At 39.1% G+C, this 70712-nt stretch overlaps 2 protein-coding genes and 1 pseudogene across 2 annotated transcripts; 1 reads left to right on the forward strand and 2 right to left on the reverse strand.

The window, feature by feature from the left end:
* The first annotated feature begins 15472 nt into the window (after window positions 1-15472).
* LOC141644104 (uncharacterized) lies at window positions 15473-38993 on the forward strand. Its single transcript, XM_074453551.1, has 7 exons — window positions 15473-15688; window positions 16848-17037; window positions 37165-37196; window positions 37499-37606; window positions 38333-38414; window positions 38550-38648; window positions 38743-38993. Exons 2-7 carry the CDS (start codon window positions 16957-16959, stop codon window positions 38830-38832), a joined length of 492 nt encoding a protein of 163 aa, XP_074309652.1. The 5' UTR covers window positions 15473-15688; window positions 16848-16956; the 3' UTR covers window positions 38833-38993.
* A 2578-nt stretch (window positions 38994-41571) lies between these two features.
* Window positions 41572-46011, reverse strand: LOC141641857 (polyphenol oxidase, chloroplastic-like; annotated as a pseudogene).
* A 1416-nt stretch (window positions 46012-47427) lies between these two features.
* LOC141644105 (polyphenol oxidase, chloroplastic-like) lies at window positions 47428-50933 on the reverse strand. Its single transcript, XM_074453552.1, has 2 exons — window positions 50116-50933; window positions 47428-48704 (listed from the first exon to the last, which is right to left on the reverse strand). The coding sequence occupies exons 1-2, from the start codon at window positions 50874-50876 to the stop codon at window positions 47657-47659; spliced, it is 1809 nt and encodes a 602-aa protein (XP_074309653.1). The 5' UTR covers window positions 50877-50933; the 3' UTR covers window positions 47428-47656.
* Window positions 50934-70712: the final 19779 nt, after the last annotated feature.

Here is a 70712-nt window from a genome sequence, read left to right on the forward strand (position 1 = left end):
GATTTTACTAATGGTTGGAGACTAAGTGATTTTTACCTTCAAAGAAAAATAATATGTATACAATAGTGATTTTTTAAGAAGAGACATGTATTTCTTGGTATGTTATATCTTTCACATTGAAAAATAATGTAGGCATTATGAGCATACTACGTCTAAATAATTAAATTATGTATCTCACATTGAAATAATAGTATACGGTAGGGTGATTCTATAAATATAAATAGGAGACATCCTTGAAAATTAGGTATAATCCAAAAAATTTTTGATATAAAAGATATAGACTTTTTAGTATGTTATATGTCTCACATTGAAAAATAATGTAGGTGTTGTGAATATATTATGTATAAATAATAGAAATGTCCCATATATATACATTTCTATATTATATTAAAGTGATGTTTATTATTTTGATATAAAAACTTTATATTTCATTTGAAAAAAAATATCGTATGAAAACTATATAATTAGATTGTGACAAAAAAATGCTATCATTAGAGTGTATATTGTATTGTATTGTATTTTCTTATTATTAAATCGGGTTGATCTCAAAGTAGGTACAAAAAAAATGGTGTACTTAGTAGTTAGTATGTTATTTGTCCTACATTAAAAAGTAACGTAAGTGTGGTGAATATACTATGTATAAATATTAAAATTGTCCCAAATCGGAAGATTACCGTAAGGCATGGTGATCTTATGATTATAAATAGAAGTCATAACCCAAAATATTTTGATTCCCTTAAGTATTGTCAGAGATAACTCTTAAAAGAGTTTATATTACTGTTTCTACAATAATGATTTCTAACCTAAGTTAATGTTTGGAAAATCTTTTAGTTATTATAATATATACTATGTATTTCTTATTTTATATTCAAGTGATGTTTCTAATTTTCATATAAAAACTTTTAAATTTCATTTGACAAAATAATATCGGTAAAAAAATTATGAAAATAATATTATTAGATTCATGGTAAGAAATGCTATCATTAGAGTATATATAGATTTCATATAATTTGCACATATTAAAGATGGTGTATTTCAAAGTATGTTATATCTCCCACATTGAAAAATAATATAGGTGTGATAAATATACTACATATAAAAAATAGAATTTTCCCACATTAAAATATAGCATAAGGTGGGTGATTCTATGAGCATCCTTGGAACTTACGCATCAACCCAAAATCTTTTGAGTCGCTTAAGTATTGTCTTGGAGAGCTCTTAAAAGTTTATATCATTATATTTTCTACCTATAGAATTTATATGTCCCATATTGAAAAATAATGTAGATGTGGTAAATCCATAAATATACAATGTCCCACATCGAAAGATTAATATAAGGTAAGGTGATTATATAATTATAAATAAGAGTTAACCCACGTATATATTAATCTTTTTTTTTTTTTTTGAAAGAGATATTTTAATAATATGTAAACAAATCATTAGACATATAATGTAAACATTAAACGCTTATAACGTTTTTTTTGCATTATAAATAAGTTAATTACCCCGTTGCAACGCACGAGCATTCAAACTAGTTTTAGAATAAAATAGAATATTATTGGTTTTATGTTAATTTATGTCGATCTATTATTTTCCGGGATTTTGTACTGCTTCCATCTTTTTGTTATGTAGGTACCGAGTCAAGGGAAAACAAAGCTGATAAAGTGGATGAAGACGGGTCTCGAAAGTTATATCTCGTGGATTATCATGTTGGGCTTGTGTGAACACATGCTTTCAATATTTAACTTGGGCCTATTACTAGATGACCCGTGAAAAAAAGGCCAAAAGGAAGAGGACTTGACAATTGATTTTTGGCTGGAAACAAGAGTAGTAGGTAGGTAGTGGAGAAAAGTCCACATGCTTTTAGAAGAGAGCAGCTTGATTTTTGTGTCTTTTGTTCTGGGCAGAGAGGCAGAGAACAGAAAGACGGGAGTAGAGAGTAGAGTAGTTTAGGGTAATTTAATTTGTTCTTCCAAAAATTCCAATCTTACCTTCCTTATTCTTAGCTTAGATTAATTTTATCTCTTCAAGTTTACAAATTGTATGAAGATCTACAATCTTAATCTCTTTTAATACAAGTTTGGTATCATTTCTTCTCTCTCTTTCTTTTATTGTTATTTAATTATTGTTATGTATTTAATTAGTTTAATTACTTTAATTAGTCCAAGATTTAGTCTTTATTAGTCTTAACTTGTTTAATGAGTTAGTTTACTCATGTTTATTAGTCATTAAATTAGATTAAAGTCTCAATCTTTATTGTTCTATTGTTCTTAGCACCATGTTTAGTATAGTTAAAATTGTAATTAATGTTAGATTAGTAATGAGTAGTGAGTAGTATTTTCACTAGGATTCGATTTAACCCCGACATGTCTAAGTTACTTGATTAATTCCATTTTAATTAGTTGTTGGGGTGTAGTAAAGGTTGACTAGGGGAATTGATTTGTCTTATGGGCTTATTTGTGGTAAGTATTGACTCTTGACCCTTGTCCATTGGCGATAGCCGATTAGGTTGGGAATCGGGTTACCATATTTAAGTTTAATTGCCGACCTAGGTTGAGACCGAGAGGGAGAACCATGGGAGGGCACCCTTAATCTTGTGTTTGAAATCAACCTTCGAGAGAAGGGGAGGGATGACCCGGAAACCGACGTGAGCTTAATGACCTTAGTCAATACTAGGCTACCTTGAGAATTACATGTGTTTTCGGGTAGTTGGGGTATTAAACTTGGGATACCGACTTTCGAACCCGAGAGGGGGGTTAGTTGGGATAGCTAGTGTCCTATTATGAGCCCGAGAGGAAGTTAGTAGGCGAATTAGAGGCGTTTTCCACTTTACACATCACCCCAATGACCAATTAACGGGATTATGGTAGTAAATGAACATGTCGGAGGTGAGATCGGACCCTAGGCTTTCCTTTATTGTTTAAATCACTTTTCATTACTTGTTTACTTAGTTAAGTAGTCCTAGTTAGTTTAATTTATATTTAGTTTAATATCAACCAATTTTATGATCCGCGTAGCTAACTTATAATCTAAGACAAAACTAGTATTCAAACTTGATCTCCCTGTGGTTCGACCCCGACTACCCTTACTAGTTGAGAATTTGTTTGATCGGGTACGACGACCTCTACCCACTATCAAAATGGCGCCGTTGCCGGGGAGATCAACGGATTGATATTAGTTTAGTTTTAGATTTGTTAGACTACGTATTTGTTACTTTTACTTGTTACTTGAAACTTGTTGCATGTTACTTAAGTGTTGCATTACTTGTTTTCTTGTGACTTGTCTCTTATTTGTCACTTCTTTGAGCATACATGACAATGTCTTGCATACGCGATCATTGTAGACCAAACCTTACTCATATTAACCGACCTATTAATATTGGGGTGGTGGATGTTGATTATGAGTTTGATATAGGTCTTATTGAGTTGATTCGGCAAGATGTCTTTTGTGGTTTAGATAGTGATGAAGCAATTGACCATTTAGAGACTTTTGAGGCAAATTGTGACCTTGTTAAGAAGGAGGGATTATCAGACCAAACCATTAAACTCTTACTTTTTCCCTTTAGTCTTAAGGGTGAAGCTAAAAGATGGTTACATTCTCACCCTTCTAGCACCTTTTGCACTTGGGATGACTTAGCTCAAGCCTTTTTAAACAAGTTTTACCCTCCCTCTAAAACCGCCTTTAGGAAACGTGAAATTTATAATTTCCAACAAGGCGAGTTTGAGACTTTGAGTGAGACTTGGGATAGGTTTAAGGGTTTGTTGAGAGCTTGTCCCCACCATGGTATTTCACCTTGCGAAAGCATGCTTATTTTCTTTGATAGTTTGCTTCCTTCTCTTCAAAACTTTGTGACTATATCATCCGGAGTAGGGGCATTTGATAAGTTGAGCATTGATAAGGCTAAAGATTTAATTGAGAACATGGCTCGTGTCGATGAGGATCGAAATTCAATTTGGGCTACATTTAAGAGAGGACCACAAAGTAGACTTAAACGTTATGATTATTCTATGTTTGATGCAATAAGTGGAAATGTGGACTTTTCTTCTTATGTGGATGTACCTTATGTTCAATCTCATGTTCTTAATCTTCATGTTCCCCTTTCCCATGCCATTGTGAATGATATGCAAGAGTTTTCATCTTCTTATGAATCTTATGGTGATGGAAAACGTGATCTTGATATGTGTTCTTCTTATACATCCCCACCCTTTGAGAAGATGAATGTGATGGAGGATGAGGATGATACGTGGTTGAATGAGCCAAATAGTCTTCCTAGTGAGAACTTTGAGGATGTTGGTTTGTGTGAACTTGAAGAGAAAGTGGAGGACAATGATATTTTTAATGGTTCTTGGGAAAGAGAGAGTGCACACATATTTGATGATAGCATTGAGGTGAAGTGTGATAATGATGTTGTGGATGTTATTTCTTTAGGAGAATCCATTTTTGAGAGCTTCCTTGAGGAAGCAACCGTGACTACCCCTATACTTGAGGATGACTCTCTTATTCCCATTGTTTTGCATCCACTTGACTTTCGTACCTCTTCACTTGAGCCCATGCTTATTGAGGATGATTGTGAGAATCCTACCAAAGAGGTTGTTTTGGCTCCTTGTTTGACTTTTAATGATTATTTGAGTGAGAATTTGGAGGATAAGATTGATGAGGAAGTGAAGGGCAAGGAGATTAGTGAAGTCTCCAATGTTGTTGATCGTCCAAGAGTTATAGGGTTTGATCATCCTCCTCCCACAAGAGAGGATATATTTTACACCATTGAATTTGAAAGTGAGGTGGAGAATGATCAAACTCTAGATGAAAGGGGGAAGCTTAAAGATATGAGCTTAAATGATGATGGGAAGGCGATGAGTGGCCTTGGCCATAGATTGTGGGATCCCGGCTAGTTAATGGATCCACTTGTAGGTTTGGCGGTTTCCTTAAAACCGCGCTTCTTGGGAGGCAACCCAAGCTTTGTTTTTATGCTCTTTTTTCTTTTTGAAAATTTTTCCGAAAATACAAAAACATGTTTTACCTTTCTTATTTCCTTCCTACACTTGGTCCATTGAGAACAATGTACATTTTAAGTCTGGGGAGGAGATTTATTCCTTAAAAAAAAAAAAAAAATTTAAAATTTTCAAAAATTACAAAAACATGCTTTAATTTATTTGTATTCCCTTATGTAAAAGAATAAGTGTGGGGAGGAAACTTTCCATACATGTCTTGTATATATTGTTGTGTGTGTAATAAAATGCATAGGTACATTTGGAATATCGGAGGCATATGCTAAGGAGTTAGAAGACGCTTGGTATAATCGCTCTTATCTCTTCTCCTTCCTCCCTCTCTTTTATCTTATTTATAATTGAGGAGGTTGGGCTTTGTATGTTGAGGAGGATGTTCCAATTTTGGAACTTGGTGATGTGTGCCTATGTGTTGCTAGGGTTAGATTGCATTAGTTTACTTGGCATATAGTTTGATAGTCGCACTTGCACTATAACATGTATATACTAGTTGCATCCATGGCATATAGTTGCATTAGGGGAAATGTTTTGGAAAAGTGCCTAATTGGGAACTTTGACAAGAGCAATTAGGCCATTGCAAATACTTTTTCAACTTAAGACTTTGCCTACGAGAATGGAATTAAAATACCCTAGGTTGTGTCATCCTAGTATCTTTCGACCCATGACCCAAAGCCTAGTCAAGGGTTTGCATGTGAGTCACCTATCCAACCCCGTGATGCGATGTGGACTTGGTTAACTTGTCTTGGTGACCTTGATTGACTTGGCGGTATGACAACCAAAAAAATATTTTTCATGAATAAGTTTAAAGTGCTCATTTCAAAGATTTTGTGATGTGGAAACTTTTTAAATGCCAATGAAACCTCAAAGTGTTTTGAAATGTTCAAATTTTGTGAAGTTAGTTATTTTGATGGAGGTGTACCACTTCGATGTGCTTTGGAGAGGGATTCATTGAATTGGGCCCCCACACGGTTGTGAATTCAACCGCCCAAAGACAGAGTGACTATCACCCCGAAAAGCTATTGTCTAGAGGTTAACCGGTTGCCTAATAAGCGATTGGCGAAAGCAAAGGACATTAGCAAGGAAGGGACAAACCCCATCTTAAAGTTTTGAAATGTGAAATGCGGAAGTTGAAACGAGGTCAAATTTTGAATGATAGTCAAATCCACCCTTTTGTACAATGACTTGAGCACTTCATTCCCAAAAACCTTTTTGTTATGCCACCTTGTCGAGTTTGGGACGATCCATGACCTTTACTTTTGTAGAGAATTCGAGGCTTGTCATGTCATATGCCACTAGTTTCATGGGGATCATCATTCCACGCCATCTGATCGCCCTTGACGAAAGCATTTGGAAATTGAGGACGAAAGTAGTCTAATTTAACACCATTTGGAGGTGATTTGGTTCCATTCTCTTAGACTTAGTGGTTTGTTGAACTAGTATTTGTGACGGAGTATATGCCCTTATATTTGTTCCCTCTTAGTTGACTCCGCCATTTAGATGAGGAAAGTGGCTATTCATTTTGTTGATGCACCCTTCTTTGTTTCTTTGTGCCTAATTATTGGATGTGTCTAAGTTTTGAACAAGACCTTACTTGCCTTGCGAATTTTGCTTTTTCCTCATAAGTGAAATTACGTGAGTTGAAAAGGCGTTGAGTGCGCTAATACTCATTCGGATATTATCAGTTGAATAAATTATTAAGTGATGCTTATATCGTGCATTTGCTTTTAGTAGTAGAGATAATTACCTTATCTTGCTTTATCATGCTTGATCTTACTCGAGGACGAGTAAGAGATAAGTGTGGGGAGATTTGATAACACTTAATTTTACTCGTTTTTTACCTCACATTTTATCTCTTATTTTGTCAAATTAGTCACCCGACTAGCGACTAATTCACCCATTTTAGAATAAAATAGAATATTATTGGTTTTATGTTAATTTATGTCGATCTATTATTTTCCGGGATTTGGTACTGCTTCCATCTTTTTGTTATGTAGGTACCGAGTCAAGGGAAAACAAAGCTGATAAAGTGGATGAAGACGGGTCTCGAAAGTTATATCTCGTGGATTATCACGTTGGGCTTGTGTGAACACATGCTTTCAATATTTAACTTGGGCCTATTACTAGATGACCCGTGAAAAAAAGGCCAAAAGGAAGAGGACTTGACAATTGATTTTTGGCTGGAAACAAGAGTAGTAGGTAGGTAGTGGAGAAAAGTCCACATGCTTTTAGAAGAGAGCAGCTTGATTTTTGTGTCTTTTGTTCTGGGCAGAGAGGCAGAGAACAGAAAGACGGGAGTAGAGAGTAGAGTAGTTTAGGGTAATTTAATTTGTTCTTCCAAAAATTCCAATCTTACCTTCCTTATTCTTAGCTTAGATTAATTTTATCTCTTCAAGTTTACAAATTGTATGAAGATCTACAATCTTAATCTCTTTTAATACAAGTTTGGTATCATTTCTTCTCTCTCTTTCTTTTATTGTTATTTAATTATTGTTATGTATTTAATTAGTTTAATTACTTTAATTAGTCCAAGATTTAGTCTTTATTAGTCTTAACTTGTTTAATGAGTTAGTTTACTCATGTTTATTAGTCATTAAATTAGATTAAAGTCTCAATCTTTATTGTTCTATTGTTCTTAGCACCATGTTTAGTATAGTTAAAATTGTAATTAATGTTAGATTAGTAATGAGTAGTGAGTAGTATTTTCACTAGGATTCGATTTAACCCCGACATAACTAAGTTACTTGATTAATTCCATTTTAATTAGTTGTTGGGGTGTAGTAAAGGTTGACTAGGGGAATTGATTTGTCTTATGGGCTTATTTGTGGTAAGTATTGACTCTTGACCCTTGTCCATTGGCGATAGCCGATTAGGTTGGGAATCAGGTTACCATATTTAAGTTTAATTGCCGACCTAGGTTGAGACCGAGAGGGAGAACCAAGGGAGGGCACCCTTAATCTTGTGTTTGAAATCAACCTTCGAGAGAAGGGGAGGGATGACCCGGAAACCGACGTGAGCTTAATGACCTTAGTCAATACTAGGCTACCTTGAGAATTACATGTGTTTTCGGGTAGTTGGGGTATTAAACTTGGGATAGCGACTTTCGAACCCGAGAGGGGGGTTAGTTGGGATAGCTAGTGTCCTATTATGAGCCCGAGAGGGAGTTAGTAGGCGAATTAGAGGCGTTTTCCACTTTACACATCACCCCATTGACCAATTAACGGGATTATGGTAGTAAATGAACATGTCGGAGGTGAGATCGGACCCTAGGCTTTCCTTTATTGTTTAAATCACTTTTCATTACTTGTTTACTTAGTTAAGTAGTCCTAGTTAGTTTAATTTATATTTAGTTTAATATCAACCAATTTCATGATCCGCGTAGCTAACTTATAATCTAAGACAAAACTAGTATTCAAACTTGATCTTCCTGTGGTTCGACCTCGACTACCCTTACTAGTTGAGAATTTGTTTGATCGGGTACGACGACCTCTACCCACTATCAGGTGTCCAGTCCAACCCGCAGCCCACCCCGCCATCTCCTCAGACACTCAGCACTGGCACCACAAGCTCGGCCACCCGAATGATGCCGCTCTCAAGCTTTTAAACTCACAATTTCAATTCCGTATTTCCCATTTTTCTTCATGTCATGCGTGCTTAATTAATAAGAGCCACAAGCTCCCCTTTCATGTTTCAACATTAAAATCTACTGCTCCCCTAGAATTAATTTATTCTGATGTTTGGTGTGCTCCTATTCCATCTCATGATTCCTACAATTATTATGTTATTTTTATTGACCACTTTACTCACTACATTTGGTTATACCCAATTAAACGAAAATTCGACACTATTACCGTCTTTACACAATTTCAAGCTATTGTCGAAAAATACTTCAATTTACCTATTAAAACGTTTTACTCCGACAATGGAGGTGAGTTCAAGAAACTCACTCCCTCCCTCCTCGATAACGGTGTAATGCACCTCACCTCACCTCCGCATACGCCCGAACATAATGGCTTTGCGGAGCGTCGCCATCGCCACATAGTTGAAACCGGTCTTTCACTTCTCAGCCACGCACATATGCCCATCGCATATTGGTCTCACGCATTTACCACGGCTGCCTATTTAATCAATCGACTCCCCACCGTTACTCTCCAAAACGATACTCCTTATCATCGCCTCTTCTCACAATATCCTAACTACAATAAACTCCGTTGCTTCGGCTGTCTTTGCTTCCCTTGGCTCCGTCCTTACACCCAACACAAGCTCGATCCCCGTTCCCTTCCTTGCGTTTTTCTAGGCTACTCCACCACCCAGTCCGCCTATCTTTGCCTCGATCCTACCACAAGCCGCATCTATGTCTCTCGCCATGTCCGCTTTGTGGAATCCGAGTTCCCCTTCTTCAAGCTGTCACCCACAACCCCGATGACCCCTGAAACATGGTGTACGCTGACCCTCCCTCTCATTGGTCCATCCCCTACTCCAACCTCTCCCTCGAACCCACCCGCTGATCCTCCTCCCTCACCCCCTCCCCAGCCTCCTCCCACGACTCAACTCCCCCCTCCCCCCGATAACACCAGCTGCTATCTCCCCTACCTCTCCCTCTCCCTCACCCTCTCCTCCACCACCCCCACCACCACCACCACCACCACCTCACCCTCATGCCACTCGTTTATCCCACAACATCCGCAAGCCAAACCCCAAGTACGTTAAAACTGCCAAAACAGCTATAGCCCAAGCCTCCCCTAGCCCTCACATTACGCCCAATATCGTAAAACAAGCGCTCGTCGATCCTCAATGGCGGGCTGCCATGATTGCTGAACACGATGCACTACTTAAGAATGGTACGTGGTCCTTAGTTCCCAAAGTCAATAATCAAAACGTTGTTGGTTGTAAGTGGGTATTCAGAGTAAAATATAATCCGAATGGTACCCTCAAGCAACACAAGGCCCGCCTTGTGGCTAAAGGGTTTCATCAAAGACCGGGGATTGACTACTCCGAGACGTTTAGTCCCGTGGTCAAGCCCACAACAATTCGGCTAATTCTCTCTATCGCGGTCAATCAAGGTTGGGCCCTCCGACAAATTGATATAAATAACGCATTTCTGCAGGGCTCTCTTTCCGATACGGTCTTCATGGCCCAACCTCCTGGGTTTGTGGACCCAGCCAAACCCGGTCACGTTTGTAAGTTAGTTAAATCTATCTATGGTTTAAAACAAGCCCCCCGTGCTTGGTACGTTGAGTTAAAAACTTACCTGTTAACCTATGGTTTTCGAAATTCTATCTCGGACTCGTCGTTGTTTATCTACACTAATGGGTCAGTTCATATTTATGTTTTAGTTTATGTCGATGACATCATTATTACCGGATCGAGTCCAACTGAGATAGAACGATTTGTCACTACTATATCCTCTCGGTTCTCGCTCAAGGACCTCGGCCCACTCTCTTATTTTTTAGGTATCGAAGTGACACCCACTTTATCCGGTCTTCACCTAAATCAGTCCAAATATTTATCCGACCTTTTGACACGATACAATATGGCCGATTCCCGCCCCGTGTCTACCCCCGATGTCTACTGAATATTTGCTTTGCAAACAACCCGACAAACCCATAGAGGATGAGTCCAACTATAGAGCTATTGTTGGTAGTTTACAGTACTTATCTTTAACACGGCCTGACATTGCGTATCCTACCAACCGTTTAGCTCAGTTCATCACTCATCCCACATCCGACCACTGGACGGCTCTTAAACGTTTACTCCGATATCTAAACGGTACACTGCATCACGGTATCCAACTCCATCGCGCCACTCCGTTGTGTCTTCATGCTTATTGTGATGCGGATCTTGGCGGTGATAATGTCGACTATGTTTCAACATCCGGGTTCATCGTTTATCTGGGTCGTAATCCGGTTTCATGGTCGTCCAAGAAACAGCGAGCCCTCTCCCGGTCCTCCACCGAAGCTGAGTTTAGGGCCGTGGCCGACACGACAGCCGAGGTGCTGTGGCTTCGCAACCTACTCTTAGAACTCGACATTAAAGTCTCTACTGCCCCTGCTATTTATTCGGATAATCTTGGTGCCACGTCCTACTCCGCTAACCCTATCTTTCATTCCCGTATGAAGCACCTTGCCCTGTCTTTTCATTTTGTCCGTGAACAGGTCCAGCTCGGTACCATTCGTGTTCGCCACATATCCGGCAATGATCAGCTCGCTGACGTACTTACGAAGCCCCTTCCTAAGGCTCGGTTTCGTCTACTTGCTTCCAAGATTGGCCTATCTCTTCGACCGTCCATCTTGAGGGAGCCTGTTAAGAATATTACTTGATAGATTTTATTCATTGTAATTATCTAGTAAATATTCTTCATATTATTATTTTCCTAACTTAGTTAGTTTGTTCCTATTTTGTAGTTAGATTTTATTGATTGTATCTTTCTTGTTATTCTAGGGTTAGCTTCTTTTAGTCTTGTAATCACCTATAAATACTTGTATCTCCTTCATTAATAATATTAAGCATTCACAAATCTTCATTAGATACGGAGTAATAGATTCATAGTTTCATACCATATATCATACATATGAATGGTATTGAAATCAAACATCAAAATTATTAGAGTACTTGTCAAAAAAAAAAAAATTATTAGACCGGAAATGTAGGTGCCACCATTTTGTACCACTCGAATAGCATATGGCTTAGTCTTACGGCGAATGCAAACCATGGCAATTGCGATATAAAAGAGCTATTAATTGCAACCATGAACATTGAACAAGTAGTAGAGTTGATAAATTACACAAATGTAAATTAAATAAGTGTAATTATTATTAATAAATTACATAATCTTTGTTTACAACAATAATGTTCTATTTATATACTACACAATACAAGGGGTAGTTATATTTTCACCGAGGGACACATTGATTCATGAAGGGGCACTAATATCTTCCTTCACATTCCACGTATACCTTGTCTCTGTCGGTACATTCCAATACCGACATACTGTCAAGAGGTCAATATACTCCAATAAGAGTCTTCTATTTAACGGAAAGTGTATATATAAGAATTGACAAAAGTGAGAAAACAACAATCTTAAAGCAGAAAAGAGAGCAATTAATTGCTTCTAGCTCAAACTCGATTATTCCTGTTTGCTCCACCTTTTCCCATGTCTCGTGCCTGGGTCTTGATAATAACCGAGTCGAAGGCCTTTGGAAACGTCACTAATTAACTCGGTTACAGCTGTTGTTAACAATGTTCCTGTCATTGGAGGAGGCGGACGAATAGGAGGCCTATAATATAACCATGGTAACTCGACTTTTTCGTAGGTGTACCCTAATTTCTCTATGTTGAAACTGTCTCTTATGTAAACCCTAACTCGGGTTTGCATTTTGGTCGTAGAAGACAAACCATGCCATTCAAGTAATCTGGGTCATCAATATCTAACCTGGACCGACCAGGAAGCTCGGTCCGCCACATATGCCACATCCTATCGACATTAGAATAATGGTGGCAATAAAAAATCGGGTCACGACCAGAAGAACAAAATGCACCCATATCTTGACCACCACGCACGGTCACACTACCCGTCCATCCATGAACGACATTATGAGGTGATGTCTCTAGGTATCCGGCCCCATTTGTACGGTCAATATCGTCCCCTAGCTTGTATTTTTCTCCAAAAAAACAGTGATGGTTTAGTCGGATAAACTATTTGTTTCCTCATTACATCCAGATTTTGTCGAATAATTATAAGTTCGTGATCAGTGATTGGTGGATCGTCTTTCGATCTGCTAAACAAGTTGAGATCGATCACTGATGACAAACGGTCGACGTTCCTGTTAAGAGGGACGAAGTTAGAACTAAATCTTACCCAGAACTGTATTTTTAACTCCGTATAATACAATACGAACCTATTTAAAATGGGATTTATACTTTTGTTTTCTTAAAAATCATCTAAAATGGAGCCTTTGTTTGGGCTCATGCCCCTTCTTTTGTAATTGATTATTGTAATTCAGATTTTATTTCGGCTTGTACGACACTAAGCCCCGACCCTCCCCCGTGATGTATTTGAACTCCTTTTGTCTTTAATATAATATGTTCATTCCGTCCAAAAAAAAAAAAAAAAAAAAGAATATAAAAAGTGTTAAGGGATATGTAATAAAATTAATGATATTTGAAATTAGATAAATAAATATTTTCACCAATCTAATACTCTGTAGCTCGAACTACCGTTATTCCTACTCGTAATTGAGTGTTTTGAAAAATGTAAAACGACGTATAAAAAAGAATTTTTTGAGTTTCATACTCCCTATACGGTGAAAAATGTAAAACGACGTCCAAACATGACTGTACCCAAAAAGCACAAATGCAAAATTCCAACGTGTAAGGATCGTATAGCGAAGAATCAACATCCTTAAACATTTCCGGAATTCGCATACCATCAGGACGATCCCTCTTCCAAAACGGCAATGCGAATTCCGGCTTGTTTATCAACTTCCCCATAATCCTCTCAAAAAAGAAACCTATGAAACGATGCGAATAACCAACTACGGAGTATTATGCACTGTTAGTTGCTTATCGGGATTATTAAGCTGAGGGTACACAGCGTCACAATACGCACAATGTATTTTACCTTGTTGATACATGTTACGTGGGTCTAATGGAGCAAGACCTGTACGCATTATCCTTATGGCACGATTATAGATTTATAGTCGTGCACAGATTCGAGGTCCTTCGATACTACGTGGGCCGGGCACCGTATTTTTAATACGGAGCTCGGGTAGTCCTCGAATATGATATCTTTGATTTTATCTAAGTTTAACTTTGGTAGACAACCGTGGTCGCCTACCGAGTTCTCCCATTAAGCATCGGTTAGTGTAAATGCGGACACGTCCGGTCAGGGGCGGATTTATAGGTGGTGATGAGGGTGAACCCTCACCCCATTAATCTTGAAAAACAAAAGATATATGTATAATTGTGTGCTTATATTTTAATTAACTTCAGTGGTTTAGTGGTAGAAACAATCACCCACCTTTGAGGCTTCGAGCCTTAGCAACTGCTTTTTTTACTTTATTTTTAAATTTGCATATTAAAAATCAATTGAAAGTGTTGTTAGGAAGAATCGAACCCAGGGGTGGCCCTTAAGTGGTTCAATTCGGTTCACCGAACCGGGGCTCAATAGGGTTGGGTGCCTCATTTGGAAGGAGTTATTGTTAAAGTGCGTATTAACATTCTATAAAGTTAACAGTTGTTCCTATGGCATAGTGGTAATGGGCCTAATAACAAACAACAACAAAAAAGCCTAATGAAGTCCCAGGCTCGAGTCCTGAAGCTGTCATTTTACATCAATTATTTTTGGATTTTTTTGTTGTATTTCTATTATTTTCTTTTTTTTTTTTCATTAGTTAACTTTAGTTAGCTTTAATTAATTATTTTAGTTTCATTCTCTTTTTTTATCTCTTATTTCGTCGTCAATTATTTTTGGATTTTTTCGTGGTCGTAAATTTTAAAAGTTCATTCGTATGAAATTTCCCATTCAATATTTAAAAGCAAATCCATCATATTAGTGCAAGTGACTTGATAATTTTGTCGTTTTAAAAAAAACGTTGATCTTGCTTACGACTGTATTATCTTGAAACCTCTAACACCCTTGTTTTACTTCTAATTCTAATTTAATCGGGTGTGAAAATCCTCTATAAGTTAAGACGGTCTTAAATAATTAAGAATGGTGTTAAAAAAGTGATCTTATTTAACGAATCGAATATGTTATAGTCAATAATGCACTTTCTGACTATTTTTTTTATTGTAGCCTTATTTTTCTAATTACTTTACTTCTAGAAATAAAAGTATAAAAACGCTAATTGGAAGAAATAGAGTGAACATTTGTTTACAAAAAACAAAATAATATAATTAAAGTAATATGATTTAAATCAAAAAATTGACGCGATTAATTTTATATTTATAGTATTTGAAATTTTAAATTTTACGCCTCCTCATACATTACAGGTCTCATATTTTTTTTATGACGCAATCATCGTAAGGTCCTCCACCTAGTATTTGGAACAGGGCCTCCAAATCCAACGGGCCGCCCCTGATCGAACCTGCATCAACTTATTTGCTATTTAGCTTCATTCAACCACCATGACAATGACAATATAGTAATATTTTAAAGAAGCGTAATCATATTTAAAAACAAGTACTTCCACTAGTACAGAAATGACATTAGGCGGATACAAATGGCTACGGTCATGAAAAATAGTCGTAGCCTATTATAAAAAGCAACGGTTGTTATCAAATAACCGTAGCATTAGTAATAAAAAAAAGCAATGGCTTCGGTTATATTAAAAACCGTAGCTGAAAATGTATTAAGGCAACGGCTATTTTATAGACCGTAGCCCTTTATCGAAATGAATTTAGGCGCAAAAGTAATAATTTTTGGCGTTGCTTGACTTTTTCTATTGCAAGCTCCTGTCCCAAACTATATATCATATTTTTTATTTTATTTTTTTTTAAAAAAAGGGTGTACTCAAAATCACAACGCAGCACTGTTTAATTTCTTCCCTATCAACTCTATCACAATTTACTTCCAAGTCGCCAACACCGATCGCCAACTGATTGTCGCCAACACCAGCAGGTCACGACCTCAACCTCCTTTCGCTCACGCCGAAGCCACCACCACCGCCATACTGAAAATTCGGGTAATCAATTCTGATATTTTTTCCTGAACAAATCAATTTTTTAGGGTTTGGATTATATATTATTTTCCTCAACAAATCAATATATTTATTTAATTTTTGATTAATTTGATTTAGGGTTAGTATTATACTAAGTTTAGGATTTTCTTTTGGATTTAGGGTTGGATTATAAACAATCAATTTGTATGGTTTTTCTTTTGGATTTAGGAAAAGCTTATTTTGGTGTATTGTGAGTATATTCTGGTCCATTGTTATACGGAAATCAGTTTTTTTAATCATTATAAAGCTTAGGAATAGTTTTTTTTAAATCACCTTTGGTTCTAGTGCTGTAATTTGGGGATTCTGGTCCAATAGGTTAGGGTTAAGTTTTTTTAATATCTTAATCGAATATTTTAGTTTAGGATTAGAAGTATACGAGTGGGTATAAATGAATATCGTCTTTGTTGACTAAATGATTTAGTATAAAAGTGTAGCTTACTAGGTAAGTCTTGGTGTGTAGCTTTTTTGCCGAGTTACTGGTTGGTGAAAATGGCATTGGTGAGGATGTGTCTGTTCCGGTGCCAATTCCGACGATAATGCTTGTGAGGTAGGTATGGAAAGTAGCCTTGCAGAATAAATATGCACTAACACAGAGTGTCAAATGGTCATCTTGAACACAAACACCTCTTAAGTAAATGGTATTTCTTATTACAATTGTTTAAAAAAGCCATTGTCCATGTTTCAAATTTTTAAATCCGGCTAAACTTATTTCACAAACTCTCATTTGTGACGTTGATATCCGTCACAATGGTACCGTTTCCTCTCACAAAATGCCCATTGAGAGGTGAGTCGGAAGCACATGAGGGTGCCCCACCTTATCCCCTCTCCCTTTTTGTGAGAGGTCACAAGCTTGTGACGGGATTAGCCTGTAACAAGCAAGACTAGCTGAACTTATTTTTGTTTGACGTTTATTGCTCCCAAAATTTAGTGACAACCGTATTTAAAAGTTAAATTATTGAATAGTATCCATCTATGAGAGGAGAACTCCATACAATTGGCATGCATTTTTCTATTTTTATACTCCTGTTTTGGGTTTTCTATAATGAAAACATTATGTTGCCTTCTTTTCCTTCTCAACTGCATGCATTTTTCTATTCTTATACTCCTGTTTGTTTACATCTAGCTTAAGAGGGACTCCAAACAAGTGACCATAAAAAATTAACCATAAAAAACTTTGTGAGGAGGAGAATCACGAAGGGCTGTCCGGTGTTGGATTTTTGTGCCCGACAATCATGTCTCAAATGGGAACTGATAAAATAGTCAACGATGAAGTAATTGATTACGTGGAGTGCAGCTTGCTTAAGATGCGTGGTGTTCGTATCAGGGGCGGAACTAGGAATTCAATGTATCTAGGGCTAAATTTTAAAATATACAAAATGCTATTTTTTTTTCTCGAGATTTGTAATAGAAGCCTACAATATAAGCTTGGTAAGTCGATACTTATAAAATGGTTTTATGGATATTACATTTTGCGTATCATTTTTGTACTCTTTGAGCCAAATATAAACGATTATTACTAATAAATACTGATGGGGCATATTCTGCACCCGCTGACCGAGTCAACACATTGAGGAAAGTCAAAGATAAAAGACAGCAAGTCAACGTATTAGACAACCTAACCGACGCAGCCTGTCGGCCTGTCACTTGGGTCTCGGCTAGGCAACCAGCCAGCCGGGAGACATATACGCGTACTCATATCCAAGACCCCTCGGCATGGAGTCAGCCAGGCCAACCGGCCTGCCATGGGTCCCTCGGCCGAGGGTAGAACAGTCTTTTCCACCTGCTCTGCCACTTGGCCACTACGTGACAAAAGGTGAAAGTCTATAAATACTCCACTTCTCTCATTGAGAAAAGGATCCAAAAATATAACCAAAACATCTCACAATCTGGTATAAACTCCCTTATCTCTCTACAATATACTTTGCCAAGTAACACACAACTTAATCCCTTTAAGTTTACTGACTTGAGCGTCGGAGTGAGTACGCTCGGTACCAAGCCGAGCCCTCAGTTTGTTCATTGTTTCAGGAGAGGCCGAAAGGAAGAGTCAAGCAAAGTCATCATTCAGCAAAGCTTACGTGGTCATAACACTGCTCCGAAATTACACCCGGAACAATTGGCGCCGTCTGTGGGAAGTATTTACTAAAAGCTAGTCATTTCCCTTACAAAAACCCAAAACCCATTCAAAGAGCTAGAAAGATGTCAAAACAGCCAGAACTTGTGAGTGTAGAAACTGAATACTATCCGGACGAGACGTTCCCCAATTCTGAGATCGGGCAGTCCCCCACCGGCCGAGTCACTGAGCCGGTGAAGTACGAGATGCCGAAAGAGATAGAAACGCCGCTGCCCGCCGACCAAGTCACTGTCATGGGACATGTGGTCGATGCAGCCAAACTGAAGCTATTCCTGGACCTAATGGGTAGTACGCCGCTAACCCCCGTCGCAACGACGGTTACAGCAGCGCACCCAAAGGTGACCAGGGCCCCTAAGGTGACTCCGAACAACCTGTCCGGAGCGATGCAAGAGGTTGGGCGTTGTGGGTTAATATCCGTATACTACCCCTTTAATTGTAGGACTATAACGTAAAATATACATGTGAATATAGTCATAAAACATAAAAACGATAAGGAACAAGAAATCAACCTCGGGTCCTTGATGAACGGCGTAAAGAACAGAAATCAAACCAGATTCCCTCCTAATTGTTGCACCCAAGACCTTGTCCGAGATATGCCCTTGTGCTAGAACAGTGTTCTCCGATTGCCTTGCAATATTGGGAGAACTGATGTGTGTTTTTCACTGGATGAGAGATCCGAATTTCGAGAGGCACTGTTCTCGAAACCCTAATTTCTTTTGTGAAAGAATGATTAGGTTACAAAGAGGAGAGACTCCCTCTTTGTATGGCTCGGCCGTGAGCTCCCACTGAACTTCATGTCCTTCTCGGTCTGTACGAGGAGGGAGTGCAATTCATGGGGAGTTTTCTTCAAATCATTCATATAGTAATTCGCTCTGAATTGCGAATAACCATCGTGGAGTGAATGAAGAATACGGTCGATAACAATATTCTCGCTGATGTTACGATTAAAGGTCTTGATTTCTCGACATTCTCAATCATGCCGAGAATGTGTGGGCTAACCGGTTGGCCCTTCTGGAGTCTCGCATCAAAGAAGCGAGTGGTATGCTCATAGGTCACGATTCTCGGTGCTTTCGAGAATTCCTTGGTGAGCGTGGTGAAAATCTTGTTTGCACCATGGGCTATGAAGCGTTTCTGCAAATTGGGTTCCATTGCAAAAATGAGTACGTTTTTAATCGCACCCGCTTCCATACAGAAATCATTAAACTTGGTGACTTCTGCAGCTCTAGCCGTGGGACCTGGGTTTGCCGGGATGGGCTCCAAGAGATATTTGAGCTTCCGTCGCCAGCGGCAGCATTCCGTAATGCCGCCTCCCGGTCCGCGAAGTTTGATCCATCATTCTTGATCGAGTAGACCGATTCATCCGATTCATGAAGATCCTAAGCCAGGACTCACGGTCCAATGTGGCACTTGGCATTGGGTTATCACTCGAACCAGCCATTTGATGTTTAGCGATTTAAAATCGTGATCTACACCGAAAAAGAAAGAAAAACAAAACGAAATAAGCAACTCATCGAGGTGATTTAAGTCTATTTTAAAATTCATTTTAAACATGTAGACTCTCGCACTTGCATAATTGATCTCCCTCAAGAAAGATACAAGTGATCCCAAGACTCAATTTCTGTAAATTGATAAGCCAACTGTTTAGCTAATTCTTCCGGAAGAACTCTTGGTCGATAGATTTCCGTAAATCCTATCTATAGTCCACCATGATCACAGGATCGTACGAGTGACCATAGTGTTGAGATAAAATAGGTCAATCGGTTCCAACTTACCCGACGTAGAAGGGGTCATAGTATGCCTACCGACGAAGAAGGGACTCATTGGAGTTTGACCTATAAAGACCGTTCTCAATTTTAGTTTATACGAGGAAGATCCCATCAACAAAATTATAATTCATTTTAAGTGAACGAATAACTAGCGTCGGTCGTGAATGAATTTATTTGGATGATGGCTTAAAACGTGTGACATGAGAATGTCAATGAAAACTAACTCGTGACCTCTATATGTGTCAGTTTTCATGCAATAAATTATAGGTGGTTTGGTTTTTAGGCGGAATATGATGCAAATAATCGTTGCGAAAAATAAATAAAGGAATGCAATACGTAAATAAAAATTCCTAGTGTGGCCTATCCTAGTATAAGAACAAAATACAACTTTGGAATCCACCGTTGGACCCGAAAAGCTTGTCTTGATGTTCCATCTTGATCCAAGTAGTGGGAGTGAGCATCCGGTCTCCATCTTTGGTCTTCTCAAAAATTACAATTTAAAATTACAAATATAAACCTATTTACATTCTAATTAAAACAGTAATTACAAGTGAAAAATCCAAAACGGAGATACGAGATCTCAAAATAAAACCAAGACCGTGTTCCATCATTACGGTAACACGTTCTACTAAGCCCACACTAAGTTACAATTAATTGTAAAAATTAAATACGTAATAAAAGGCATTCACGGCATTCATAATTTACGATAAATAAAATGCATCAACTAAAAACAAATTCATTCGTGACATAATTCCGTAATTATGTTAAAATTATCCAAACCACCTTTTAATGATTAAAATTCATGTGATAAAACCGCTTCTATCATTTAATTTTAATCCATTACAATCCGTCATTTTAAAGACGCTTTAAAACAACTATATGGTACGTGAGTGAACCGATTCACTATTAAGCGAGTGTACTATATCCGTATAAAGTACATATAGAAGCCAAAAGAAAATTTAAATCAAAAGAAACAAATTTTCAAAGCTGTTAAAGACGAAATCCTTCGATCCAGGGACATAAGTGCTCGATCGAGGGACAACAGGGCTCGATCGACTGAACTGCAAGTCGATCGAGAGGTATGCTAACCAGGAGGTGCTCGATCGACAACACTGGTGGTCGATCGAGTACCTATATCAGCAAATCTGCTCGATCGAGTACGAGGACAACTCGATCGAAAGCGAGAGGGTTTTGAAAGCAGGTCGATCGAATACACAAGGACTCGATCGAGCAAAAGGTTTTAGAAAGTGGTCGATCGAGTACAACAGGGACTCGATCGAGCAAAAACAAGAAAAAAAGACTCGATCGAGTAGAAATACGCTCGATCGAATGCTTATATGGCTGAAACTTCAAAACCCTCGTGAAAACAGTTTGTCGAGACAAAATCAATTGCAATTTTGATCGAAAACGCATCAAAACAAATTTAACAATTGACAAAAACTTGACATGTTGCTATAATCTCCGTATAAAATAACAACATGTAAAAACAACATGAAAATTGAAACAAAAAGTAGTGTAAAACATGAAACGGCATGGATTTCGAGACAAAACAACAACTAGAGCAACCGTGTAAACAGGACACGGTTCCCAATGCAACCAAAAACGCAGCAACAAAAAAAAATTCTGCCGAGTAAAAAAAATAAGGCTGCCGAGTAAAAAAAAAAATGAGCCGTGACATTTTTTAAACCATAATTCATCGTTTCAACAATCGTTTGATGAAAAACACATATAAAATTTTACGTGGCCTCGCTCTGATACCACTTGTGGGTTAATATCCGTATACTACCCCTTTAATTGTAGGACTATAACGTAAAATATACATGTGAATATAGTCATAAAACATAAAAACGATAAGGAACAAGAAATCAACCTCGGGTCCTTGATGAACGGCGTAAAGAAAGTAAATCAAACCAGATTCCCTCCTAATTGTTGCACCCAAGACCTTGTCCGAGATATGCCCTTGTGCTAGAACAGTGTTCTCCGATTGCCTTGCAATATTGGGAGAACTGATGTGTGTTTTTCACTGGATGAGAGATCCGAATTTCGAGAGGCACTGTTCTCGAAACCCTAATTTCTTTTGTGAAAGAATGATTAGGTTACAAAGAGGAGAGACTCCCTCTTTGTATGGCTCGGCCGTGAGCTCTCAATAGGGAGAGTGGGCTTTCCACTTTCTCTCATTTCTAACTCATGGTACGACCCGAAATCCTAAATGCATATGACACTTGTCGATCATAAATGTTATCGGTTATCGAAAATTAAGGCATCGCTAATAATACGGGTTAGCTGAATTATTAATACGTGTCCGACAAAAAAGTATTGTATAATTATATTCAATATACATTTAATTAAATATAAATCGCTTATATTTAATTTTACGAATTAACTGGTTAATTCGCCTTAGCCCATGATATTTAATCCGTATTAAATATAATATCTCAACATCACATATTTGACTAATTACTAGTCAAATAACTCGGACTAACTGGTTAGTCAATTTTGGCATCTACATGACAAGTATTTCCATCCGTCACGTCTCTCGAACGTATCCTATAGGTGTGACTTTTAGGGACCAGTTGATCACCGCCATCCGTATGACAATAACGTCAAACTTATCTAGCAAGCCAACCGTTATTGATAAACGTGGATCAACCGATAATAATACCAAAAGTATGCCCTTTGATCCTTTTAGAGGTTTATAAGTCCTTGCACTAATTGTTAAGGACACCAACCCCAACAAGCTCCCACTTGTCCGTACAAGTGCATGTGCAATGACGTTATCCGCACTAATTGGAGGACACAAGCTCCAACAAACTCCCACTTGTCCGAACAAGTGTATGTGCGATAACCGATTCTCATATTCATTTAAAATCTCTCCCACTCAATGTAAAACAATTTGCAGATCCGGATCCGCAAAGGTCGTATTTTACAATCGATCCAGTATCATGAGTGGTTTCCCGACTAGAGAGTAACTTAACCGATAAAACGAATCCGTATCCGAGCATGGCCATGCATTTCGATTCTGACTCCTCGAGTGGCCCCGAGAAATATCGAGTACTGATAAAGGCTGAATATTTCCTTCAACTCGACTCCTTCCGATCTAAGCACAACATGAAATGACCAAGAAAAAATCTACTTGGCCCCCTTTACGGATGACCGTGAGAAAGAAACCAAAGTCACCCAAAATCTGCCGTAGTCTCGGGAGACGGTCGATAGTCAAGAGATTCGACTCTAAGGATCACCATGGAAGTCCTATCCACGACCGGGCAGCGAATGTTATGAAACATTTAGGACTCCACGTCGATGTCACAATAGTGTCCTACGAAATATCCGTATAAATCGCCTCTGTGATTGGTCAGTCAACCGGTTGACTTATGGCTCGTTGAACCCACCATCAACCAACGTCACAAAATAATTGCCAGAGTTATCAGCTCATGTGGGCAATTAAGGACTGAAAAAGATATGATGTTTGTTCAGTTCACTTTGTGGTGTTCAAAATTGTCGTACAATTCCACATGAAAAACAAAATATATATAAAAATTATCAAAACGATGATGTCATATAGAGTACAAGGGGAGAATGAATCGATCCATAAAAGAGTACTACAACTTAGGAACACGTTTAATTCCCATGGAATTAACATGCCCTTCATGCTTATCTTGTCGTAATGGTTTAGTGAGAGGATCTGCTATGTTATCATCAGTAGCAATCTTTTCTATCACTACTTCCTTTTGCTCCACGTAATCCCGGATTAGATGAGCTTTCCGTTGTACATGTCTAGATTTGTTGCTAGACTTTGGCTCCTTAGCCTGGAAGATGGCACCACTATTGTCGCAATAGATGGTGATCGGGTCATTCGAACTAGGCACTACAGAGAGCCCATGTAAGAATTGACGCATCCATATCGCTTCCTTTGTTGCTTCAGACGCGGCATAGTACTCGGACTCAGTCGTAGAATCTGCTTTAACAGTTTGTTTCGAACTCTTCCGGTGATGCAGCGCCATTAAGAGTAAAAACGAATCCGATCGAGATTTCGAGTCATCTCGATCCGTTTGGAAGCTAGCATCTCACAGAATCGGTTGCGCATAGCGTTTGTTCGCCTCCATAAGTCAATGCCCAATCTTTGGTCCTCCGGAGGTACTTAAGAATGTTCTTGACAGCCAACCAATGTGGTTCACCTGGTTCTTTGTTGGAATCGACTTGTCATACTCAATGCATATGCCACGTCCGGACGTGTGCATATCATGGCATACATGATTGATCCTATGGCCGAAGCATAAGGTATCCGTGTCATGCGCTCTTTCTCTTCCGGTGTCTCGGTGCCGAGATCTGGCTCAAATGCACCCTGGAGCCATAGGAAGGAACCCCTTCTTGGAGTTAGTCATGCTGAATCTCTCTAGGACTTTGTCTATGTAAGACTCTGGTGAGAGATAACATCCGTCGTGCTCTATCTCGATAGATACGGATGCCTAGAATTCTTTGTGCCTCTCCCCGGATCTTTCATCCGGAAATGGTTTTTCAACCATACTTTCACCGAAGTTAAGAGAGGTATGTCATTCCCAATCGGAGTATGTCGTCAACATACAATATTAGGAAGACAATCTTGCTCCCACTCGACTTGATATATAGACATGGTTCCTCGACCGATCGAGTGAATCCATTGTCTTTTATCACTTGGTCGAAGCGATGATTCCAACTCCTTGATGCATGCTTAAGTCCATAAATGGAACGCTTAAGCTTGCACACTTTCTTAGGATGTACTGGATCGATGAAACCTTCGGGTTGTACCATGTACAACTCTTCCTCCAAAATGCCATTTAAGAAGGCGGTTTTCACGTCCATTTGCCAAATTTCATAGTCATGAAAAGCGGCGATCGCTAAGATAATCCGAATGGAACGCAGCATGACTACGGGTGCAAAAATCTCATCGTAGTGCAAACCTGGCACTTGGGTGAAACCTTTAGCAACTAGTCGTGCTTTGTAGATATCTTGCTGACCTTCCACAGAATGCTTTATCTTGTAAAGTCATTTGCATTGAAGGGGACGAACCTTAGCAGGTAAGTCAACAAGATCCCACACGTTGTTCTCATACATGGAGTCCATCTCGGATTGCATGGCCTCAAGCCATAGCTTTGAGTCGAACTTGTCATGGCACCTTTATAGGTTGCGGGTTCACTACTCGTTAAGAGTAGAACGTCATCTATGTCATGTTCCTCGACCATACCAATGTATCTGTCCGGAGGAATAGAGACTCTTCCCGACCTCCTAGGTTCCTCAGGAATATTCACCGCAGCCGGGATTGAAGGAACAGGTTCCTCCAATGGTTGCTCGGTGTTTGGTTCTGGAATCTCCGACAGGTCGAAGGTTCTATCACTCTTTGCATTCTCGAGAAATTCCTTCTCTAAGAATGTCGCACTAGCCGCAACAAAAACACGTTGTTCGGTTGGCGAATAGAAGTAATGACCACGTGATCCTTTAGGATAACCTATAAAGTATGTCTTGACCGATCGCGGGCCGAGCTTATCTTCGTGTCTCCACTTGACATAAGCCTCGCAGCCCCAAACCCGTATAAAGGACAAGTTAGGGACCGTTCCCTTCCATAGTTCATATGGAGTCTTGTCAACACTTTAGACGGACTTTGTTAAGTATTAGAGCGGTGACAAAAGAGCATAACCCCATAACGAATCGGTAAAACCGTGTGACTCATCATGGATCGAACCATATCAAGTAGTGTTCGATTTCTCCGTTCGGACACACCATTCAACCGAGGTGTTCGGTGGAGTTAATCGTAGGGCAATCCCACAGTCCTTTAGGTGTTGATCAAACTCGTGAGAAAGATACTCGCCACCACGATCCGAACGCAGTGTTTTTATCTTTCTACCCAATAGGTTCTGTACCCTATTCTGGTATTCTTTGAATTTCTCAAAGGATTCACTTTTGTGCTTCATTAAGTAGACATAGCCATATCTACTTAAATCGTCCGTGAAAGTGATGAAATACCTATAGCCTTCTCGTGCGGTGATTGACATAGGACCACATACATCCGTGTGTATGAGCCCTAATAGGTCGCCAGCCAGCGCGCGCATTCCAACACCTTTGAAGGAAATCCGAGTCATCTTACCGATGAGACATGATTCACACGTGCCAAATGATTGAAAATCAAAGGCCGAGATAGCTCCATGTTTGATGAGCTGTTTTACGCGTTTCTCATTAATGTGTCCCATACGGCAGTGCCATAGATACGTTTGATCTTTGTCACCCACCTTTAACTTTTTATTCATTACGTGTAATATTTCCGTGGTCTGATCTAAAACATAAATTCCGTTCATGGAGATCGCCTTGTCGTAGAATCATATCGTGTAATGAGAAAATGCAAGCATTGTTTTCTATTACAAATGAAAAACCAAGTTTATCAAGCGCTTAAACCGAAATAATGTTTTTCGAAAGACTAGGAACATAATAGCAGTCAAATAAAGACAACTCAAATCCGCTAGGAAGCTGGATCACATATGTCCCCTTGGAGATGGCAGCTACTCTTGCTCCATTCCCAACACGCAGGTCCACCTCACCCTTTACGAGGGGTTCGATGTTTCGGAGCCCCTGCACATGATTACACAGATGAGAACCACAACCAGTATCAAGTACCCAAGTTCCGTAACTTGCGTGGTTAATCTCAATCATATGAATAAAAATAGAAGAGAGAGAAGACATACCAACAGGTTTAACACGACCTGCCTTTAAGTCCTCATGATAAACAGGACATGTGCGTCTCCAATGCCCAGTCTTGTGGCAATGATGGCATTCCATGTTTTCACTCTTGCTCTTTGTCATGCCCGATGAGTTGCTCGCCTCACCAGACCACTCTTACCCGAACCCGACTTCTTGAACTTCGCCTTGCCTCATCGTTAGGTTTGCCGGAGCTTTGCCCTTACCTTTCCCTTTGTTTGACACAACGAGAACATCCTGTTTCGAGCTCCCACCGCACTTCATGTCCTTCTCGGTGCACGAGGAGGAGTGCAATTCATGGGGAGTTTTCTTCAAATCATTCATATAGTAATTCGCTCTGAATTGCGAATAACCATCGTGGAGTGAATGAAGAATACGGTCGATAACAATATTCTCGCTGATGTTACAGTTAAAGGTCTCCAGTTTCTCGACATTCTCAATCATGCTGAGAATGTGTGGGCTAACCGGTTGGCCCTTTCGAGTCTCGCATCAAAGAAGCGAGTGGTATGCTCATAGGTCACGATTCTCGGTGCTTTCGAGAATTCCTTGGTGAGCGTGGTGAAAATCTTGTTTGCACCATGGGCTATGAAGCGTTTCTGCAAATTGGGTTCCATTGCAAAAATGAGTACGTTTTTAATCGCACCCGCTTCCATACAGAAATCATTAAACTTGGTGACTTCTGCAGCTCTAGCCGTGGGACCTGGGTTTGCCGGGATGGGCTCCAAGAGATATTTGAGCTTCCCGTCGCCAGCGGCAAGATTCCGTAATGCCGCCTCCCGAGTCCGCGAAGTTGGATCCATCATTCTTCAGTCGAGTAGACTGATTCATCTGATTCATGAAGATCCTAAGCCAGGACTCACGGTCCAATGTGGCACTTGGCATTGGGTTATCACTCGAACCAGCCATTTGATGTTTAGCAGTTTAAAATCGTGATCTACACTGAAAAAGAAAGAAAAACAAAACGAAATAAGCAACTCATCGAGGTGATTTAAGTCTATTTTAAAATTCATTTTAAACATGTAGACTCTCGCACTTGCATAATTGATCTCCCTCAAGAAAGATACAAGTGATCCCAAGACTCAATTTCAGTAAATTGATAAGCCAACTGTTTAGCTAATTCTTCCGGAAGAACTCTTGGTCGATAGATTTCCGTAAATCCTATCTATAGTCCACCATGATCACAGGATCGTACGAGTGACCATAGTGTTGAGATAAAATAGGTCAATCGGTTCCAACTTACCCGACGTAGAAGGGGTCATAGTATGCCTACCGACGAAGAAGGGACTCATTGGAGTTTGACCTATAAAGACCGTTCTCAATTTTAGTTTATACGAGGAAGATCCCATCAACAAAATTATAATTCATTTTAAGTGAACGAATAACTAGCGTCTGTCGTGAATGAATTTATTTGGATGATGGCTTAAAACGTGTGACATGAGAATGTCAATGAAAACTAACTCGTGACCTCTATATGTGTCAGTTTTCATGCAATAAATTATAGGTGGTTTGGTTTTTAGGCGGAATATGATGCAAATAATCGTTGCGAAAAATAAATAAAGGAATGCAATACGTAAATAAAAATTCCTAGTGTGGCCTATCCTAGTATAAGAACAAAATACAACTTTGGAATCCACCGTTGGACCCGAAAAGCTTGTCTTGATGTTCCATCTTGATCCAAGTAGTGGGAGTGAGCATCTGGTCTCCATCTTTGGTCTTCTCAAAAATTACAATTTAAAATTACAAATATAAACCTATTTACATTCTAATTAAAACTGTAATTACAAGTGAAAAATCCAAAACGGAGATGCGAGATCTCAAAATACAACCAAGACCGTGTTCCATCATTACGGTAACACGTTCTACTAAGCCCACACTAAGTTACAATTAATTGTAAAAATTAAATACGTAATAAAAGGCATTCACGGCATTCATAATTTACGATAAATAAAATGCATCAACTAAAAACAAATTCATTCGTGACATAATTCCGTAATTATGTTAAAATTATCCAAACCACCTTTTAATGATTAAAATTCATGTGATAAAACCGCTTCTATCATTTAATTTTAATCCATTACAATCCGTCATTTTAAAGACGCTTTAAAACAACTATATGGTACGTGAGTGAACCGATTCACTATTAAGCGAGTGTACTATATCCGTATAAAGTACATATAGAAGCCAAAAGAAAATTTAAATCAAAAGAAACAAATTTTCAAAGCTGTTAAAGACGAAATCCTTCGATCCAGGGACATAAGTGCTCGATCGAGGACAACAGGCTCGATCGATCAATCGCAAGTCGATCGAGAGGTATGCTAACCAGAGGTGCTCGATCGACAACACCGGTGGTCGATCGAGTACCTATATCAAGACAAATCGCTCGATCGAGTACGAGGACAACTCGATCGAGCAGAGGGGTTTTGAAAGCGTGTCGATCGAATACGCAAGGACTCGATCGAGCAAAAGGTTTTAGAAACAGGTCGATCGAGTACAACAGGGGACTCGATCGAGCAAAAACAAGAGAAACAAAGACTCGATCGAGTAGAAATACGCTCGATCGAATGCTTATATGGCTGAAACTTCAAAACCCTCGTGAAAACAGTTTGTCGAGACAAAATCAATTGCAATTTTGATCGAAAACGCATCAAAACAAATTTAACAATTGACAAAAACTTGACATGTTGCTATAATCTCCGTATAAAATAACAACATGTAAAAACAACATGAAAATTGAAACAAAACAGCCGTGTAAAACATGAAACGGCATGGATTTCGAGACAAAACAACAACTAGAGCAACCGTGTAAACAGGACACGGTTCCCAATGCAACCAAAAACGCAGCAACAAAAAAAAAATTCTGCCGAGAAAAAAAAAATAAGGTCTGCCGAAAAAAAAAAAAAAGTGAGCCGTGACATTTTTTTTAACCATAATTCATCGTTTCAACAATCGTTTGATGAAAAACACATATAAAATTTTACGTGGCCTCGCTCTGATACCACTTGTGGGTTAATATCCGTATACTACCCCTTTAATTGTAGGACTATAACGTAAAATATACATGTGAATATAGTCATAAAACATAAAAACGATAAGGAACAAGAAATCAACCTCGGGTCCTTGATGAACGGCGTAAAGAAAGTAAATCAAACCGATTCCTCCTAATTGTTGCACCCAAGACCTTGTCCGAGATATGCCCTTGTGCTAGAACAGTGTTCTCCGATTGCCTTGCAATATTGGGAGAAGCGATGTGTGTTTTTCACTGGATGAGAGATCCGAATTTCGAGAGGCACTGTTCTCGAAACCCTAATTTCTTTTGTGAAAGAATGATTAGGTTACAAAGAGGAGAGACTCCTCTTTGTTGGCTCGGCCGTGAGCTCTCAATAGGGAGAGTGGGCTTTCCACTTTCTCTCATTTCTAACTCATGGTACGACCCGAAATCCTAAATGCATATGACACGGTCGATCATAAATCGTTATCGGTTATCGAAAATTAAGGCATCGCTAATAATACGGGTTAGTGAATTATTAATACGTGTCCGACAAAAAAAGTATTGTATAATTACATTCAATATACATTTAATTAAATATAAATCGCTTATATTTAATTTTACGAATTAACTGGTTAATTCGCCTTAGCCCATGATATTTAATCCGTATTAAATATAATATCTCAACATCACATATTTGACTAATTACTAGTCAAATAACTCGGACTAATTGGTTAGTCAATTTTGGCATCTACATGACAAGTATTTCCATCGTCACGTCTCTCGAACGTATCCTATAGGTGTGACTTTTAGGGACCAGTTGATCACCGCCATCCGTATGACAATAACGTCAAACTTATCTAGCAAGCCAACCGTTATTGATAAACGTGGATCAACTGATAATAATACCAAAGTATGCCCTTTGATCCTTTTAGAGGTTTATAAGTCCTTGCACTAACTGTTAAGGACACCAACCCCAACAGGCGTACCAAAACGCCAGCGGTGCCCGTGTTGCCGGTGGCAGACCAAAGTCCTTCCCCCCCTCACGGGAGGACAGCTTCGCCGCGGCGTCAACGAGGCCACCCCCGAAGAAACGAAGAGAGAAGTCCGACTCACCAATGTCGGACAGGAAGCCCTTCCCGCCACAGGGAGGCAAGCCGGGCAAAGGGTGCGAGGAGCCGATCGCCGCGTGTCATTCGACACGTGGTCAGACAGCCCCTCAGTGCCTGCGTCCTCGACGTCCCGAAGCCAACTAAACTGAAGATGCCAGCCATATCATACAAAGGGGATAGCGACCCCACCGACCATGCCGAGGCTTTCGAGTCGTACATGTCGGTGTGGGAGCAACCCGATGAGGTGTGGTGCCGAGTCTTCCCAACGACTCTCCATGGCATGTCACAGAGTTGGTACAAGGGGCTGCCTAATGGCTCGGTATACTGCTATGCCGACCTAAGAGACAACTTCATAGCCCAGTATGCTTGCAACAAGCGAAGGGCCGTGGAGACATCAGACCTCTTGACTATCCGACAGGGGGAGGACGAGTCCCTCCGGAGCTACGTCAAGAGATTCGACGCAAAGGTTCAGCAGATCCGAGAGCTGAACACTGAACTGGCGGCCTTCGCGCTGATAAAGGCCTACCGAAAGGCGATTTCAAAAACGAGCTCATCAAGTGCGAGGACCTCAACCTAGACACCGCCAGGAAGATGGCCGACCAAGCCATAAAGGTGGAAGACTATCACAGGACCTAGGTAGGCCACAGTGAATCTGGCCACCCAGAGAGGAAGAGCCGCCGGGACAATATAGATGAAGACCACCGTGACAGGAATAGGTCACGGTCTGAGAGAGTTAATAGGAAACAGAACTCGGCGGGCGCCGGGGGGAGTTCGGGACCATACACCCCGAAGCGGTACAACAGTCTCACCCCCCTGGTCAAATCACCGGCCGAGATCTTCACCCTAAGCAAGAACGACGGACAGAAGTGGGCAAGGCCCCCCAAGATGAGGGGGGGAAGGACGGTAACACGAGCCAGTACTGCGAGTACCACGGCCACACCGGCCATAAGACCGACAACTGTCGGCACCTAAGGGACGCCATCGAGGAGCTAATCCGAAAGGGGAGCCTCAGCAAGTATGTAGCTGGAGACCCAGGAGCAAGCTCCGACGGGGCGGATAGAAAATCTGTTTTTCAACGGATGGGAGTAATCCAGTGATGTCCATCCGGTCCCTGACACTGATGTACGTCTCGGACCGGGGGGAAGTACAAGAGCCCATCCTTACAACAGGAGGGCAAACTGATGAATACCAGCTGACAAACATGGAGGGTGTTCCTCTAATGAGCCATTGGAACACGGACAACCTAAGGAAATACTTCCTATAGCGGCGGAGGTGTCCGAAACCGTTGTGGACACCCCAACGCATGATTATACCTTATGAAGAATGATCCAAGTTTTCCATCAAAGTACTTGTCCCCTCCATAAGTCATGCCAAAGAAGACGCCACGGCCAAAACCGGGCAGTCACTACCGAAGTACAAAAGCGTATAAGCACTGTTGAGACGCAAATCTGACTGCCCCGGCCAATTCGGGAGTGGCAGAGGAAGCGATCAATATGTCTCTATACGGAAAGCAGTCGAAACGTAAACTCGGTTGCCTCGGCCAAAGCCGGGAGTGACGAGGGAAACGCGATCTGCCAACAGCAGTTGTTACTCGCCACAACGACCAGCATGCTTAGGAACGTATAAGTACGGTTGAGAAACGCAAATCGGACGCCTCGGCCAGACCGAGAGTGAAAGAGGAAGCGATCAACACGTCTACAGATACGAACGCTGTCGCGCCGTTACCCCGATTGCCTCGGCCAAACCGAGAGTGACGGGGACACAACGACCGATACGCTAACATGTTCACAACGGTGGTTGGGATAGCAAATCTGACCGCCTCGGCTAAAACCGGAGGTGGTGGAGGAAGCGACCAACATGCCAACATGTTGAAAAAACGTTAAGTACAGTTGAGATACGCATTCTAACTGCCTCGGCCAAGCCGAAGGTAAAAACGAAAAAAAAAAAAAAAAAAAAAAAAAAAAAAAAGCGCTCAACTAATAACGTAAGAAGACAACTCAGATGAGAATGAGATAAAGACCTCGGCCAAGCCGGAGGCAAAATAAACAAACTCTTATTGAAATGTTTACAGGTAATACAAGAAAGAAGTCGACGGCCGTCCCCATAAGGATAGCCTAAACACTACCTACCAAAGTTCAACAAAAAAGAGAAAGGTACAGCAAAAGGTTACAGACATAAGATTTGAAGCGCCAAAAGCTTGGCAGGGAGGAAAGGCTCAATAGTTGGCCCCCGAACAGCTGAAGCTGTCCGAAACGCCGGGTGAATCTGGTAACGACCGCCCGTCTCCCTATGCCTGTTCCTGCTCGCCACCGGCAGCAGTAGCAGCATCACCATCTTTGGGTGGCCCAGAAGCCGACTTGGCAGCTTCATCTGCCTTAGCCCTCTCAGCTTCCTCCCTGGCCGCCTTCACCTTTGCAGCATGGGCCGCCTTCTCCGCAGCCTCCTCAGCGGCCTTCGCCGCCTCTGCCTCCTCCGCGGCCTTTTTCTCCGCACCAGCCGCCTTCTCGTCTAGAAGCCGATCAAAATCTAGCCACGGGAATTTACCTTCGGGAAAGAGCTCTTTGATCACATCCCTGGTAGCGTCTTTAGCCTGGTCCCGGTACTTGGCACACATGCCAAGGATGACGACGGTTTGGAGCGTCTCAATGTCCTTCTCCCTCTGAGCAAGGACAACCTTAGTGTTCCTGTGCTCCTTCGCCTCGGCGCCATGCAGGGACTTCCATTCTTCCCTAAGCTCAACCATGGTCTTATAGCCGACCTCAAGCTTCTCCTTTTCCTCCTGCAGCTTAGCGGAATCAGACTCAGCCTTAGCTCTCTCAGCCAAGTTCGCCTTCTCAGCATCCTCCCTAAGCTTCCGCTCATCGAGGAGGTCCAGCTTCGCCTTCCCGGCCACCTTCTTAGTAGCGGCAAGCTCAAGCTTAAGCCGTTCCAGCTCAGGAGCGGATTGAGCCACGACCTTTTCTTGCTCTATAATGTGAGCGCCGGCTAGCTCAGTCCACTGCGCCAGCCTCATGGACAACCTTGCGCCTTCCGCTACAAGCTGAGCAGGGGAAACCTTCTGGGATGAAGAGTCAACGGTGACGTTTTGATCGCCCGCCTGCACAGGTTTCTTCCCCAATTGTCGTTCAGTGATAGCGACGGCCGACGACGGCGGATCTACAAAAAACTCAGACAAATCATCCATGTCAACGTTCATTGACATGTCAGAGAGCCTATCATCAGGAATGCCTAAAGAACCGGCTAAATCCGAGCCATGGGTTAGATCCGTACCAGTCTGGACCTTCTTGAATGGAGGGTCGGCTGAGTCCTTCTTTCCCCCGGCCTCGGTAGCAGCGGTAGCAGGCATTGTTTCTTTTCTTTTCTTCGAAGGAGGAGGACCCTTCGCAACGGTGACCTCCTCATCGGTAATATCGACGACCACCACCTGCTCCCTTTGGACTTCGGGGATCGAAGATTGCGCCGGAGTTGACGCCGTGGCCGCCGTAGTAATTGTCTTCGGTGTTCGGCGCGGCACACGTCCGCCAATCTTCGCCTGAGCCGCCGCCACATCCAGTGCCTTCAACTGCTGCTCCATAAGTTCGTTGGGGGCCGGTCTACGATCACGCGGCTCGACCCTAGGATGCCGCTCAATAACTCTCCCGTTCTTGTCAAGCCCCAACCTCTTGAGGACGGAAGCGGAGAGTTCCGGGCCAAATCGGTCTGCAAAAGAAACGAAGCAAGAGTTAAAAGAAGTAAAACCAAGGTTCAAATACAGAAGCATAGAAGCAAAGATGGGCCTCACACCGACCCTACTCACCTTGGTTGAGGGCCGGTATGAGGCCGACGCGGCAAAGCGGCTCGTCCTGAAGAACGATCTGCGTCGGGGGCATCCATCCCTTCGGCGTACCATCCTTCTCAGCGGCAAACAGCCTCATCGCCCGCTTTTCATCCTCAGTAAGATAGACCCTGCTGACGTCCATCTTAAGCTTACTCCGGGAGACATATTTATCATGCTCCCCCTTATTCTCGCACCGCAAATTGACGCGGCTCTGGAATGACCGAGGCAGTGGGTAATCCTCCGGCACCTCGACGTACACCCACCGCCCCTTCCAGTCCTTGCAAGACGACAACTTGGTAACGGTAACGAAGCCCGGCTCCGTCTGAACGCTGTACCACCCCGTGCCACCTAGGGTGGCCTGCCGAAGATGATGGAGCCGGCGGAACAGATTAACCGTTGGGGTCTCCCCCTTAAAAAGACAGAGCCATACGAAGCTCACAATCGTCCTGATGGCCAACGGATGCAGTTGCGCCACGGCGACGTTCATAACTTTGATTATGGCAGCAACGTGTACATTTAGAGGAAACCGGAGCCCATACTCCAGGTGTCTGATGTACACGCCGATATGGCCCTCGGGAGGGCAACAAACCTCCTGACCATCCTCAAGGATAACAATTTTATACTCCCTGCCGAAGGAGTAATGGTTTTCAAAAAGATCAGGCCCGGAACAAGAGGCGAACTTGTTCGTCCAAGCGCGATCGGGGCTGATCGAGCAGGCGTCACCGTGATCCAAGAATTGCGGCCTCTTCGAACCAGATGGGGTCGCCTCATCATCATTCTCATCATCGTCATCTTCATCAGAAAAATCCTCCAAAAATTGCTCATCAATTTCAGGAGACGGCGGCTTGAGACCCCCAAACCCTATCGGGGTGACAACCAGTGGCTCCTACCCATCAGGACGCGACGGTTCGCCCCCCGGCACAGTGGTACTGGGTCCGGCATCAGCAGAAGACATGGTGACAGCAAATAATTAACAAGTAAAAAAGTTGAAAAAATTTGTTTGTTTACCTTGGGAATAAGTGTTACGCCGAGTAACGCTTTGAAGACTAGAGAAATTTCTTCAAAAAACTAAGAGAGGAAATTTTTTGAAAGAATGAAGATTGTGCAGAAAATTGAGGGCACACTGCTCTATTTATAGATGCAAAGCCCACTCAATTGACCAATCAGGGCAAAGCCCATGAAGACGAAGCGTCCACCAACCGACACCAGGACACGTGTCACGCATGCAACCACGGAATGTCAATCGACACAACAGTTACCAAACTTCTTTGACACGCTCCTTGGTATGTACTTAGAAACCGGCCAGCTGATCAACCAAGCTTGGCAGCACCGGCCGGGGGCAATTAGAAGCACCGGCACTCTCAACCTTGGTCTCGGCCAGCGCCTTTCTCTTTTCCACATCGGTTGTCCATTACACAACCATGTGGAGGGGGGATATGGTACGGCCTGAACAGAACCAAGAAACAGAGTCAAGCCGAGGAAAGCAGCAACAGCCAGGGGCAATCAAGGCACACGGCACTCTCAAACCTTGGTCTCGGCCGGCGCCTATTTTCTTTTCCACATTGGATGTCCATTACACAACCATGTGGAGGGGGGATATGGTACGACCTGAACAGAACCAAGGGAACAGAACCAAGCCGAAGAAGAAGAAGCCGATGGAGAAGTTCAAACATGCGCAGAATATACGCTCAACACTCATCGGAGATCCATACCACGGCATAGACTATGCTGGGGGCAAATTGATGGGGCATATTCTGTACCCGCTGACCGAGTCAACACATTGAGGAAGGTCAAAGATAAAAGACAGCAAGTCAACGTATTAGACAGCCTAACCGACGCAGTCTATCGGCCTGTCACTTGGGTCTCGGCTAGGCAACCAGCCAGCCGGGAGACATATCCGCGTACTCATATCCAAGACCCCTCGGCATGGAGTCAGCCAGGCCAACCGGCCTGCCATGGGTCCCTCGGCCGAGGGTAGAACAGTCTTTTCCACCTGCTCTGCCACTTGGCCACTACGTGACAAAAGGTGAAAGTCTATAAATACTCCACTTCTCTCATTGAGAAAAGGATCCAAAAATATAACCAAAACATCTCACAATCTGGTATAAACTCCCTTATCTCTCTACAATATACTTTGCCAACTAACACACAACTTAATCCCTTTAAGTTTACTGACTTGAGCGTCGGAGTGAGTACGCTCGGTACCAAGCCGAGCCCTCAGTTTGTTCATTGTTTCAGGAGAGGCCGAAAGGAAGAGTCAAGCAAAGTCATCATTCAGCAAAGCTTACGTGGTCATAACACTGCTCCGAAATTACACCCGGAACAAATACAACTGTACAAGTTATTAATTATTATCGATATCATAATATTTATGTCGAATGGAACTAATTTATAATCATTCTAACAATTTTGATGGTGAACTATTTAAATTGAGTTCCTAAACAATTTTAATTTAGTGAAATTCATTTAAAATGTACTTATACTCCCTTCTAAAAGAATGTAAGCATTTTCTAAAAATTATGAAGTAAATTTTGAAAATTGTATATTCCGTAAAAAAAATTTATAAAAGAGAAATTATATAACAACATTTTTCATACCACATCTCACTCGTTAGCCGTAAAATGTTTGATAAGTGATGAGAAACGAAAAAAAATAAAACGAAAAATAGATGTATAACAAGTGAAAGAAACAACAAACTTAGTAAAGAAATCAAGAAACGAATAGGGTAGTAAAAAAGACACTATGGAGGCTTGAACCCAGGGTGTTTCTCTGAAAACCAAATATATTACCACTAGACTCCAAGGCTACTGCTGATTCTCTACTACTTGAAATCGGATATATTTGTTTTCTCCTCAGAAACTACTCGGGCTTTAGCCCGAGTAGCCTAGCCCTGATTCCGCCCCTGGTTCGTATCATATTTGCTCCATTTTATCAAGGGTAAGTCTTATCTTTCTTTGTTATCATTTTCCTTTATATTTGCCTTTGTGGCAGCGAGAATGAGCAATATTATCAATTAAGACGTGTAGACATGTCATTGATGCGACCGTTCGATCGTCCTAGCTTCCACTAATTTGATTGTTGTATGTTAGGGGTTCAAATGGAAACCAAATATGGGTAAATTTATGGAAGTGTTGGGCGTTTGACAGTAGTGAATTTGTGGGACAGAGATCACTGGTTTCTACTGAAGTAGCCTGATAAAGTTATCATATTTCTGGTTTTTTTTTACCTTTATTGGACAGAGATCACTGGTTTCTAGCAATAATTTGTCCGTTGATTCATGAGGCATATTTCTGTGATCCAAAGGCAACGTCAAAGCGAGATGTCTCTTTTAAGCATTTGATACAGATGTAAGTATTTGCATATTATCTTTTTTTTTTTTTTGCTAAGATGTGTCATTGTTTAGTGATGAACGATTCTAGTTTGATGAAGAATTTTGCATGTACTGGTAGGGAGTATGCGTAATTATGCTGTAAGAAAAGAGAGATACTTGTGAGTAGAAAAGATAATGGTTGGTGTCTTCGCGAGAGGTGGAATCATTTCATTGGAAATTAAAACTTAGGGTGTGTGGGGTTTGCTTAGGAGTATATTTCATCAAATTCTAAGGACGTGAAAGATTCAAAATACTTGGTTAGGTTTTTTTTATTTTAGGTTGATGATTGAAAAAAAGAATGAGAGGAACGACTGATAATGACTAATGACTAACGAGTGTTTCAATATCATTTTTCAGGTGCATTAAAAAAAATATTTGTGTAACATTTGAGTTAAATGTAACAGACCTAGAGATTGGTTTATGGTATATAACGAAACTGGACATAACCAATTAAGCGTAAGAATAACAACTCAAATAGTATAACTGAGTGCGATGTAGTAGTATACTTCGTAAATCAATTTGAATCATCTTTTACAAGATTAACATCCAACTATGCAAATGCATTCGTGTTTCATTTTTGTACTTAGTGCTGAATGGTAGACTAGCCACATGATATTTGCATATTATCTTAAGTGGAAAAAATTTGCACTAACATTAATTTTAAGCGATACTAATACTTTTTTTTATATTTTTTTCTTTCAAGGCGCAATGCATTTCGATCTTTTAGGGCTAAGGCAGGTTCCACACTAAAATCAGGCTTATCAATGAAATGGAGTAACATTGTTGTAAGTCCATATCAATTTATTAATCATTCGTCTTGGCGCTGATTCTAGTTAAATACGTTCTCGTTGTTCGTAGTTTGTTTTCTTATGTTGATTTTGGTTTTGTTTATTTTTTTTAAATGCATGGTTTCGGTACAGTGTCATCAACAAACTGAAAATACAGAGTGTGGCTACTATGTGATGCGGTACATGTTAGATATAGTGAGACGCTACCAGTACATTAAAGATCATAAGAAGGTATTTTTCATTTTATCTAGCTACTAGTTAAAATGTAGGATTAAAATGAACTTTTGTTTTTTGGGCTCTAATAAGTGCTTTGATTTATTGGTAGTGGTTTGGATCAAAAGCTTCCTATACAATTGAAGAGATCAACGAGGTTCGAGACTTATGGGCTATTTATTTTATGGACAATCTTCTTTAGTAATTATGTATGGGCACAAAAATCATTATTGGTTGTTTTGAAGTTATTGTAGCGGATAATGGCACAAGAATGACTCTTGTACGGTTATTTTATGGAATTGTAGCGGATGATGACATAAGAATTAACGGATAATGTATGCATCATGAATATTGTCTTGGTTATGGATTGATTTTGAGTTGCATGAGCATATTGCAATATGACCATCTATAATATATAGGCTGCTACAAAAGGCCAGCATTTAAAAAAAAAAAAAAATGATTTACGGCAACGGTTAACAGATATAACCGTTGCTTTATATCACATATGACTACGGCTATAAGGACACAACCGTAGCTATTAAACAATATATGGCTACGGTTATACTAGTAACCGTAGCCGAAACCTACATATAGCTACGGTTTATAATTAGTAACCGTAGCCAAAACCAACATTTGGTTACGGCTAATGACCGTAGCCGTTGGTGCTTGATCTAAAGCAACGCCCCGATTTACTACGGTTGTGGAACCGTAGCCAAAAGTGCTTTTTAACCGTTGCCAAAAGCCATTTCTGTACTAGTTCGGTGAACCTTGCTACCGCTCTCCATTGATTATTGTTTTAGTATTTATCAAGCATTAATTAAAAATTATATATTAATATAAGTTATTGTTAAAAGTGGCTATCTTTTAAATATCGCACAAGGCCCACGAAATGTTAAGGACGGCCTTGATTTGAGTAATTCGTTTTTTTTATACTACAACTTCACCCCCATTCCATAAATCCTAGATTTGCCACTGCGTCCGGTGCCATTGGTTAGGGTTAGGGTCGACCCGTATAATCCACCGAGGCCAATGAGCATGTTTCTACGGTCCAATATAGGTGGAGTGTAATTTTTTTGGGGGTGTTTTATTAGGGTTTTCATTGTTATTGAAATGTTTTTTGCATGAAATTATTGATTTTTTCGTGTGTAAGCGTGAATTTGTGGAAATTATTTGAGGATTTAGAGGGATGGTTAGCGTATTGATGGTTGAAGGAAATAATGAATCCATTTTTTTCCTTACGTAAAAAGACTAAAAAGATGAATGAGATAAAAAGTAAAATGAATAAAAAATTGTAAATTTATGTCGCATTTACCTATATAATACGAGTAATGAATCAGTATTTGACCAGTTGTATATTAAGACAGATCAATATGTTCGTCATTAGGGAGATCAATTGATACGAAAGATGGTAGGTATTAGGTAATAGATATACTCCACATATTAATGGTATTGAAAGCAGACATCAAAGTTATTAGACAGGATATGTAGTAGCCTAGTAGGTGTCACCATTTTCTACCACTCGAATGGTTTGACCGTGTGCAAAATCTAACGCGCTTATTAGAGCAACTTCAAATCTTCAATGGTAAGCTGAAAATTTTCGGATTAACTTAAAGTTTTATCAATTTGAAGTTGTTTCATTTGATTGACAAGTCAACCTTGCGAATAAGGACCCAAATTGGCATAAACATGAATTGAACCGACTCTATCCATCCCGACCCAAAAGTTTATTATCACAAGATCTGATCTGACGGGTTAACCCGTCTGCGAGGTCACATGTTAAGCCATTACACGATCAATTTGCACGAGTCGATCATATTATCATTCTTTTTTCTTCTTTTATAAAGAGTTATTGTTTGTCCTCTAATAGTCAATGGAATCAATTCAAGCAATTGCACAAGGTAAATTGGTAATTAGCTTGACCAAACAAATGGATTTTTTTTACTACGATAACAAGTCATATATTTAACTTGGATCAGGATACATGTCAACTAGTTTAAATTAATTGGTAAATTTATGAGAAGTGAGGATCATAATTTACGTTCAAATCCCGTTAATATCAGGATCGCTTTAGTAGCACCCTTTACGCCCAAAATAAAGCGAGGACATGCTTCTTTATGTAACTAATTCCTTCACCATAACCGATTTTTCACTCCGCTGATGATAATAACCAACGAAGCAGGGGTTTAATACAACTTTTCGAAGATCTTCTCAACTAACATCTACAAATAAAAACGCTCAAGTCATAATAACTTCTAATCCATAAGATCAGATAAGAGATTAGAGACAGCCAAGGAAAGATCAAATGTTAGGGTCGTACCGTGTGACTACCGTCGTACTGTCTTCGTCTTGATGAGCGACAAGTAAACAAAAGACTCGTGAATGAATGGCAGCTAACAACTAACAAAACAAAAATCTTAAAGCACAAAGCAGAAAAAAACAACAAATTGATTGCTTCTAGCTTCTGAATCTAACGTAAATATATGGGGACCGGGCGAAAAAACTCACTGTCAACTTCACAAATGAGCATGGCTGCGCTACGGGAAATAGAGATGAAGCTCAGTACAGGGCGAGTTTCTCAGAAAAAAATATACGAGTAATACTTATTAATTTTTTGGAAAAATTAACTACAATTCGAGAGAATATAGGTAAGATTGATGTTTCGGCTCTATGTAGAATTTGACCCGAGCTTCGTCCCTTACAGGAATGCTCAAATTTATTTGGAAAATTGGTGGCGCATGCGGCTCAGTTGTGTTTCCTATGCCTGTTATAATTAATTTGAACCTTGGTGACGGTTTCAACTGTTTTTTAAATGCTGTCTGACTTATCTCAATTTCCAAATCACCGTATAAAGTTCACCAACAACGCTCAGTGGCGAAGCCAGTATATTCCGTTAGGAGAAAAAAAATTTAGCGGGGATAAACGAGTAATTTCATAACGTAAATTCGAAAAAAGTTCGAAAATTTTACTAAAAACTTCGGATTTTACATTCATTAAAAACTGAAAAGAAGTACATGCATTTAACACTTAGTTCGTTTTACATTTCAACGGTAGATGTGACATTATCTACTACAAGTCCAAATTATTAAACCCCCCATGCACGTACGTACCTCTCGTCATATGACAACTAACGATAACATAAACTTGAGATTTGCAAACTTTTTTAGACAAATATCAATTTCCTCACTCGGAGATAAAGTCGATTTTGACAGCAGTAATATCAAGGCATTTGGTCCCGGACCTAGGCACCAAAGCAACTTCAATAGCGTCATCATCCACAACGCCAATTTCCTCAAAAAAAATGTTCAATCCCAACTTTAAAGTACACTTCCTTTTCATCTCATCCTTACCATTCATCATCTTATGCTGCATTCCCCTATGAGGCAACGCCGTATAAGTCCCGGCCATCTTCGGTGTCACCTTGGTGTCTTCGTCAGCATTACTATGATCGATTGGATCATTAATGTAGACGTCGAATTTGACAAATTCGTCATTAGCATGACATAGCTCAAACTCGATCACTAGGATCTCCTCCTCCTCCTCCTTCTCCTGTATAGTCCGCCCTAAGCTTTTACTAGGTCTCATGACTTTGGTCTTGATAACTGAGTCCAAGGCCTTTGGAAACGTCACTGACTCTCTAGAGAAGTTGAGATTCATCATTCTTGACAAATGATCTATGTTCCTGTTAAGAGGGACGAAGTTAGGACTAAATCTTATCCAAAACTATATTTTTAAATAATTATAATCCGAATCTTTTTAAAATGCCCTATTTTGACCAAATTTTTTTGGGACGTGCTAAATCCCGCACACAATTTTACTAAATCCCGCACGTTTTTCCATCTAATTCCGAATTTCACCCTTTCATTTCCTCACCCTAATTTCTCACTCTAACAAATGAAGAAATCAAAAAAAAAAAATCAACCAGCAACCCCTCCCCCTCCCCCACCCCTACCACCGTCGAACACCCCTCACCGCCCTATCCCCGCGCCGATAACCACTACCCGCCCCCATTCCCGCGCCGACCACCCTCTGCCCCACCATGTTCGTCACCTCGACTCAGATGCAATCGCCATTCGATCTACCTTCAGCCGCGACGAAGGTATTGAATAGACGGCGGGGTTGGGATGGAGTTGACGGCGAGGGGGCAGGAGGTCGCCGCTGAGGGCAGGCGGCCGGTGCTGGTGGAGCCGTGGAGGGTGACTAAGGTTTTGGGAAGGGGTTGTCGGGTGGGGAATTTGGGTGTTTGTTATTTTACTTATTTTTCTTTTTTTTTTAAATGAAGGGTAGTGGTGGAAAAAAAAAAGGTAAATTGTGTTGAATTGAGTAAAATGGCGTGTTGGATTTAGAAATTGCGATTTTTTTTTTTTTGTATTTGTATGTTAATTTTGTTGTTGAAAATATTTTGTGAAAGACTTTTAAAAGGTTTGGATTTTGTGAAAGATCCTTCGATATTTTAAGAAGTTTTGATTTGGTGAAAAACTTAGGAGGCGTTTGGTTAGAACAAAAGGAAATAGAAAGGGAATAAGAAAGGGTAAGGAAGGGGATTACCTTAGAAATAGTAACTTGTTTGATTGATTGTTTTATCATAATTCAAAGGTGAGGAAATAAAAAAAACCCAAATTCTAACCACCACCAACTCCCCTATTACCCCCCTGGCCGATGACTTAACTAGTGAAGGGGCCGTAGTACATCACATGTAGCAGCGGAAGATAGAAATGCGGTCCTCCTGAGACCTATTGCATTTAAAAACTTGTAAAACTGAATAAAGGGACACATACTTTATTTGTAGAGAATAAATTGGTCTAACCCCGAAAATACGGAGTCTCTAGTGTATCCACACCGGTAGATAGACTAACGTTCTCAACCCTTGAGACGACCTCGGATATAGAGAAAACACTTTTCTCACTTTTGTGTATGTATAAGAGTAAGACGAAATCAAAACTTATTTCGATTGTGCTTAACAATTCACGGCCATTCCACTATTTATAGCAATGGAATGCTTAGCCACTAAGGCTCACACATACTAGATAAGCTTTCACTTATGTCCTTGACAATTAAGGAATCACTAAGCAAATGGCACGTACACATGCCATGCTAACAACACAAAGCCAACTTGCCAAGTGCATTCTAGTACGTGGCCCTCAAGGCCAAATCACGTCTTGGTCTCTTATACACACGTCTTTCCGATATTAACTATATTTCCGTGTTAGCGGACAATATAAAAATATGTCGTCGAAATTATTTAATTAATTATCTCATAATAAATTAAATAACCGTAAAGGTTAAATATCGACCGTAAGTGTGTGACCACATAGGTTCATCGCTAAACCGGTAATAATTAATCTCATTAACTATTAATCGAGGTTGGCGTCTAACAACACTCCCCGACGGCCGGATAACGTGAATACCAATATTCACTGTACTTCACTGTACTCGAACCTGGTAAAGGATACTGTATTTATTTCCCTCCATCGTTCCAACTCCTGATCGTCCTAGGGTATGGTTTGACTGTCAAACCCCACGAGAGGACCACTATGTTACATGTCAATCATTATCGGTCAAGAATGACTTTAAGAAACTTCTTTCTTAAAACATACGTTGGTCACCGATTCCAGGGTTAGACCCCCACACAGGTGCTCCTTGGGTTCCGTGGTCGATTCCAGGGTTAACGCCTCCTTCCGCACAATGTTGCACACCAAAGACGGAAGTGGGAACTGTTCTCAGTATTGACAGAATATAATAGAGACGAAATAGAGAAGGAGAATTTTTGTGTTGTTCTGTGTGTGTAAAACTGATGAGGAAGAAGGATTTTATAGTAGGCAAGAGGCTCCTCCAACAGTCATAAAAATGAATGCCATTGATTCTGAGATTAATGGCCATAAAATCGTGTAATGAATTCTGTATTGATTGCGGAATAAAATCTCAACAGCTAGACCGAGGAAAAAATTCAGACCAGTAGCAAAAAGGGGCCCCACGACACCGCGCACGTGTCACGAGCCGGACGGACGGCGGCGGCGGCGCGCGCGTGGGGAGACTATAGTCTACCCTCTATAGTCTAGTTAACACTTGTTAACCCTCTTCCATATATAAATACAACACTCCCCCACTATTCTTCCAATGTGGGATAAGTGTTGTTTTACTTAAGCTTTGGAGCAACCAAAACTCCAACACCTTCTCCTGTTTACTCCGCTTTTTCCCAGGTCACGCTCGTGACCTGGGTCTTGATAGCCGAGTCTAAGGCCTTTGGAAACGTCACTGACTCGGTTACAACTGTTAACAATGTTCTTGTCATTGTCGAAACTGTCTCTCCGGGTCATCAATATCTACCCTAGACCGACCAGGAAGCTCGGTCTGCCACATACGCCACATCCTATCGACATTTGAATGGTGACAATAAAAAATCGGGTCAAGACCGGAAGACCAAAATGCACCCATATCTTGACCGCCACCCACGGTCGCACTACCTGTCCATCCATGAACGACATTATGAGGTGATGTCTCTAGGTATCCGGCCCCATTTGTACGGTCAATATCCGTGAAGAATCCCATATTATCCACATGTGAGTGTACCACTTCATAATCAAGGGGTTATTCATCCTATTGCCAATTGGTTTTAGGATGGAACCTCCCTTGTGTTATTGAGTGGTCTGTCTCTCCTCTATTCGGGTATTTCCATATTACATCGAGATTTTATTGAATAAGTTAAAAGTGTTAAGAATTAAGTGTTTTGAAAAATGTAAAACGATGTATAAAAAGAAATTTTTGAGTTTCATACTCCGTATACGACGAAAAATGTAAAACGACGACGTACAAACATGACTATACCCAAAAAACACAAATGCGTAATTCCTATCTGTTAGGATCGTATAGTGAAGAATCAACATCCTTAAACATTTCCGGCATTCGCAATTTCGCATACCATCAGGATGATCCCAATTCCAAAACGGCAGGGGGAATTCCAGCTTGTTTATCAACTTCCCCATAATCCTCTCAAAAAAGAACATGTACCACCTATGAAACGACGCGAACAACCAACTATTATGCACTTTGAGTCGCTTATCGGGATTATTAAGCTGAGGGTACGCATCGTCACAATACGCACAATGTATTTTAGCTTGTTGATATATATTACGTGGGTCTAATGGCGTAAGACTGTAAGACCCGTACGCATTATACCTATGGCACGATTATAGTCGTGCACAAATTCGAGATCCTTCAATACTACGTGAGCCGGTCGCCGTATTTTTAATACGGGGCTCGGGTAGCCCTCGAATATGAAATCTTTGGTCTTATCCATGTCGAACATTGGTGGACAACAGTGGTCGCCTATCGAGTTCTCCCATTGGGCTTCAGTTAGAGTACATGCGGACACATCCAGAGCCATTGGTTCCGTATTAGCCTATGTTTATCCGTAGTTCCAGTTCTAGTTCCTACATTAAAATATTAATGTATTTTTCTGAACCTACTTAAAAACCCCAATTCTTATTTTTTATGTTTTATCAATACCCACCTTAGCCTACTTTAACACAACACTTATTCAATCTTTAATATACCCCGTGTAAATAAAAAATAATCAAAAAAATTAAGTTTAGACCCAATAATTTTATACATATTTAAATTTATATGCAAGTTATTTATTTTTTAGCATTTTTATATATTTTTTTTACATACCTTCATGTATCAATAAAGGAAGTGACTAAATGTAATCCAAAATATATCAAAAGTGGTCTCTATTTATAAAGCACAAAATTGTAAAAGCATTGGTATAACTATATAAATTTTCTTATTTGTAAAACTGTAATTAAAACATTTTAAAAATAAAGTTTACTTTGATATTTTTTATTTCTTTTAATTAAAATCATCCTCCACTCAATTAGTGACATGTTGACAAAAAAAAAGGAGTTCCGAAATGTGGTTTTGGAGGTCCTGGGAGGAACGCATTCTTGCCCATGGTCTGCATTTTCTATTTACTTTTGTTTTTTTGTTTTTTTTTTTTTTTTTTTACGTATTCAAGACCTAGACCTTATTAGACCTACCCATAAACATAGTTTTAATCAGCTTTACGCCCAAAAAAAGCCAGGACCTGCTTCTTTATGTAACTAATTCCTTCACCATAACCGATTTTTCACTCGGTTGATAATAATAACTAACGAAGCGGAGGTTTAATACAACTTTTCGATCTTCTATTAATCCATAAGATCAGATAGAGATTAGAGACAGCCAAGGAAAGATCAAATGTATGTTAGGGTCGTACCGTGTGACTACCGTCGTACTGTCTTCGTCTTGATAAGCGACAAGTAAACAAAAGACTCGTGAATGAATGGCAGCTAACAACTAACAAAACAAAAATCTTAAAGCAAAAACAGCAAATTGATTGCTCTACTAGCTTCTGAATCTAACGTAAATATATAGGGACCCGGCGAAAAAACTCACTGTCAACTTCACAAATGAGCATGGCTACGCTACGGGAAATAGAGATGAAGCTCGGTACAGGCTGACTAGGCCATGGCTCGGCTGACGACTTTTTCAGAAAAAATATATTACTCATTATTATTTTTGGAAAAATTAACTATGATTCGAGATAATATAGGTAAGATTGATGTTTCGGCTCTAGATAGAATTTGAACCGAGCTTCGTCCCATTACTCTTGTTGTGTTTCCTATGCTTGTTATTAATTTTTAATTTGAACCTGCATTATTGTTGGGATGACTGTCTCAATTGTGTTTTAAACGTTGTCTGACTTGTCTCAAATCACCGTGTAAAATTCACCAACAACGTTCAGTAACGGAGCCAGAATCTGCGGGGGTAAACAAGTAATTTTATAATGTAAATTTGAAAAAGTTGGAAAATTTTACTAAAACCTTGGGATTTTACACATTCAAAACTGAAAACAAGTTGCGAAACACGACGCGTACTTCCATAAGTACTTACTCCGCTTAACATTTCAACGGTGCATTTGCATTATCTACTACAAGTCCAAATTATTAATAGAACAGTACTCGTTATTCTTAAGACAAATATGGATTTCCTCAGTCGGAGGTAAACTCGATTTTGACAGCAGTAATATCAAGGCATTCGGTCCCGGACCTAGGCACCAGAGCCACTTCAATAATGTCATCATTTTCAACACCAATTTCCGCAAGCAAAAGGTTCAATGCCAACCTTAAAGAACTCTTCCTTTTCACCTCACCACTCGTCATGTTCTTCATCCCACTCATATTCGGCATTCCCCTATGAGACAACGAAGTATAAGTCCCGGCCATCCCCGGTGTCACCTTGGTGTCTTCGTCATCATTACTATGATCGATTGGATCATTAACGTAGACGTCGAATTTCACAAATTGGACATCAGCATGACATAACTCGAACTCGATCACTAGTATCTCCTCCTCCTCCTCCTTCTCCTCTATAGTCCGCCCTAAGCTTTTACTAGGTCTCCTCACCTGGATCTTGATAACTGAGTCCAAGGCCTTTGGAAACGTCACTGTCTCATCGGGTGTAAACGGTGTTATTATCATTGGACGAGAAGGACGAACACGAGGTTGAAATAACCATGGTAACTCGACCTTTTCATAAGTGTAACCTAATTTCTCTATGTCGAAACTGTCTTTTACTTTAACCTTAACCGGGTTTGCATTTTCGTCATAGAAGACGAACCATGCATTCAAATAATCCTGGTCACGAATATTAACCCTGGACCGACCAGGAAGTTCAGTCCGCCACAAATGCCACATTCTATCGACATTTGCATGGTGACAATAAAAAATCGGGTCACGACCGGCAGACCAAAATGAACCCATATCTTGATGGCCACGTATGGTCCCACTACCCGTCCAATCATGAACGATATTATGTGGTGATATCTCAAGGGCTCCGGCCCCAAGGTCACGGTTACTATTATCGTCCCCTAGCCTGTATTCTGCTCCAAAAAACAGTGATGGTTTAGACGGATATACCATTTGTTTCCTCATTACTTCAAGATTTGATCGAGTAAGCCAGTAATCGGGGATTTCACTATTGTTGTTTGAAGCTCTAGAGTAGTTGAGATCGATCATTGATGACAAATGATCTATGTCCCTGTTAAGAGGGACCAAGTTAGAACAAAATCTTATCCAAAACTATATCAAGAAATTACTTATGCCTTACTTATCAAGTTCATTCTTAAAATAGAAAGGACAACAAATGACTGAGACACCCAAAAATGAAAAAGGACAACAAATGACCGGGACAGAGGGAGTATATTATTCTTAGAGACCAGTGGGGGTTCAATGAAACCCCATGAACCCCACTAAAAACGCTAATGGTAGGTGTTGGTGTGGTGGTAGTTGTAGGTAGTAGGTAGGGATAGATGGCAATGGAATCCAGATCCTGCCCAGATCCTGGAATCCAGATCCTACGGACCGGATATGGATCGCAATATCTTAGATCCAGTGGATAAGGATATGGATATGGATCGTATGGTCGAGTTCCAGATCCTACCCTTAGATCCATTTTTATTTTATTTTCTTAAACAATAAGTTAAATTAAACAAATAATAAAACTATATGCTTTGTTTTTATAATATATTTTCATAAATCAAATCATGATTTTTTCTAATTAACATTTTTCGGTTAAAAGAAATATTTTTTTAGTGTTATTGTAATTTCATAAGACTTTATTTTTATGTTTTTTAAATTTTAGCTTTATTATTTGTATCTAATAGAGAAAAATATTATGTTAAATCGCAATAAAATCCAAAAATTAATAATTTCATATTTTAAAAGGGAGTTTTTCTTTTACTATCAAAAGGATATGAATAGATCCTGATCCAATCCAGATCCTGCGGATCGGATACGGATATGGGAATTTCAGATCCTGTAAATATGGACCGGATCTTATAGGATTCTATCCAGATCCTATCCATTGTCATCCCCTAGTAGTAGGCAAAGTGAATGGGAAATCCTAGGGTGGGGAATCAAGTTGGAAGGCTTTTGGGTAGTCCTTTTCTGAATTTTTGATAAGGAAAAAGTTATTAATCCAACAATAACAAAGGAACACAATTTTTTCGCTTTCCCTTTCTGAAGACCCCCATTCAAACGCCACTTGAATCTTGGGGAGAGATGTGTGTATGGGTTGGAATGGAGTTAGAATCCATGAAGTATCTAACTCCATTCCAAAATATTTCAACTAAACGCTATAATGGATTGAATCCATTCCAATTTATTTCAAAAGTTTCAACCAAACACCCCTAAATGTTGTCCTATGAATTATATTAATGATAGCGGCCACCGGCTGACGCCGAGATTGGGTGTCACCCTCTCACATGCATCATTTATTGAAGGGGTGATAAGGTAGCGCATGTGAGAAAGTGGCGCCGAGATTGAGTGTCACCCGGTGACGCCAACTCATTTTTCATTATAAAATTTAGAAAAGTATAAGACGACGGAAAGAATATTTTGAGTTTCAATTCATATACACGCGAAAAGCACAAATGCACAATTATCCCCACCTGTTAGAATCGTATAGTGAAGAATCCATATCCTTATACATTTCCGGCATTCGCATACCGTCAGGATGATCCCAATTCCAAAACGGCAATGCAAAATCCGGCTTGTTTATCATCTTCCCCATGATCCTCTCAAAAAAGTACAAGTACCACCTATGAAACGACGCGAATAACCAATTACCATGCACTTCCATTCGTTTATCGGGATTATTAAGTTGCGGGTACGAAGCGTCACAATACGCACAATGTATTTTGGATTGTTGATAAAAGCTACGTGGGTCGAATGGAGCAAGATCCGTACGCATTATACGTATGGCACGACTATAGTCGCGCACATATTCGGGGTCCTTCGATGCTAGGTGAGCCGGGCGCCGATTTTTTAACACGGGGCTCGGGTAGTCGCTGAAAGAGAACTCTTTGATTTCACGTGGGAACTTTGGTGGACAACAAAAGTCACCTACCGAGCCCTCCCATGCGGCATCGGTTAGAGCACATGAGTACACGTCCGGAGCCATTGGCTCCGCATTGGCCGGGGACCCGGTGATTAGTGGTAGGGTCGACCCGTATAATCCCCCTAGGCCAATGAGCATGTTTCGTCGGTCCAATATGGGTGTTTTATTATTAGGGTTTTCATTCTTATTGTTGTGATTTTTGCATGAAATTATTGATTTTTTCGAGCGTAAGCGTAAATTATTATTGGAAATTATTTGAGGGTTTTGGGGAATGGTGAGATTATTGATGGTTGAAGGAGATAGTGAAGCCATTTTAGTTTTGTAGATATGTACGTAAATGTAATATGTAATATTGCATGAGATAAGTGATAAGAGAATTCGTTTGGAATTTATAGTGTAATAAATCTGGTGTTAAGTGGTTAAAGGCTAGCTTTATTTTGCACGTGTAACGTGTGCAAATAGTAATACAGTTTGTCTTCTGACCCGCGCAATTTTGCACGGGATTGCTTTTAAAACATTGTTATTATAAAAGTCTTTAAAAATATATGTAATGTATGTTATATATGTCCTGTTTGGCCCGTTTATAACTATAGAGGATATTCCCGTCTATAATGAGAATTTGTAATTTTATAAATGTCAGGTTTACAATTTATATATTTAATTGATTATAGGGTGTTTGGATTACTTTTTCCAAATAATAAAATAGACACATTTAGGTGCTATTTGGCCAAACTTTAAAAGTGTTTTTGTAACTGAAAAAGTAGTAGCTTGGCCAAACACCCTAAATCAGGAGTTTTAAAACTACTTTTAAAAAGTTAAAAACTAATTAATCACCCCCAAAAGTAGAAGTAGATATTTTCTACTTCTACTTTTCACATAAACAACCAAAAAAGAAAAACAAAAGTGGTATGGAAGTAGTTAGGCCAAACACATACATTTTATATAAATCGCTTTTACAAAAGTATGGTCAAACAACTAAAACCTTTCCAAAAAGTAACTAGTGAATAAACCCCTTTTAAAAAGTAAAATCTATTTTACACAATAAGGTCAAACAGCACCTTAAACCGCTAATTTCTTATGTACCTCTTATTATTAATATATATTTTACTCTAGATGAATAACTCACTTCTTAAACATCATACTGTCATTTAAACTGTGTTGTTTAATGATCGTGTTTACATTATGTCACCAATCACCCGTCTTGTTTGTTTGCTCGAATCAACTATAATTATCAGAGTTGAACTAATTGTTTATCTTTAATATTTTTATTTATTAGTAAATTGATAGTTGTATTTAGTATTTAGTATTTCATATTTAATAATGTTTAGGGTTTTTTGAGAACTGCTACCACAAGTAATCCACTTTTTGAGAACTGCTACCAAGGTAATAAAAGTTTAAAAACTGCTACCATAATCCTTGGTTCGTTAAAAAATCAGTACCAATTGACACCGAAGCCCAAATTTTCACTTGAAAAGACAAAATTACCCCTCCCTTTACCTCTCCCCTTTGTTACCCAATAATAAAACACAATTTCTAACCTAACTAATCAACTTCACTAACTCATACTTTTATCATACTTCTTCATCTAAAACAAATCTAACCTCCCATTTTTCTTGATTATTTGAAATTTTTCTTCTCATTCCCAAGTTTACCTTATAATTCATCCACCAAAGTACCCCTTCTTTTACCTATCCCCCATTTGTTGCATTCTCTTCTCATTCTCATTCTCAGTTTTGTTTTCCTTCTTTACCCTTTATTCTTAATTCTTAATTTACCTTTAATTTAGATATTAGTAGTACAGATTTCAGAATGTTAATTGATTTCCGAGTTAATTGTTTATATATTGCTTGATTGAATTGTTCATTAGATTTCATAAACCCTAATTTTTGAATCTTTAATTTCCTTAAAAGTTGTTCCATTACTGCAAAATTCAACAACCATGTAATTGGACTCAAAATAAGAAGCCCTTGGCATTACTGTAAGAATCAAATAAAAAAACCCAGATTTTATACAAATATAAAATATCAAATATAAATCCTAATTTGAAAACAAAGGAGAGATTGAAGAGGGGTTAATGGATTATAAGGATAAAGAATGAATGAATATAGATTCAAAAAGAATGAATGAATGAATCGATTCCATTGAAGAAATAAGAAATAGGGAAAAACAAAGTAGAGATTGAAGAAGGATTAATTGAGTGTAATGTTACAAGGAAGGGGGAAGGGGGAAGGGGGAAGGGGGAAGGGGGAAGGGTAAAATAGGAATAGAAATTATGACTTAATCTAAGGATTTGAAATGAATGGCTGAGATTCATTTTCATTGAGCTTCGGTGTTAGTTGGTACTGATTTTCTACCGAACCAAGGATTATGGTAGCAGTTTTTAAACTTTTTTTACCTTGGTAGTAGTTCTCAAAAATTGGATTACTTGTGGTAGCAATTATCAAAAAACCCTAATGTTTATTAATAAAAGTAAAAATTGTTAGTTACCACCTACTATTTATCGTATTTTACAAATTACTACCTTGTATTTCATTTATTACAAAATACCACCTACATTAGAGTGTATATATCCCAACTCACACCGTATTTCACTCCCGATATGTTTTACTTATTTCCTGACTCGGTTACTAACTAAACTAACAAGTTACCTTAATTAACCCTCCAAATCACCCTTAAACCTCAATCACACTTTCAACTCTTTCAATCGCCAACATAAATCACTTTCTCCCTCCCTCTCATCTTCATCTTCTCCAACGATAGCTGGTTTTTCAGTCATCCCTCATTCTGACATAAAGAAGTTATTCGATTTCATTTGTTTTAAATGTTTTTTTGATAAGATGATCGAAATTAGGTTTCATTTTCTGGGTTAATTTGGGGCTTATTATCAAAAACTTATTTGTTTGTAAAGCTACTGGATTATTAGGATTTGTTGTTGTACAAATTAGGTCCAAACTAGCTATTTCAAGATTCCTGTAGTTGTTTGCATATCATATTACATTGTCAATTAAATGTCATCCACTAATATACATCACTTGTCTGATTCTATCTAAAACTTAGCAAGTCGTTCCATGGTGATCGAACTCCTCTTGCTCCAGTAGGCCCATTAATTCCCGATCCGCCACCAAAACTGCACGGCCCCACCACCTCTTCAGCTTAATTCACCCCAACCCTGTTACTTCAAACCTTAAAACAAATGAAGCATTAAGGATGAAGACGATGTATCTGAGATTGCTTAGCTTGCTGATGTTGTTGATGCTCAATTTAAGGTTGATTAGTTATGGTGCAGCAGCAGATAAGGTTAAAGATGGAGGGTAGTAATGGAGGATGTTCCTAATTTGGTGTTTTGATTTTTAATCAGGGAAAGTTGGGCATAAGCTATAAGGTATACTGAGTGAAGTGAGTGGTTTTGTTTTGATGAGAGTTGCTCTGTGGTATAATTGTTTTGGGGGCATGATTTGGAGGGTTAACTAAGCTAATTTGTTAGTTTAGTTAATAACCGAGTCGGGAAATAAGTAAAACATGATCGGGAGTGAAATACGGTGTGAGTTGGGATATATACACTCTAATGTAGGTCGTATTTTGTAATAAATGAAATACATGGTGGTATTTTGTAAAATACGATAAATAGTAGGTGGTAACTGGTAACTAACAATTTTCACTTAATAAAAATGTGTTTTTTTATCAATTGTTGTAATATTATTTACTTTAACCAATTGATGTAATTTGTTGTAATTATATTTAATTTTGCCAATTGTTGTAATTAAACTTTCGACTGTATATTATTTTGTATTGCATAATTTCATCACAAGTTTGTGACGGATCTTATTATTATGGCCGTAGAATTCAAACTTCTGGGCCCAATATTAAAGATGGTAGGAATTAATTAGATACGGATTACACAGTAATAGATTCATACTATCAATACATATAAATGGTTCTGAAATCAAACAGCAAAATTTTACTACTTGTCAGAAAAGAAAAGAAAAAAAAAATTATTAGACAGAAATGTAGGTCCTAGTTTTTTATAACTAAATATGAATTGTAGAGAATTAAAAAATATAGGTGTTGTTTGGCCTGACTTTTAGAAGTGTTTTTTCACTTATTAAGCATAAACTAGCTCAAATAATCAATTTTAAAGAAGTTAAAACAATTTCTTTTAAGCCCAAAAGTCAATTTTGAGAGTCAAAAGTAAAGCACCAATTTGATGCTTATAGCTTTTACTTTTATTTTATAGATTTTTAATGCATAAATGACTACTTGTATGTTGTAATGTCAAAAAAAATAAAATGAATACTTATTAATTCATATTTTTTTATTCTCTACAAATCGAGACTCATCTTGGTATACTTTTCAACAAAAGTTTTCATTTTTCATCCGCTTACGTAAAAAGTATTGTTGAGAAGTCATTTTTTTGTAAAATGTTAGGCCAAACACCAGCAGTTTTATCAAGAAGTAGCTTATTAAAAAAACTCATTTCTAAAAGTAAAAACAATTTTCCTAAAGCGAGGCCTCATTTACGCATTAAAAATTTGATGCTTCTACTTCTTACTCTTAAGATTGACTTTTGGGCTTAAAATAAGTTGTTTTAACTTCTTCAAAATTAATTGTTTGGCCTAACTTATGTTATTCAATGAAAAATCACTCCTAAAAGTCGGGTAAAACAACACCTTTATTGTATTCGTAGAATTCAGACTTCTGGGCCCAATATTAAAAGATGGTAGGTATTAGATACGGATTACGGAGTAATAGATTCATACAATCAATACATATGAATGGTGCTGAAATCAAACATCAAAATTTTACCTACTTGTCAGAAAAAAAAAAGAAAAAAAAAATTATTAGAGAGGAATGTAGGTCCTAACCCGGTTATTATTATAGCAACTTCAATGCTAAGCTTAAAATTTCCGGATCAAAATTTTACCAATTTGAAGTTGTTTCATCCGAATTGCAGTTAAATAAGGAACCAAATCTGGCTGAAACACGAATTGAACCAGAGCAGCAACACTATCCATCCGGACCAAAAAAGTAAATATTGCAGATTGGCTGTAGTCCTTAAATAACTACTCCATCCGGCCTAGTCATCAATTGGTGTTCTTTGGTTTTGGCACAAAGACCAAGGAAAGAGGAGGGGATCAATTACTAAATGACAAGTGGAACAAATTGAGTATAAATGGTGAAATTGTTCATCAAATTCATTTTTAAAATAGAAAGGACAACCATTGACTCATACACTCAAAATGGAAAATGACAACAAATGACCGGAACAGAGGGAGTAGATAATAACCCACTCAAAAATGAAATGATCTAGCAAACCCAAATTAACCAGATCCTAACTGATACAATCTGAAATTCGACTCCGTTAACCCGTTTGCTAGGTCATATGTTAATTTGCGTGGTCGTATTATCATTCTTTTTTTCCTTCCTTATAAAGCGTTGTTAGTCCTCTAATAGTCAATGGAATCAAGGGCTTGCACAAAGACTAGGACATAGCCAGATTAAAGAGGTCTTAGCTTAACACGTATAGTAATATTATGTCGAAGTTTTGAATCCCCATCCTTTATTAACCAATTGGTCTCCCTTGTGACGGGTCACCATTTGTGGCGGATATTTTGTGAGTAAAAATGGTAACAAAATGGGTTAGTAGAGAAAGGGGGCCACATGAATAGTGTTGCAGAGAGAGAAAAAATGGGTACTTTGTGAGGTAAAATGGTATCCGTCACTCAAGAATGACGGATATGTGTGGTCACAAATGAGAATTTGTGTTTATTGTTAAATTCAACAACGGGCCTGGGCCGCACCCAAACGGAGGAGAAAGAGTCCACAACGTAGGCCCAAGAGGGTTCCACTCTAAAACCAATTGGCAGTAGAGGGAGTAGCCCCTTGCCTTATAAAGTGGTAATTCTTCTCCTCTTTTATCAATGTGGGACAACCCTCACATGTGGGAACTTTGGGTTTCTTCACACTCCCCCGCACATGTGAGGCCCACTTTTCATACAGACTGGACAAATTCATTCAACTGAGCAACTTTGCTCGTCCAGCTGCAAACATGGCCCAAAGATAACTCGCATAGGACAAATTCAACTGAGCAATTTTGCTCGTCCGACTGCAAACTTTGGCCCATGAAACCCAGGTCTTTAGCCATGGGCTCTGATACCATGTTAAACACGAGATGGGTCTGGCCTTACCCGCGGTGGAGGAGAGAAGTCTAACTCACAAGCCCAAGAATGCTCTTATCTCCCAAAACCAATTGGCAATGGGAGAAACACCCCTAGGGCTTATAAGATAGACAATCTCTCTCTTTTTCACCGATGTGGGACTCACAAGTGGATTTATACTCCAACACACCCCCTCACTTGTGAGCCCACTTAAAGATCGGTCTGGAGGGACTGGACATCCTCACAGCCGTCACAGTGCTCACTCGACCCGAGGGACTGGACTTCCTCATGCTGAAACCGGAGGGACTGGACATCCTCACGGCGGGTCGGTGCACATAATAAAGGCTCAGTTTTAAACACGAGACCCAGGTCTTTTTTTTTTTTGCCTTGGGCTCTGATACCATGAAGACGAGACAGAGCAAACCAAGCAAGAAAATTTGGAAGAATTGATATATTATTATTTGATAAAAGAAAACTGTTACAAGCCTTACAATATATACTCTAAGGTGAATATTTACTTGCCTTAGGTTACTCCTACAATTAAAGCAACAATATATACATAAAACTAATTATGGTTAGGATATATTTACATGATAATTTCCAATACTCCCCCTCAAGTTGGAGCACTTGGTAGGCCAATGCCCAACTTGGAACGTAGATATTGAAAAGCTTCCCTGCCTAATGCCTTCGTAAAGATATCCGCCAGTTGATCTTTACTCCGTATATAAGCAGTTGAAATAGTTTTATTCAAAATGTGATGTCGTACAAAATGACAATCTACCTCAATGTGCTTGGTGCGATCATGAAAGACGGGATTTTTAGCGATATGAAGAGCCGCCGTGTTATCACAAAATATCTTAATGGGAGTGTCATGTATAATACCAAGTGAGCTTAGAAAAGATTTCAGCCAAATAACTTCACTTGTTACAGCTCCCATCGCTCGGTACTCGGCCTCTGCACTCGACTTAGCCACGGTTGTCTGCTTTTTGGCTTTCCACGAAATAGGCGAGTGTCCCAAAGTGACAAAATACCCGGTTAATGATCTCCTCGTCAATGGACATCGCGCATAATCGGAATCTGAGTAACCACGTAGCGTTAAATCATTATCTCGCCTAATGATTATTCCTTTACCCGGACTTCCTTTAATGTATCGAATAGCTTTCAAAACCGCATCCATATGTTCTCTCCTTGGAGCATGTACAAATTGACTTAAAATGTGGACCGCGTACACCAAATCCGGCCTAGTAATTGTTAAGTAAATGAGGCGACCAACCAGCCGTCGATACACCATTGGGTCACGGATTAATTCTCCTTCGGCCAAAGCCAAAGAATGATTCGGCTGCATTGGTAATTCAGTTGGTTTTGCTCCCTCCAAACCAGCTTCCTTAACAATTTCTAGAGCATACTTCCTTTGGCTAAGAAATAATCCTTTCGAACTACTTGCTACTTCAATCCCGAGGAAGTACTTTAGTCGCCCAAGGTCTTTTATACCATAACTTTTATCAAGAAATACTTTGAGACGTGTGCTAGCTTCTTCATTATCACTCACAATTATCATATCATCGACGTAAACCAAGACCCCAATAAAAATTCCGTCTTTATTATAAGTGAATAACGAATAATCCGCTAAAGATTGGGTGAAGCCATACCTTGTCAATGAATTAGTCAATTTAGCGAACCAATTTCGTGATGCTTGTTTGAGCCCATATAAAGATTTGTTTAATTTGCAAACTTTGCTTGATCTTCCTTTCTCAAAACCCGGTGGCAACCTCATATAAACTTCCTCCTCCAAATCTCCGTGAAGAAAAGCATTATTCACATCTAATTGAGTGATTGACCACCCTTTCGAAACAGCTATAGCAAGCAAACAGCGCACACTTGTCATTTTTGCAACGGGAGCAAAGGTCTCATGGTAATCAATGCCTTCTACTTGTGTGTATCCTTGTGCAACGAGTCTTGCTTTGTATCTTTCAATGGACCCATCTGCTTTATACTTCACCTTGTAAACCCATCGACATCCGATTGGTTTCTTACCGTGTGGGAGATCGACAATTTGCCACGTTCTATTAGCTTCAAGTGCATCGAATTCCTTACCCATAGCTTCCACCCATTCTTTAACTTTTGACGCCTCATTATAATTTCGTGGTTCTCTAATTGCATCCACTTTTGCCAAGAAGGTCCTGTAATTATCAGAAAAATAATTGGTAGTAACATAATTAACCAAAGGATAACGGGTACCTTTCTTTGTGGATGTCGACTGAGGTGAGTGAGCAACGACAGTGGGGTCTATAAGGCGTGTTGATTTGCAGTAGTAATCTTTCGTCCAATAGGGCTCAAATTTTTGACGCGCACCTCTTCCTTCTGCCGCGGGTACAGCAGCTCCAGCACCATCAGATTCTGCCGTGTCTATTGCATTATTTTCATCAGTTTGCGCAGTATCAGTGGTATCAACACTAACTTCATTCTCAATTTGTGTTTCATGCTGAATATTACTCGTGTCATCAGCTACTTCCTCTACAAACTCATCCACAAAAATTGGTATTTCGGGTGTATGATTGTCTCGTGATTTTTGTGTGCTTTCCTCATTAGCAAAGTGAAAAATGTGCTCATAAAAGATAACATCTCTCGACTCAAAAATTTGCTTTCTCTTCAAATCATACACTCTCCACCCTTTCTTGCTACTAGGATATCCTATGAAAATGCATCTTTTACCTCTCTCATTAAATTTATCTTTCGGCCTATCTTTATTATGTGCATAACAAACACTGCCAAAAACCCGAATATTATCATAACATGGTCGTTTCCCATATAAGACCTCAAAAGGAGTTAGCCCATCAAGAATACGAGTAGGAGTTCTATTTATCAAATATGCAGCGGTTAAAACACATTCACCCCAAAATTCAATGGGCAAATTTCCTTGAAAACGAAGCGCTCTAGCTTTCTCTAAGATGTTTCTATGCTTCCGTTCCACCCTACCATTTTGTTGCGGGGTGTCTACTTGACTGGTTTGGAAAAGAATACCATGTTCATTATAAAAATTTTTAACATTATTTGACAAAAATTCATTCCCATTATCACTTTGAACCACCTTAACATCTTTGCTAAATTGTGTCTTGGTCATTTTGCAAAAACTTATCAAGAGATCACTGGCCTCTCCCTTGTCACGCATCAATTTAACCCAAACAAACCTACTCTTATCATCAACAATAGTGAGAAAGTACTGTGCTCCCGACAAACTTTTGGTGTGATACGGTCCCCAAATATCACAATGTATAAGAGCAAATAAATCCGTACTCCTCTTATTATTCAATTTAAAAACAGACCGAGTTTGTTTGACCCGACAACACGGGTCACAAATATTGCTAGGATTCCAAGACAAATTAAAACCAACTAAATCGGAGAAAAGAGGTAAAATACTGCTAGATGGGTGTCCAAGGCGCTTGTGCCACATGCTTGAATTTGCACTACCAACGCTAGCTTGAGCCGCCACATTTCTTTGCTCACTCTTGAAATAATAGACCCCATTATTGTGCTCACCCCTCCCAATCTTCATCCTCGTAGATTGGTCCTGTATAACACAATGATCATTATAAAAAGTTACAACACAATTATTTTCTGTAATTAGTTGTTGTATGGAAATTAAATCACAAGTCAAATTCGGCACGTATAGGACGTCTTTTAATATAAAATTGTCACTTATTGTAACAGTGCCATGCTCTACTGTCACAATTTGTGACCCATCAGGAAGGCTCACATTCGACTTCACACCACTCCAAATATTGTCTAGCAAATCTCGTCTACCTGTCATATGATGCGAACATCCGCTATCAAGTAACCAATGACCATTACTATTCTTATTCATACCCGACTTTGATGAAGAACCGTCACTTTTACCACTTTTACCAATCTCCCAACATTTGTCTTCGGTATGCCATAATTTATTGCAATGGGTGCAACGAATTACGGTTTCTGCATCTCCATCTTTGCTCGAATCAGAAACACGAGTATTGCTACCATTCACTCTCGCTGCCATGGCTGCTTCAGTGATTTCTTCTTTACTTTTAGTCACCATTCGATGACGTTTTTCAACGCCATTAATCATGGCGTTGCATTGGCGCCAAGCAACTGCCCGCATAGTCTCTTCCGCACCTTCCTCCACGACTGGCCTCTTTACGGTACCCTCGATGAAACTTAATTTATTTTTAGCATCGAGACCGTTTCGCACCGCATCTGCCCATAACTGATAATTATCTCCATCGAAAATAATTGGTGAAAGAGATAAATTAGGGCTTTCACTCGGGTGTAAATATAGAGGCGAAGAAGGGGGTATGTGTTGTTGTGGTTTTGAATCGTGTTGATTGCCTGATCCGCCTGTCATCGTGAAAATAACAGAAAAATTTGTGTGTAAAAAAAGAGGATCGATGTGTTGCTCTGATACCATGTTAAATTCAACAACGGGCCTGGGCCGCACCCAAACGGAGGAGAAAGAGTCCACAACGTAGGCCCAAGAGGGTTCCACTCTAAAACCAATTGGCAGTAGAGGGAGTAGCCCCTTGCCTTATAAAGTGGTAATTCTTCTCCTCTTTTATCAATGTGGGACAACCCTCACATGTGGGAACTTTGGGTTTCTTCACATTTATTAACATTGCGCCTCATTTAACACGAAACAATAAAAGCCAGGACATGCAAATTTGCCAATAATAAATTCCCAAGTTTCCCATTTTACCCTGTTTCTTTATTTAACTAATTCTTTGAACACAACCAATTTTTCGCTCCATTGATGATTTGATGATAATGAATGACTAATGAAACGGTGGATTTGTGATTAATACAGCTTCGCTCAAGTCATAACTTTTTTTAATCGATAAGATAGAGACAGCAAGGGAAAGGTCAGATGTTATTGTCTTCGTTCGTACTGTCTTCGTTCGCACTGTCTTCGTCACACAAACAACAATAAACACAAGATACTCATGAATAATGAATAGAAGTTGCAAATCTTGAATTCAGACTTGGACTGGTCACTGGTGAATTTCAAATAAATGTGTACGGCTCAATTAAACCAACCAAACGAGAAAATTCGTTTTACACATTCAAAAATACTGTAAACCAATTAGTGAAAAAAAAGTAACACTCGAATTATAAACTTTTTGGTATCATGACACGGTTATGTAAAGATTCTCATATGTCTTGAACAAAACCGCCCGCGTATTTGGATCCTCTCTAGTAACTGGAGGAACCACTGCCTCTTTTAACACAGGGGAGACGGTAAGGTGGTAATTATTACACCATGTAATTATCCTCCGCCTTAATTTGTTAAAAAGGAATATTGGACCCTCCATCTACTCTCACTATGTTGTGCGGAAGCGTGAATACCTTGTGTTGGGTTTATGCTGCATCTGTGTCCACAACCCATAATAGTACGATATTGTCCGATTTGGGTCAAGTCCTCACGGATTTACTCTTGGGCTCTTTTCAAAAGGCCTCATACTATTATATTTTGTAGACACTTATAAAGATGATATTCCATCTTTATTCTACCGATGTAGGACATGAGTTTGCACCCTAACAATCCTCCCCTCAAACCAAGGACCATCATCTTGACTCGGACCCTGACCTCTATGGAGAACTTCCCACACCTACGGCCCTAACTTCTAGACACCCGAAACATCACAAGTCTTGATAACCTCCCCTTAGCCGACACACCATGCTACCACGAGTCATGTCTTGCACCACATGTCACCGCCTGGTCAAGTGAGTACCAATACATGCTCCTGAATTTGCATGTCCATATGCCCTTCTTGGGAATTTGTTACACATGCATATCGAACATCCTCTGCATCCAATATACCCTGGACCAGGTTCGTCATTTCAGAAGTCCTAGAACACAAAAGGTCCACCTGATCAATAGTTCGGGTACACAAATGGTCTTTGTCCCCACAAGACCTATGACGCCTTTCATCCATTTAACCCTGGACCGGGCTTGCTTAAGGACTCACCCCGAGCTAGGAGTTCCATGCCTTACAGTGTACAACTTCAAGTCTTGGACCTACTGATGCATCCTCGTGTCTAGCCCAAGTCGAACATTGGGCTCTGATACCGCTTGTTGTGCGGAAGCGTGAATACCTTGTGTTTGGCCTATGTCGCATTTGTGTCCACAACCCATAATAATACGATATTGTCCGCTTTGGGCTAAGCCCTCACGGATTTACTCTTGCGCTCTTTCCCAAAAGGCCTCATACTATTATATTTTGTATACACTTATAAAGATCATCTTCTATCTTTATTCTATCGATGTGGGACATGAGTTTGCACCCAAACATACCAACTATGGCTCGGTCATTTCTCGAATCGAACAAGTATTTCTTTTATGACGATGAGTAACAATATGTTTTCCAAAATCCGTCTTACATATTTGAATTGTTAAGAATGTGTGCCTGGACTAAACGAAGGCAAGACGGAGAAGAAGAATCAAAGAACGAAAATCACGCAGGAGTGTAATTGTTCTAAGCGTGATATGCTTAGTGTTGTTGCTAAGTGGCGTGCGGTCATGCTACTTGTTGTGTGTCTTGCATTTTACGTAAGATACATTATTAGTGCATGATTGTTTTCTGGTTATTTGCTTTGTATTAGGAAAGGTATTAATTTCCTAATTAGTCTTTGTCCCGTATTAGGAAATTATTCTTTGTTTCCTAATTAGTCTAGGTCTTTTATTAAGGGTGGAATAATCTATATAAAGACCCTTATTTTAGTCTCGGTTAATTAAGGAGGTGGAGATAGTATTTGTGAGCAAAATCTTATGAGAGACGATTTGTGAGGTTCTCTCTGGAGAGAAAGCTTCAGTTTGTTCCGGGCTGAAGTAGATTGGCGTTCTTCTGTCTTTGGAGATCGAAGGAGTCTGTTCGGATCTTCCTAGCCTCAAGATCGTTTGTCCTTAATCTCGTTTGGGTAGTCACTTTTGTCCTTTTGAGATTACTATTTTGTTGCTAGAATAGGGTATACTTTTGGCTCATATTGAGCGTGTTTATATCGGTCTGTTGTTGTACTATTATCTCCACAATAGTGAATTTTGCTCTCTTTCAGGGTGGACGTAGCCAGTTATTTTACTGGTGAATCACGTATATCTGTGTGTCACTTTGTTTATTATTCGCTATTATTTATTCTTATCGCCCTAATCAACTAACTATTGGATAACAGGACGCCTCTGTTACAACAATTGGCACCAGAGCTAGAGTTCTGATTTGGGATCTACTTCCGCTGTAATAGTCTTTTAGGCGTTAATTTGGGTTTGTTGACATATGGGTGGAAGATTTTGGGAGCGAATATTTTGAAAGTTGACATAATTTTGGGTTTGGTGAGTTTGTGGAAGGATGGTAGTGTTGACGGTAAGGTGGAGTTTACTACTATACAGGTGAAGCTAATGGAACCTTCAAGACAAACTTACAGCTGTTTTTGCGTCTAAGTGAGGCAATTTGAGTTCCAGGTGGAGCTATTTGAGTTCTTGAAAAAGAGCCATTGGGATCTCGAAAGGGGTCATCTGAAACTTCGACGGGAGTTTGTTTTGTGGAGATTTTGGGTTAGACTTGTTAGTCTAACAATTTGCATCTTTGTTGGAGGTGATTTGTACTCGCATAGAATGTTGTTTTTGGTTTCGACTTGAGTATTTGTTGCCTTGGTGTAGGCATGTTGGTAGTGTTCGCGACACTTTTTTTGTACCAGGTGAAACATCTGTTTTGTTCATGGCATTTGTGTCCTTCTATGGGGCAATTTGATACGACGGTATAAATGGCCATGAAGTACGGAGGAGATTTTGTTTTGGAATCTAGTCTATGTTTGTTTCTGGTACACCGTTCCATCAGTAGTGACATTGGGTATCTCATATATTTGTGTTGGCGTCTGATAGCTTTTCTCCTCTTCGGAGTTTGCTATGTTTGGCTTTCCTGCTGGTATGAAGATATATTGGGTATTTAGTACATTTGGTAGTCCCAGCTTACTACATTGGGTACTTTGTATATTTGGTCACGTTTGTTGCACACTTGGTTCGTTTGTCCATTTGTGAGTGTGTTCAAGTCAGTGGAGATTACTGCGACAAGCAGTGACTTGAGGATCGATTCAATTGAAGCTGTATTGGTTTTGGTTTGTTTTTGGATAATTCAAGTCATGGTAGAGATTGTTAAAAATGTGTGCCTTGAATTTGTGTCGAAGACGGACTAAACGAAGGCGAGACGGAGAAGAAGAATCAAAGAACGAAAATCACGCAGGAGTAATTGTTCTAAGCGTGATATGCTTAGTGTTGTTGCTAAGTGGCGTGAGGCCATGCTACTTGTTGTGTGTCTTGTGTTTTACGTAAGATACATTATTAGTGCATGGTTGTTTTTTGGTTATTTGCTTTGTATTAGGAAAGGTATTAATTTCCTAATTAGTCTTTGTCTCGTATTAGGAAATTAGTCTTTGTTTCCTAATTAGTCTAGGTCTTTTATTAAGGGTGGAATAATCTTTATAAAGACCCTTATATTAGTGTAGGTTAATTAAGGAGGTGAAGATAGTATTTGTGAGCACAATCTTATGAGAGCCGATTTGTGAGGTTCTCTCCGGAGAGGAAGCTTCAGTTTGTTCCGGGCTCAAGTAGATTGGCGTTCTTCGGTCTTTGGAGATCGAAGGAGTCTATTCGGATCTTGCTATGGCCTCAAGATCGTTTGTCCTTCATCTCGTTTGGGTAGTCTCTTTTGTCCTTTGAGATATTACTATTTTGTTGGTAGAATAGGGTATACTGTTGGCTCATATTAAGCGCGTGTATACCGGTTTGTTGTTGTACTATTATCTCCACAATAGTGAATTTTGCTCTCCTTCAGGGTGTACGTAGCCAGTTATTTTACTGGTGAACCACATATATCTATGTGTCACTTTATTTGTTATTCGCTATTATCTGTTCTTATCGCCCTAATCAACTAACTATTGGGTAACGGGACGCCTCCGTTACAACAGAATATTTTATCAACATAAATAAGACTATACATCCAGATGTATATGACTATATGAGCATGGTACATTCAAGACAAATCTAAGCTTATATACAATGTTTTCAAGCTTTTAAAATTTTTGAGTTGAATTTTAATTTTTTAGGTGTAAAAATTAAAATCACATATATCTGTGTGTCACTTTATTTGTTATTCGCTATTATCTGTTCTTATAGCCCTAATCAACTAACTATTGGGTAACGGGACGCCTCCGTTACAACAGAATATTTTATCAACATAAATAAGACTATACATCCAGATGTATATGACTATATGAGCATGGTACATTCAAGACAAATCTAAGCTTATATATAATGTTTTCAAGCTCTTAAAATTTTTGAGTTGAATTTTAATTTTTTAGGTGTAAAAATTAAAATCTAATAGAGCTTATATGTATTACTTTTGAGTTTCATTATAATATATTGAGTTTAATTTTTTATAAAGGTGCTCAGATTCTTTCCAATAATAAAGCTCGTAAAATGATCATTCAAGCTCAAATCCTTTATTATAAAGGTTCAAATCTACACAACCAAATATATACAACTGGTTGTATAATCTACTAATTGTTTTTCAGCTCATTGGAGTAGAGAACGTACTACTAGCTAAGACCATGATTAACCGATAAGTACATAGCAATATGGCACTTTGTTCAGTCTTAGGGAGAATGCAAACCGATAATTGCTATGTAAAAAAGTTTGATAACAACGTAATTTATCGATTTTTAATCCACATTTTATACCTTATACTATCTAATCAATAACTTGTATTAACTTTATCGACCCATTTTAGTTTTATATTGTACATTAGCGGATTAGTTTTAAATAAAGTTGTTCCATATTATTTCTCGGAGTTTTGATACTGCTCACGTATTTTTGTCTTTATATATTTAAATCGAGCGGGGACCGAGTGAATATAGCGGATTAAACGTGAAATAATGCGTTGAATCAAGCTCAACATTGGCATATTAGCTGGCACCAAGTTGTTGGACAAAAGTCTTTGAGAGGACTTCATTTAGATAGACATCCACCCAAAGACGATTTTTAGGACTTCATTTATTTATTATTGCAGAACAATTGGGCCCAACGTTGGCATACTAGCAGAGTAGCAGGAGGCGAAGACAAGACAGAGGGCAACCACCAGGAGTTAAAGGCTGAGCAAAATTATACGATACGATATTATTATATGTACTAGGTTGGTTGCCCGGCTACGCTCGGGCTACCTTTATTTAACATTTAAATTTTATTTTCTATGGAATATAATTTCTCTAAATTTGATTAACACATACATTTTCAATTTATATATTGAAATTATGATGAGAAGTAAATTAATTAACAAATTATGAAACACGTTTCCCTCTCCCGCTGTTAATATTATTACTTCCACTACATCCCATATTCCCATGTTAATACTATTACGTTCACTACAGTTGTTTGTTTTACTATTCATGCTATTTTTACTGTTAACCCGTTAGTTTTGTCAAGCTCGTATATTTAAATAAATTAATATTTTATCTTAAAATCGAATTATTAGTTAATTTTTCATATTCTTTCCGTTGTTGCTACGGTTACTTTCATTACATGTGTTGTGACTACTATTACTTTCACTTCTCCCGCCGTCATTATTTTTTCTTTCACTACTCCCGCATTTATTTTTGTTAATTTCACTACTCTCTGCTCCTAGTATGACTTTCACTACTCCCGTTGCTATATATTATTGTTGCTTTTACTACTCACATGAAAGATTACTATCATAATAGTTGATTATCTAGTTGTATTAGAGTTATATATTTAAATAAATCTGAAATATTAGATTTAGAATACAGTATTATTTAAGAGCAATCATTATTATTTACTAATTAAATTACAAATTTAATGGATAATGGAATATTATATTTTTTGGAAATCTGAATTGATTTAGTTACCTTTTAATATTATATTTATATATGTTAAATAATTAACATATTTATACTAATTAATACCATATGTGGGACCCGTTTATTTTAAGGAAACTCGTAATATTATAATATTATCTAAATTTATACTTTTAACCAAAACTATATAATATTTACATTAAAGTCCCTTGTTGAGGTCCATCACACGGCGCTAGCGATTTAAAACTATATAGTATAATTAATTTGTATAGATTTATTTAATTATATTGAAGTCCCTTGGTTTCTGGAATTAATATATAGTATTGATTTGATAAGCTATATGAATTTAATTATATGGATTTCTGGATATTCGATACGGTTTTTTAAAAACCGTATTAGATAAGGATAGGTAAAATATGAAACCGGATTTACGGTACCTGATACGGTTGCTTTTTTCTAGAATAAAATATTAAAATATATACATAAATCACAAAATATTCAATACGAGTATGTTGGGAATTAAGTTTTATTAGTATTAAACTTTATAAGTTATTTATTCTTATAACTTTTTAAAACACTTGAAGTTACTGTAAAAATCAATAATCACACATAGAAAAGAAAAAAAAAATATATTAAAATATACTCCTAAGTGAGGTTGAAAATCGGATACCGGAGACCGGAAATACGATCTCAGAAAATATGTATGAAAAAAACCGTATCGGATAAGGATACTAAAAGAGGAGATTTAAAAAACCGGATATCCGATACGGTTTTCAAAACCATATCGGATATTCGGTTTTACTCACCCTAGTAGTAGGTTTCAGAAGAATTCACACAATTAGTCTTGTTCTTCAAAATAAAAACCCTATCTTTTCTTGTTTCCTGATCATGGACTAGTTTTCATGCTATCTTGAAGAGTTCACACATATGCATTTTACCTTTTTGAACGTTTTTTACCTTTTTACCAAATAAATGATTCCTTTGGGTGTATCGACACCTTTAAGGCTTTAACCACAAACATCTCAGGTCCGAGTCCTACCGACTACCGTCTAAAATACTGCTAAAAAAGTACATCAAAAATTCTTGGGTACACCGGTTGTACCACGTTATCGTACACCCGAGTCAATAAGATTATTAAAATTACCCACATTTTCCAGAAATAATAAAGCAACATCTAAATGGAATATGGTTAAAGGTTTATCAATGATAGGCATAGCAATATGGCTCCTTCAATGGAAGAACTTTTATTTTGTTTTTAATTGGGACTCATTGTTAATTTTTCTTATCTATCTCCATCACAATATTTAAATTTATTTAAATTAACAAAGAACTTGATTTTTAAAAAAGAACTTGGTTCTAATTTGTAAAGTATGAAGAATAAATGTATTAAATTATATATGTAGAGAGTGACGATTACATGTATTTATACATGAAAGCTAGCATGTAAGTTAACCTAACTAACCAATAACAAATAGCTAAATTCTAGGATTTACAAGGCTATAAACTAGGAAGAATATTTGACTATTAACAACAATATTAGAGAAACTAGGAGAGAATAAAGCTGGTAGTTTAGGTATGCTTAACACACTCCCGCAAGACGGACGGACGGAGTCTAAGACCGATCTTGGATGCAAGCAAGTCGAACCGCGGCCTTGATAGTGGTTTCGTTAGCGTATCAACGAGTTGATCATCTCCATTAATGTGTTGTACTCGTATGTGACCGAGATGAACTTGCTCACGGACGAAATGAAAGGCCAAGGCTAAGTGTTTCATCCGAGAGTGAAAGATAGGTGATGCTTGTCGTTGTCTGCACCAAAAATAATATTTATAATACCTATTAAAACTAACAGAAGTTAGTGGTAACAGGGTCGAACCACAGAGAGGCGGGGGAGTTTCTATTGTTTTGTATTCCAGTCTTAGGGTAACAATGAGGGGGGTTTTGATTTGGAACTAACTCTAAGGCAAATAGATTAAAAACTAAATGCAAATAAAAGATGAAAAGCGGTAAAGAAAATGATGTAAACCAATAATAAAAAGGAGCTAGGATGATCGGGTCACTACAGCTTCGATGGCACATAAGTCTAGGTAGGTCTCGAAATACAGTCGTGGGTGATGGGTATGACAAGTCCTCTCGGTCCAAGTCAACTAATAGCCCCTCTCGGTCTATGCTATTAGTCCCTAGGTGTCACTAATACTAACTTTCGTTCTTGATTAATAATCCTAATGCCTAAATCACTTACCTTTCAGTCTAGCAATTTAGCCGTCTTAATTCATTAATATAACTTAGGGGTGTAAACGAGCCGAGCCGAGCTCGAGCTTACCTATGATCGAGCTCGGCTCATATTGTAAAAGTCGAGTCCGAGCCCGAATCCGAGCTCTTGAAATCAAGGCTCGGGATCGGCTCATATAATATTTTACGAGCCCGAACCCGAGCCCGAGCTTTGTTTGCGTACTATTTTTTCGAGCATTATTTTAATTATAATGTAATTTTTTATTTAAAAATTCAAATTCAAACGAGAAAATTATTTATTGTTAGCTTATAATAACAGTTATTATGTAATTTTATCTTATAAATTAATATTTTAATTTATTTATTTTAAAATTGATACAATTTAAGTAAATATATTGAAAAATATTAAGTAATTTTAAAAATAAGGAGCTCAAACGAGTTCCCGAGCCGAGCCTTAGTGTGCTCAAGCTCGGCTCGGTTTGGGATCAGCTTAGTTCGAGCTTGAGCTCGAGCTCAGTTTGACCGATCTCGAGCCGAGCTTTGACCGAGCCGATCCCGAGGGCTTGTCGAGCAGGCTCAGTTCATTTACAGCCCTAAATCTAAGCCCTTCCCTATCTTTCGATCTACGGGTTGGTAAAAACTAAGCATCTAACAAGTCTCCGTTAGGTCTCATTGATAGATATTGCACTTAACGAATCAAACGAAGCAAATCAGACACGAAGATGGTCGATCGACCAGCTACCCCAGTCGACCGACCACCCGACTCAGTCGACCGACCAAATAAGCCAGTCGGTCGACCAAGCCCTAATCCGAGGGTACCTATTCGTATGCCATCTACGCTAATAGTTCGCCTTCATCCTAGCAATGGTGATTTAGCTA

Source organism: Silene latifolia, chromosome 2 (genome assembly GCF_048544455.1).
Source record: "Silene latifolia isolate original U9 population chromosome 2, ASM4854445v1, whole genome shotgun sequence".
Lineage (NCBI taxonomy): Eukaryota > Viridiplantae > Streptophyta > Magnoliopsida > Caryophyllales > Caryophyllaceae > Silene > Silene latifolia.

Bases quoted from the DNA above. Each gene is read 5' to 3' on its own strand.
- LOC141644105 (XM_074453552.1), bottom strand. From the start codon at position 50,876: ATGGCTTCACTATCTCCTTCAACCATCAATAATCTCACCATTCCCCAA. The intron at 48,705-50,115 runs GTGGGGATAATT...CCCTCTTAACAG, and splicing joins TCACTATACGATTCTAACAG to GGACATAGATCATTTGTCAT.
- LOC141644104 (XM_074453551.1), top strand. From the start codon at position 16,957: ATGTCTCAAATGGGAACTGATAAAATAGTCAACGATGAAGTAATTGAT. The intron at 37,607-38,332 runs GTAAGTATTTGC...TTTTCTTTCAAG, and splicing joins TTTAAGCATTTGATACAGAT to GCGCAATGCATTTCGATCTT. The intron at 38,649-38,742 runs GTATTTTTCATT...ATTTATTGGTAG, and splicing joins ACATTAAAGATCATAAGAAG to TGGTTTGGATCAAAAGCTTC.